This window comes from Thunnus thynnus, chromosome 8 (genome assembly GCF_963924715.1).
Source record: "Thunnus thynnus chromosome 8, fThuThy2.1, whole genome shotgun sequence".
Lineage (NCBI taxonomy): Eukaryota > Metazoa > Chordata > Actinopteri > Scombriformes > Scombridae > Thunnus > Thunnus thynnus.
In genome coordinates this window covers 22,787,651-22,848,598 of record NC_089524.1, presented here as the reverse complement: position 1 = coordinate 22,848,598, position 60,948 = coordinate 22,787,651, and the positions used below count along the sequence as shown (strand labels likewise).

The 60,948-nt window shown below is 40.6% G+C and overlaps 5 protein-coding genes and 1 long non-coding RNA gene across 12 annotated transcripts in view; 2 read left to right on the top strand and 4 right to left on the bottom strand.

Annotated features, from left to right (window-relative positions):
- Nucleotides 1–3,471: 3,471 nt before the first annotated feature.
- On the bottom strand, nucleotides 3,472–5,988 carry org (oogenesis-related gene). 2 transcript variants are annotated; one of them, XM_067597247.1, is made up of 6 exons: nucleotides 5,833–5,988; nucleotides 5,644–5,715; nucleotides 5,342–5,561; nucleotides 4,202–4,368; nucleotides 3,920–4,030; nucleotides 3,472–3,793 (listed from the first exon to the last, which is right to left on the bottom strand). In XM_067597247.1, exons 1-6 carry the CDS (start codon nucleotides 5,905–5,907, stop codon nucleotides 3,773–3,775), a joined length of 666 nt encoding a protein of 221 aa, XP_067453348.1. In that variant the 5' UTR covers nucleotides 5,908–5,988; the 3' UTR covers nucleotides 3,472–3,772. The 2 variants fall into 2 exon arrangements, with proteins under 2 accessions (XP_067453348.1, XP_067453349.1); XM_067597248.1 differs by having other exon boundaries at nucleotides 5,644–5,735; nucleotides 5,833–5,924.
- A 64-nt stretch (nucleotides 5,989–6,052) lies between these two features.
- peak3 (PEAK family member 3) lies at nucleotides 6,053–16,218 on the top strand. Of its 5 annotated transcripts, XM_067597245.1 has the most exons (6): nucleotides 6,053–6,147; nucleotides 10,432–10,498; nucleotides 12,533–12,574; nucleotides 12,714–12,859; nucleotides 13,311–13,870; nucleotides 14,244–16,218. In XM_067597245.1, exons 4-6 carry the CDS (start codon nucleotides 12,754–12,756, stop codon nucleotides 15,321–15,323), a joined length of 1,746 nt encoding a protein of 581 aa, XP_067453346.1. In that variant the 5' UTR covers nucleotides 6,053–6,147; nucleotides 10,432–10,498; nucleotides 12,533–12,574; nucleotides 12,714–12,753; the 3' UTR covers nucleotides 15,324–16,218. The 5 variants fall into 5 exon arrangements, with proteins under 5 accessions (XP_067453346.1, XP_067453347.1, XP_067453345.1 ...); XM_067597246.1 differs by lacking the exon at nucleotides 6,053–6,147 and having other exon boundaries at nucleotides 9,066–10,498; nucleotides 12,717–12,859; XM_067597244.1 differs by lacking the exon at nucleotides 6,053–6,147 and having other exon boundaries at nucleotides 9,067–10,498.
- A 744-nt stretch (nucleotides 16,219–16,962) lies between these two features.
- Nucleotides 16,963–22,247, bottom strand: oaz1a (ornithine decarboxylase antizyme 1a). The gene is given in 6 exon segments (XM_067597250.1): nucleotides 16,963–17,605; nucleotides 17,829–17,914; nucleotides 18,199–18,374; nucleotides 19,034–19,120; nucleotides 19,122–19,188; nucleotides 22,056–22,247. Coding segments are annotated over 6 exon segments (666 nt in total). The 5' UTR covers nucleotides 22,175–22,247; the 3' UTR covers nucleotides 16,963–17,474.
- Nucleotides 22,248–24,858: 2,611 nt separating this feature from the next.
- Nucleotides 24,859–26,678, top strand: LOC137187945 (uncharacterized). The gene is made up of 5 exons (XR_010929296.1): nucleotides 24,859–24,998; nucleotides 25,212–25,286; nucleotides 25,375–25,509; nucleotides 25,747–25,823; nucleotides 26,503–26,678. It is a non-coding gene; the product is annotated as an uncharacterized lncRNA (long non-coding RNA).
- Nucleotides 26,660–31,637, bottom strand: amh (anti-Mullerian hormone). The gene is made up of 7 exons (XM_067597241.1): nucleotides 31,440–31,637; nucleotides 30,909–31,214; nucleotides 30,635–30,807; nucleotides 30,445–30,556; nucleotides 30,271–30,370; nucleotides 29,771–30,183; nucleotides 26,660–28,584 (listed from the first exon to the last, which is right to left on the bottom strand). Exons 1-7 carry the CDS (start codon nucleotides 31,558–31,560, stop codon nucleotides 28,178–28,180), a joined length of 1,632 nt encoding a protein of 543 aa, XP_067453342.1. The 5' UTR covers nucleotides 31,561–31,637; the 3' UTR covers nucleotides 26,660–28,177.
- A 5,313-nt stretch (nucleotides 31,638–36,950) lies between these two features.
- dot1l (DOT1-like histone H3K79 methyltransferase) overlaps nucleotides 36,951–60,948 on the bottom strand; it is a 29,887-nt gene continuing 5,889 nt past the window's right edge. Inside the window, exons 2-29 of one of the 2 annotated variants that reach the window (XM_067597239.1) lie at nucleotides 57,554–57,597; nucleotides 57,361–57,435; nucleotides 57,081–57,144; nucleotides 56,450–56,678; nucleotides 56,022–56,116; nucleotides 55,714–55,776; nucleotides 55,560–55,615; nucleotides 55,121–55,200; nucleotides 53,986–54,054; nucleotides 53,779–53,885; nucleotides 52,057–52,098; nucleotides 51,866–51,961; nucleotides 51,541–51,763; nucleotides 51,288–51,401; nucleotides 50,928–51,019; nucleotides 50,660–50,761; nucleotides 49,908–50,045; nucleotides 49,588–49,713; nucleotides 48,786–49,225; nucleotides 48,601–48,700; nucleotides 46,429–46,578; nucleotides 46,012–46,054; nucleotides 44,916–45,544; nucleotides 44,351–44,556; nucleotides 44,030–44,103; nucleotides 43,245–43,937; nucleotides 41,642–42,470; nucleotides 36,951–41,473 (exon numbers count right to left, since the gene is read on the bottom strand). In XM_067597239.1, coding sequence (XP_067453340.1) covers nucleotides 41,815–42,470; nucleotides 43,245–43,937; nucleotides 44,030–44,103; nucleotides 44,351–44,556; nucleotides 44,916–45,544; nucleotides 46,012–46,054; nucleotides 46,429–46,578; nucleotides 48,601–48,700; nucleotides 48,786–49,225; nucleotides 49,588–49,713; nucleotides 49,908–50,045; nucleotides 50,660–50,761; nucleotides 50,928–51,019; nucleotides 51,288–51,401; nucleotides 51,541–51,763; nucleotides 51,866–51,961; nucleotides 52,057–52,098; nucleotides 53,779–53,885; nucleotides 53,986–54,054; nucleotides 55,121–55,200; nucleotides 55,560–55,615; nucleotides 55,714–55,776; nucleotides 56,022–56,116; nucleotides 56,450–56,678; nucleotides 57,081–57,144; nucleotides 57,361–57,435; nucleotides 57,554–57,597 — 4,806 coding nt within the window. In that variant the 3' untranslated portion in view covers nucleotides 36,951–41,473; nucleotides 41,642–41,814. The remainder of the gene's footprint in view (nucleotides 41,474–41,641; nucleotides 42,471–43,244; nucleotides 43,938–44,029; nucleotides 44,104–44,350; nucleotides 44,557–44,915; nucleotides 45,545–46,011; nucleotides 46,055–46,428; nucleotides 46,579–48,600; nucleotides 48,701–48,785; nucleotides 49,226–49,587; nucleotides 49,714–49,907; nucleotides 50,046–50,659; nucleotides 50,762–50,927; nucleotides 51,020–51,287; nucleotides 51,402–51,540; nucleotides 51,764–51,865; nucleotides 51,962–52,056; nucleotides 52,099–53,778; nucleotides 53,886–53,985; nucleotides 54,055–55,120; nucleotides 55,201–55,559; nucleotides 55,616–55,713; nucleotides 55,777–56,021; nucleotides 56,117–56,449; nucleotides 56,679–57,080; nucleotides 57,145–57,360; nucleotides 57,436–57,553; nucleotides 57,598–60,948) is intronic. The other variant, XM_067597240.1, reaches the window with a different exon arrangement.

Here is a 60,948-nt window from a genome sequence, read left to right as displayed (position 1 = left end):
GCAGGTCAGACTTGGGGGCTGGGGAGCAGCTGCACCTGCTGCCATTCATTCAAGGTGACAATAAGCCCATGTCACCAAGTTGAGGCTCTGCAGTGTGTCAAACCTCTGGGTGTATGCGTGTGTGTGTGTGTGTGTGTGTGTTTGTCAGAGAGAATTTACTACAATCTGTGCTGCATCAATACGTGTGTTTCCCACATGAATCTGGAGTAAGTCACAAACTGTGACGTAGTATGAAAGCGCCTGCTGCCTGCAACATCAGTACCTACATCTGACCTGATCACCTCAACAAATCTCTCTGCATGCAACCATCCATTAAAGAACAACAAGACCACCGCTAGATCCACCGCATGAGACTGCCTTTGTTCTATATCACACCTGGGACCGAGCATGAAATTTATAGCCCCCTTCCAGACAACGTGTTTTCACCTTGCAGTTGAAAGGCAAAGACAGAGCTTCTGGCTTAAAAAGCGATCTCCAGCTGGCTACAAAAAGCAGAGATAGAGGTCGATGCTCTCTATCTCTGCCTCGACTGAGCAGTCTACCCTTCAAACGTTCAGACAGCCATGAGAACCCCCAGAGACCATCAGTTCCTGTTCTGTATCCAACTCTCACTGCTGCTCACTGCTGCTGTTGCCCTTCCCACACACACACACACACACACACACACACACACACACACACACACAGACATCAAGCATCTAATTCACACCAATGTGCTCTCTGCTGCTTCAGTAAGCTGGTGGCTGCCTTTGCACCCAAGTATGAGGGGGTGAAAAACATCTGAGAGGAAAAGAAAAAAGGAAGGCACAAAGTTCACTGTCAAAACAACCTCAAGTGTTTTCAGGAATTAATTCAGGGCAGCTGGATTTTCGTGCCAGCGACTGAATTATTTACCATTTATACAGGAGTTGATCTTATCACTCGCATATAAAGGGAGCGGACATATTAAGACAGACACAGCACTGTACAGAAGCAGTAAACAAGCTGTTGATTCTTATAAAGTTTGTAACAAGGCAGCAACATAAATGATTTTTAACTTCTCAAAAGTAAAAAAAAAAAAAAAAAATCAGGACAACATGCACTATACAAAGGAAACCAAATTAACAAAAAGTAACAGAGGTCACAAGCAGATTCTCACCAACACAAAAAGCTTGTATGTGATTTGTCACTTGCCTCTAATTTTGAATTATCAGAGAATTAAGATTGAAAGCTTACTCTTAATCTTGAAAACAGCCAAAATGAACAAGAAGTCCTTAAATTGCAAAAAACAAGAAAGAAACATCTATATCAAGTATAACTGGATCCTACATTTCCCATAATGCAACTAATAGCATCTGTTCATTAGGCCTTCCAGTTGGTCACACAGACTTTCTGTCTTCATTTTTTTTTTAGTCTTCAAGCCAAACTTTTTCAGCTTGAAAAAGCATCTGTTTTCACAGGCTGAATAGTAAGCTACTCCTCATGACATTTAGGCATAAACTTGATGTAGTTCCCCTTTAAACTTCCTGGGTAATAACAGCTCACCACCATTTTAGTTTGATAAGAGCTTCCTTCAGCCTCTCTCCCCTTCACTTTGAGGTGTGCAATGTGCATCTAAAACTGGACAAACTGCAAAAAATAATTTGTGCACAGCCTGACTCATAAGAGGGAAACAAAAGACCAATATTAGCTCATCTCTCACTATGATCTGTTCTCCTCCGTCAGCAATAATGAAGAATGAGCGAATGGCAGCATCTCATCCACAGTGTGGGAGAGTTGGTGCTGATTGTTGGACAAGGATGAGTACTGGTTCAGTCATATTCAAGAGGTTTGCGGGGCTCTTCACAGTAGCCTGCCACCTACTCCCATAAATACAGCTCTACACTCAGCAGCCAATCCAGTGAATAGGGTGAGTGTGTGTGTGCAGATGCACAGAAGAGGTACAACTCTGTGGGCAGCAGAAAATTACATTCAACAGCCTCTTCTGACGCAAGTCACATAAGAGCCACATGGCAGCAGCCTTCCCCCTCACCTGCAGCAGAGAACCAGTGGGATGCTGAGCTCTGTGATAACACTCATTTTCTGCTTGGATGAACTCAGGTCAAACAACTGAAAGTCACATGCTTCAAAAATAGCACTGTTTGATCCACTGTCATAGTTTAAAGTCGACGCTCCTTCCATTAAGTTGCAGGTCATACACGAAGAGTTTTAAAGTCAGACATCTGACAAGAGTATAAATTGAGTGACAATACAAAAAGAGACAGAGTTAAAAATTAATATGTGACATTTGTTGGGTGAATGTAAAATTCTACATGTTTTTGCCCAAAATGTTCAATAGCAGGGTAAAAGATAATCTAGAGTTTGGCCTGAGATGGGAAGCAGAAGAGGCCAATGTAAGATGTTATTGCAAAAACTAAAACCTCTGGTGAACATGAAGATGTGTAGCTATTTAGTGGCTACACATCTTTTTCTGGTGAAGATAAGGTTACATACTCTCCATCCAAAAGGAGTAACTTAATCCTTTGGGGAAGAAACCCCTTTTTTACACCAAAGCACTGAACAGACCAATGGTTACTGTGACTAAAAATGTCTTCAACTGTCCATCATTTGTATCCTAGGTGTGGTGCACTAGACTCAGTTGGAGCCGCTGCCTTTAGCTGTGTACGTATCTTCTAAAATAGAGCTGTGAGGCTTTTTCTAAAGTTTAATTCATTTTAAAATGTCTAGGACATCTCTATCTCACAATGTTTACATCTAAAAAGAAAGGCCCATACCAAATGCGTCAATGTCATGCTGCCCTCTTGAGCCAAATATACAACCTTGTTAAATCAAAACAAACTGATTCCATGGTGGTGCTGGTGGACTAAAATTTAACCATATTAGGCAAATGAGGAGGTCTGAGTCATTTGGATGGTTTGCTGTCTCTTGTACGTTAGTATTAACTATGAAGATTAGGCTACATGCTCTCCAAATTGTTCAGTAAAGTCAATTTACATTCTTGAGATTTAAAATAAACACAAACATACACTGGTTAAGCAAGGCTGCTTCTTCCCGAAATCAGATTTGACAATTTAGACATGTTCTGTTTATAGTTTAACTTTAAAGCCACCATAAAGAGTTTTGGATCTTTGTGGCACTGATCATATGAAATGTCACAGTACAAACAAAAACCCTGATGTATTTTAGTGCCAGGTTTAATGCAACAAGTTATACGTCTGAAAAGCAGCTTCCTGTAGTTGGCACATGGACATTGAGGTATAACCCTAGAGTTAAACTTGTAAAAATCTAACAAGCCTCAAGTTGAGTTGTGAGCAATATTGTAACAAACGGATGTTTCAAGCACTTCACATGACCCTCATCTGGTTTCAGGGAAACTAATGCAAAATACCGATAACCTTTTAACCACATTCATTTCCTTTAACAGCACCTTCTTTAAGCACCAAGTTGAATAGAAACACAGTTACTGCCATCTAGTGGAAAGCCACTACAATGTCAAGTTAAAGGACAGTTTTATTGAATTACCAAATATATAAACATACAAAAACATTGACACCACAACATATTCTCTATACATTAAACATCAGGGCAAGAGACTTCAGCTGGAGTGGACGGCTCAACATCCTGTAATCCTCATAATCAGGATCCTCCTCGGGGTCATCAATCAGCGAGTTCTTGTGAGAAAGCCTCCACCCAGGTCTGATGCTCTTCGTCCAACTCACCCTGCTTTCTCTTGCTGCCCTTCCCACAAAGGTTTATTAGTAGGGACTTTTGTTGACTGTCAATTCTGTTGCCTTCAGCTGGACAACACAACATCCTGTTTTAAAAAAAAAATAAATAAATAATAATAATAATAATAATAATAATAATAATAAGGAGTTCAAGTCGACTCCACTTTATCCCCTGCTTTTTTAGAGCAGTATGCTGCTTTAAGTTGTCTTACCGTGGTGTTCACGTCTTCAATTATGACCACACCCTTCTCCTGAACCTCAATGTCACTTTCCGTGTTGTTGTGTGAGCGGTACTCTTCACTCTCCGTCTCTACAGTACTGGGCTGAAAGACAGTCAGCATTAAGGGGACTGATGTTCCCAGTACAGCCATCATGTTGTGATTAGGCTTTATAATTTAACATTAATGAAACTTTGCATTATTGTAGGTGATCTGAAGTAATCAGTCTGCACATTAACATGTACTAGTTTACAGAAAAACCTCCAGGCAACCAACCTCATAATCAGGATCCTCCATGGGGTCTTCATCATCAAGTTCTTGTGTGAGAGCCTCCACCCAGGTCTGATGCTCTTCTTCGTCATCGTCTTCCTCCTCCTCATCCAACTCATCCTGCTTTCTCTTGCTGCCCTTCCCACAAGGTTTAGTGGGAGAGACTCTGACTTCTGTTGGGAAACAAGTTCATAGAGATTTAAGCAAGCCCACAGGAGTATTGTGACGATGAAAGGAAAATTAGGGGGAAAAAAACCCCCCAAAAAACAAAAACACTTATGCACCCACATGGACTGGAGACAACACATCTGAGTATCCAAGTGGGGCATTTCATTCATCTTTATTCCATTAAACTTTGTTTTAATAGTGCATGATAAAATGTAGGAGACTTTGAAAAGTTAATGGTTTTAGATCTTAATGTTATTGGCAGACAGTCTGATGAACAGCTGTACTTGAGTGAACAAACCAGACAATGTTCTCTGGACTGTTCAGATTACTACTTTATTGCTACTATAAATTGAGAACTGTGCAGCTTTGGCTGATGTATACCTCTCTAGTGTTTAGTCAATTTGTGCCTTTCCTATACCTAAACAGATAAATATCTAGACCACCAGGACTGCAACTGACTTGTTTTATTTTCCTCAACTAATCACTTATTTAATGTCTGAAAATAGCACAACACCCACAGTTTCACATAGCCCAAATAATTGCATCAATTGCTAGTTGTGTCACCCTACAGTTTGCAACTATGTGTTCAATTTACAATTATCAGTTCTGTGAGGGTTTGCTGCTTTTCTCAAGCAAGCCACTGCATATTTGCTAGATAGGCAAGTGAATTTAAGATTTTTCAGGTTTTTGATTATCTTTTCAGCCCTGATCATAAGAGTAAGGTTGCTTTTTTTTAATCTATTGTGTTGTACTAGAACTAACACAAGCTGGGAAAATGTTTTGAGCTCTACTGCAGAGTGACAGACCCCACTTAATTTGGAAAACAGATGAAGATACACAGAGTTACTTTAATGATCAGCAACCTCTTAGATTAGTCATTTCTATTCAGTCCTCTGTTGAGGGAACCCCCACATGAGAGGCCTTCTTGCCACAGAAAAGCTTAGCGTGATGAAAACCCTGAACATCCCTCCCTCATACCTGGAGAGAGGGAGCGCCCGATGCTGCTGGACACAGGGTAGCCCAGGGCGCCCTGCACCCAGCGGGGCAGGATGGTCAGCAGCAGGCGGGTGACCCGGTGCAGGCGCTTGCGGCCGGCGAGGCTCTGGCGTGCAGGACTGGTAACTGCGGGGGCGACCACAGCTGTCTGCTTTGGCTGCCGGAAGCCCAGCACCCACCACACCCCGTGGTATGCACGTATCTATGAGAGAGCCATATTAGGGTTATGTGTAAGACTAAAAAAGAAAGGTTAAATGTAACTCGACATTAGCTGCCGTACATACCACGATGCCGACCGGCCAGAAGAGGCCGCGCAGCATGGAGCGAAGGACACCGTCTCTCCTCACAACCCTGTCCTGCAGGTGACCACACAAAACTGGTTCGAACCACCGACACACAACCACACACACGTCTTAATGTTGATAAAACTATCACAAGACTAAACTTTTTGTCCTGAGATAGCGCGCCATTACCTCCGTGTTTTCGGGCTGCTCCTGCTCCTGTTCCTGTTCCAACTCCACGGCGTCCACACGGTGTTCACAAGTCATCCTGCTGTGGGTCAAGTCCTGCTGGCCTGTCAAGAGGAGATGAAGCTGAAAGGACTACAGTACCTGCAGGTGTTGGGGGTAAAATGTACCCTGAAGTTGCCGCCGTGCAGCCAATCAATGAAGACAAACGCAGCTGCGGCAATCGGCGCCAACCAATGAACAAAGCCCGCCAATTAACCTGGAACCGGGACACAACCAGGACTGGCGGTCACGTGACAAGTCTGGACTCCATGAAAACAGGTCAAATTAACATTTTATCAGGAAATACAGAAAACATCGAGTGAAGTGCTGTAATGTAATGTAACCAAAATCCTGCATTATGATCAGTGTTTGAATGCCATAGCCTACTTTGAATTTGGAAATACTTGATTTACTTTGGAGGCAACAGAAAAATAAATATATTTATCCTCAGTCATTATAATGGCTGATTATAACATGACAACAGTGTGCAGTTCTAATGAAAATGTCACCTTGTAAAACATTTCCAGAGGTTACCTCTTCTTACGTTTCTTGCTCCCATGATCCTTGCACTTCAGACTATCATCACTGGCAAAAAAGCATAGTTTACTTTTCAGAAACATACACTTAGCTTACATATTTACTCATCCAAATACAGCTTAGCAGCCATGTAGATGTATAGAAAACAAGGAATACAAGAAATGATCTCATCTTGCTCCCAAAGCTGAGATCTGATCACTCCAAACATAGCTCTCATAGGCAGTGTTGGAATTAAAGTAGTAGAGGTGATCACTCTACAAGCCTTTCTGCTAACGAGGATTTAAGTTTAACTTTAAATGTACTATTTGGTCATTCAGAAGACACTGGGGCCCTCGGCCCAAATTCAGACTTTCTCAACTCATTGAAATAAGTGCCGCAATAAAGAATTCCATTCATGTTGTGCAAATTTATACTGTGCACATTGAAAAGCAGACTAAAACAGTGGATATTTAATGGTTAGTTGTCAAAGCTGAACTTCCGGCTGCATCCGTCATGTAGCCACCAGACTCTCTGAGAGGCTGGGAGATGCTGCCTCTCTGTCTGCTCCTTAGCATATGAAGAGGTTTAAAAGCGAGGCCCCATTATTAGCTTCCATTGTTGACAAGCTCCTTAATTGGTAGACATTTCCGCCACAAGCTTTCGTCACATTTACGTGTCTGTTGATGCATTTCATGGAGGACAAAACGTGGGGAGCAGAGAAGTATTTAAGGTGTCTGTCATCACTCCTTTTGCCAATTTATAAGCGAACCTTTGTGCAAAGACAGTGGAAGACACTGAGAAATGGAGAAGAACACAGTCACACGGACCTTCAGCATTGGGGCTATAAGCAGTGGAACAAAAGCTGTTCAGTCAGATGATTTCTCCACAGCACGCAGGCACAGCAGCGCAGGGATCCGTGCACTCTTGTGGGCCACTAGCAGCGCAAAGTCCTTCGGGTGTTCTCTTGGATCAGACTCCCAGACAAGTCGGGACAACATTTTCCCTAATATCCTGACACCTGACAGCATCCCACAGTTCACTATACCAAGTCTGTCTGTGCAGAACGGTGTCAGATCTTCGGAAAACAACAAGGAGACAAAAGAAGGTGACGTAGAGTCAGAGGACGGCTCAGGGAGTTCTAGGCATGAGCGGGAGTCATCTGCATCTGTTTCTCCAGCCTGCTCCATACACTCATCATCCACATTCTCCTCAGGCCTCTGTTTGGTTCTTTCAGACCGCAGAGCCGAGCGCAGTGTCTCAGACCCCTTAAACGTGAGGAGGTCTCCTCTTCAGAGGGAGGTGTCCTTCCCCTGCTCCTACACAGAGGCCCAGCACTGCCTGGACCCAGCCAGCAGAGCTGCCCTCTCCCTGCCACACCTGACCAAAGTCACCACCCCGTACGGTTTCGTCACCTTGAGCCAGAGCCCCCAGATGGCGAGCGAGGAGGCCCTCCTCTGCCAAGCTGGGCTACGCCGTTTAAACAAGGACGAGGAGGCTGCATGCTGTCTTAGCAAAAGCAAAGCCTCAGGGAGGAGGACAGAAGACTTGAACTCACATCTGTCTGGAGCCAAAAAGAGACTGTCCAAAGATCTGACTGACTCACAGAGTAAAGGAACAGTAGAAAAGTCACAAGAAGAGTCACAAGCTTCCTTCTCAACCGCTGCTTCGTCTTCATCCTCCTCTACATCCAGACAGCCAGATGGAAAGCTCAAACGCCGCTTCTACAACGTTATAAAGAAACACTTCACCTCCTTCCATTAGGAGCAAATCCATGTGACTGAGCTATCTGAAATAAAAATGGCAAGAAGTGTTTAACATAACTACGGCTGCAACTACCGATTATTTTCCTTTTCTGCAGATTATTTTCTTGAATAGTCGATTAATCATTTAGTCTATAAAATGTTAAAAAAAAATAGTGAAGGAAATGTCATCCATAGTGTCTCAGAGGTGATGTCTTCAAATTGCTTGTTTTTTCTGACCATCATATATGAAAAGGAAAAACAACAAATCTTCACATTTGAGAAGCTGGAGCCATCAAATATTTGGCATTTCTGCTTGAAAAATGACAGAAATGAAAAGAAATGAAAATAAATGATAAAATAATTGCTGATTCATTTTATGAGGATTGACTAATTGTTGCAGCTCTAAAAACAACTCAGCTTAGTTTAAAATATGCATTCATTCATCCATTTAACAGCATGATGATCACCACCTCCTTATGAAATACACAGTTTTTGTCTAATGTCAATAGACTGCAACTTCGTCTGAAACTTAAGCTGTGAAAACTCATGAAAAATGTTTCAGTTGTTGCCACATCAAAAATAAACCAACATGAAGTGACTGCTGCAATATTGTGTGTATTCTACCGAATCTTTTGCAATCATGTTTCACATCACAGTTCCTGTTTCTTGTCTGCTTTCACCAAAAGCGGTGTGTTCCGTGAGAAATCAAACTCCTGTGCTGAGGAGCCTTTTAGATTCTCCTAATATCCAGAGTGAATACTTCACATCATCCATGTGTTTAAGGTTAATGGATTCCTCCACCGCTTCCATGATCTTAAATGTCACTCTGTCCTATTCAGCTCCCCGTTGAATAGTCTAAACTTTTACGTCCTGCAGTGCTGAATGTCTGCTGATGTGTCAGTGAAACCAAGCAGTTCTCCTTGCTTCTTAGCATATGAAGAGCTTCACTCGAGAGGCCCTTATTGATGGGCGCCTAATGCGTCCTTGTAGCCCACATCCTCAACTCTCCCACGCACTGAAATATAGTTGGTAAATATCATTATGACGCAGAGTGCTGTGAGGAAAATACAAGAGTGAGTCCCTGCACACAAGAATAGATTAGACAAAGTGATCTAAATTTATAATCAGTGTTGTTTGTTCATGTGCATGACGTAAGTGATTTGACATGAATGCTTTAAGACAAATAAGGGTTTCCACATGCATGTAATTCAGTCACTTATGAATATTCTTTTAAAAAAAAACCCTAATGGAGATCAGTGTTAGATAAACCTGGGTTTTCATTTTCACAGACGCAGCGAGGTGTGGCCATCAAAATTAAACACGTTGCACTGCTCTTCTCCAATACAACATGCTTTATTCCCCAATTGCATTGTACTGCATGATATTGAGAGGTGTTTCATATTTTATATCTATCACATATAAATGTGGTGGAGAAAATCTAGAAATACATCTCAGTTCACTGCCTCCTAAATGACCATAAAGTTGAATCAACAACTCTCTCAAACAGTTTCAACAAAAACTGATCATTGTTGCAGTGCTGTTATATTAGATTGCTTTAAATTCGGGTAGGTGAGCTAATAAACTGACAACTTAGGGTATATTTCTCTTGTAAAGAACAACCTCATAGGCCAATGATTCACAAACCTTTGAAAGCTGAAAAAAGGCACACTCTCCTGCTGTACTATTGACAAAGAACAGGAGAACCAGGAAAGCTTCTTCATATTTTGGATTTGACTGATATTTTTTCTTTTCATCTCTGTCAAAAATATGTCCACCTTGTACTTTATAATCTCTGTTATTTTAAAATTAATCAAATTCAGACACCTTCATTGCAGCACACAGTTTGACTTGCAGTAGCAGAAAAAAGCAGATGGAACTACTAAGTTCACTCCAGTAACTGTTGCCTTGCAAGAAAGCAGTTAATAAAGTTAATAGTTACACTTGTGTTTGACAAGTTTCACTCCATATTTTATTCCTGCACATGCATGTATCCAAAATCTCTGAGGTCAGGCCAGTGGGTGCTGTTATCCAGTAAAACCAGAACACTTAAAACTCAATATTTTTCTTAAATATAGAAAACTTTTACTGTGTATTATCTCTCCTACAGCATTAATTGTCATGTATTTACTGTTCATTTTAGTTGTATTGCATTTTTAAGTCTGTCTTTTGTCTCTCTGCTATGTTTTTAATGTTTCTATTTCTTGTCTTTTTGAGTGTGTTTTTCATCTTTGTATTTGTACTGCATCTTTTTGTATTGCTTGTGCTATATAAATAATCTTTTATTCTTCTTCTCTTATTAAAACAGGAAAACAAATGACAAGTTTATGTCTGACCAGGATGAGACAGCGTGTTTCCCACAGTTTGTAGAGCAGGTGACTCAAGCTGATCCTCTGATGTGTGCATCCTTCTCTGTTTTCTGTTCTCGAGTGGAAGTGAAAATTCAAAAGAAATTTGATTAGTTGCATTAACGTAAGGAACAAAAAAGCTTGAGACGTTTAACACTGAAATACTGACTGAACACACACTAAACACCATGTGCATAATTTCTATGATAAAGCTCTTGTTTGGCTCCTTACTAGGCTGTTTTACATTTGGGATTGCAGCAGGGCGTTCCCATCACTGTCAGTTACATAGTGTTACCACAGTGTGATGTTCTTCAAAGAGATGGTGACTGTAATCATCTATATATAAGAGAACTGATACTGAAAATCTTTTGAGAGGCAACAGCCCTTTAACCTCGGGCATGTGTGAGTCATTCTTTGGTGCCAGTACTTCAGCAGCACGCACTCCACCTCAAGAATACACTTTAGCACGATAGCACAGATAATAAACACTCTAGTCAGATATGAAAACATAATATCAGATGTAATATAAATGTGTGGGAGTTTTCTATGTATCAATGACCTCGCACAGGTGTGAGGATATCCAAAATTAGTGGCTGTAGTCTGTTGTTTATACTCGTGGCTTTTTCATACTGTCGGTCTATAAGTGGTGAGATTAGATTTTTTTTAAAGATGGTTAGTAGGCTGTATTTCCCCACATTCTCATCATTTATAGTAGCACTTTTAGCCTCGTTAGGGGTTTGGCTGTATGGGTGGCAATGTTGATCTGTATATGTCAGTCGATTGGCCCACCACTCTGATCCACACTGAAATATCTCAACAACTATAGGACAGATTAACATGAACTTTTGTACAGACATGCAAAGCCCTCAGAGGATCAGAGGATGAATCGTACAGACTTTGCTGATCCATCCTGTTTTATTTAATTCCATCATGATGGTCACATTTATGGTTCTGAGTGAAATATGACTCATAAACTACTAGACTGATTGCTATGACATTTGACATTCATGAATCCCCCCAGCATTATTATAACTTAGGTGATGACTGACTTTTTTTATTTAGTGTCATCATCAAGTATAAATTTCAATTTGTACAAGTTTATGACCAAATACCTGCAAAACTAAAGACATTCCCATCAGCCTCAGCTGTACTGTGTTTAGTGCTAATAGGCTAATGTCTGTATGTTAGCATAGCATGCTAACATACAGACATAACGTATCAAATCTATATTCATACTGGCCTTTGGGTTTTGAAAAATGCAGAGAAAACATTTCTACTTTATTAAAGTTAGAAATGGATTATGAAAAATATAAATACCAGTCTGAATTTTCAGACGCTTTGACATTTTTCATAGTATGCAATTCTCCCTAAAGAAGTGTTTCTTCCATGTCACAGTTTATAGGACATACAGAATTTAGGTTCACTAGATGAAGTTGTCTAACTGTAAATATTGCCATATGTGCAAGAAATGGACAATACACCCCTGATTTATCTGTGTTTACCTCTGCTTTAAAGTCAGTGAAAGCAAAAGCTCCCAAGAAGGTATTGCATGTGTGCAGACTAAAACTGCATCATCCAAAAGAGAGAAGTTCATGCTGAGACTGCACATGGTGAATGTAGATCAACTGTGACTGAGAGAAAAAGAGAGAGAAAAGAGTGCAAAATGAAGGGGGCTTTGGTGTAACTGTTCTTCCCCATTCTGTCACGTTGAGGTTAGCTCAGAGAGCAGCTTTGCCCTCAGTACAGACACTACTTTTCCGGTACCAACCTCAAGCAAGCTCAGACTGAAAAAGATTAGAGAGAAAGATAAATAGGGCAGAGCAGACTCATAAAACATCACTTTAAAACATGCAATTAGACAGACTTGAGAGAAAGAAGCAGAGAGAGAGTGACAGAGGGGAGTAACTGTGACGGGAAGCTGAAGTTTTTTCGGAAATAGCCACCTGTAAGCTTCACACACATTGTATACAGTGACACGGTAGTGAACCGTGAGAGAGGCGGAGGAGCAGCTTAGGTGTTGTAACTTTGTAGATTACCGATGGCGTCTGGTTCTGCCAGCAGAGCGGAGGAGCAGCCACCAGCACTGCCTGCCAAAAAGCACAGGTAAGACCAACAAGCAAAGTATTTTGTCTGTCTGGAAGTTTATGATTGATGCTCTTATCAGGTTTTCAATAATCCCCTCAATGTCTAGACTAACGCAAAACACAGAAACTATTATTCTTCTGTGCATTTTCTCACACAGAAGTCAGTCTAGATGCTCCAGCGAGGGGTCTGACAGTGTTATGGTCAGCCCTGTTGGACTCCAGCATCAAAACTCCACATACAACGACGTCTTCCCCGAAACCACCGACTGTCATGCAGCCCAGTGTCCCATTCACCAGCGCTATGGTAGGTGTCCAAAGTGATGAAGTGAGTTTAAAAGTCAATGAAAGTGGTGCACATAGTTTACGGTGTACGCATAAACTAGTTGCATTGAAAGAAAACTAAGAATGAAAATGTACAAATCAGTTAAATGTCATTTAACTCAATGCAACCTTTAATGTTGTGTGGTTCTCCAATTCTAAAGGCATGACTGACGTTAACGGCTCAGTGGGAAGGGAAAACATAACTTACCGTAATGTGTGCTTTGTTCTTCTTGGTTCGTCTTTTTTGTGAGAACTGAAAGAGAGGAAGCAACCCTCTGAAACTTTTACTTTCAATAAAAATCCATGTGATGCTTGAACAGGTTACAGTGACTTGCAGAATATTTCGTCCGCTGTTTCCAGGCTGTTTCTTCTTCATTGCTAGTTAGTGCAAGCTGTTAAAGCCTGACCTAAATCCCTCTCACTGTGTTGCTCAGATCACTCCCTACACCAGGTGAGATTCTTCTCAGACGATATCCCGCCACCTGTTCCAGAGAAGAAGTTAGCTCGCACTCTCTCCCTCCCTTGCACCAACGCGCATCCTCTCCCTCCTCTGTCTCCCCTGACTCCTCAGCATAGAAACCCTCAATACTTTGACAACCCTCTGTACATGCTGGCACCCCTACCTGACACCTATCTGCATGAGGAGACAGAAGAGTTTAAACCAGTCGGAAGGAGCCCTCTCCCCTTAGCGTCCCTCTCCCAGCTGTGCTTTGACACCCCAGACGAACACCTCCCCTACCTCTTCAGCAGTTTTGATGACCAGAGGGCTGTTTCCCAGGGGATTCAGTATCGTCATCTACTATTTCTTAGAAGTATGGCGCAGAGCGTGGAAGCAAGGATCCTGCTGCAAGCAGACGCCACAGGGAGGGACGTCAGCTCATACCAGCCTCAGGATTTCCTGCTGTGTGAGGGCAGTGAGGCAAAGCAGATCGGAGACATGGTATACTACAGCCTGCACAGTCCCAAGCTCCCAGGGAGGGTGCTTGCTTTAAGGGTAATGTTACATCTCTTTTCTTCATGTTTGTTTTCTTCTGTATGTTTTCTACTATGAGATGCATGATGTTTAAATGCTGTGTTCCACTATTGTCACTTGTACTTACATTGCACTAGAAACTGTATGCAAGACAAATAGGTATGCAAGGTTCTCATGGAAACCACTAATACAAACATGATCATTATCAACACTGGCAGCTGTGACGCTGACTTGCGGTACGAAAAACACTTCCTCTGTCATCTGTCAAACTGTTATTAGGAGCCACAAGGTGCAACAGGAAGGCCAGAAGAGATGTCTTTTTGTCATATTTAACAATAAATACGGTTGCTATGCAAGTTTGATAAACGTGGTTTTTTTCTCTCTCTCTGTTCAGGTAAACAAACAACAAACAAAGACCGATGAAACTCTCTCAGCTCGCATCAAACACCAGCCCTCGCATGTCAATGTGCAAAATGTGATTGCTTATTTCCAACCCAGCAGCACCCTGAAGAACAATTCTGACTCATTACAAACTCAAGATCCCGCTCGTCCTTCAAAGTCAGAATGCACTGCTGCTAACCCACCAGGGGGAGGCAGCCCTGAGTGTCCTATAATCATCAATCTGCCCACAATTCAGTCTGTACTCCAGCAGGGACACTGTGTGAGTGTTGAGAGAGACCTGCCGCACGTCACTCTAGAGGACTTTGTTCAGGAGAGCAGCTCGCTGCAGAGTACAGAGTGTGCAGTTTATGACAGGCAGGTGTGTGTTCTGTTGCTGCAGATATTATTAGGGTCTCAACATCTGTACCACCTCTGTGCTGTAGCTGAGCTCAGACCTCGGGAGATATTTCTAGTGTGGCCCAACAAGGAGGGAGAAAATGAGGCAGGTTTCAACACGAGTAAAACAGAGAGAAGCGACAGATTGAAAGAAGAAATGGAGTTGGAAAAAATGGAGAAAAAAGGCAGGATCCAGATGTTATGGAAGACACAGGGTTCCCCTCGTGTAGTGTTAACCCCGGTGTCATCTGCTCCCTTTGTACTTCACCCCTTCACCTCCATCAAGTCCAAGATTGGAGCATTAATTCAATACTGCTGGGGTCCACAAGAGAGCCTCACGTCTCCTCCTCAGTCCAAGTCTCCATATCGAAGGGGGCTTTTGTACCTGGCTTCTCTGCTCCAGAATGAGAGCAGCGGGCCTCAGATGGCAGACATGGTGACCATGCTTCAGGTGCTCCTCTGGGGCCCACGTCTCCCTCTGTTCAATCACAAGGGCTCGACAACCACCGCTGTACACAACTGGCTGACAATCAAGCGAGCCTTACTGGTGATGAAGTTGGCAGAAAGAGGGCTGATCCAGGATCAGTCGGCTCTGGATTGGGAGGACTGTGTGTGCCTGCAGTACCTGTCATTTACAGACCCCGAAACAGTTGTGAGCGTGAACAGTCAGCTTAGTCTCACCCTGAATGTGGACTGATTCTACCACCACTTTAATCAAGTCAGTTTGAGTCTTTTTTGACTGGATTCTGATTGAATCCTGTATTTTAAAACTTAGTAAATAAGTATTTTAATTTTTTTTTGAGCCAACAAAGCATAAAGCAGCAAGTACAGTGTCACTCTGCACTATGTTTAACTGTGACAAAATACACGAAGAATGTGGGCTTCAGTTTCAACGGAGGCAACAGTCGTATATTTCCATCTTTCTTTCTATCAACACTTTATTTACTACTCCTCATAATGTGAAATTTGTATATAGCCTCCCTCCACTCAAACATGTGTTTTGCTTAATATTGCTCTCTATAGTTTGACACTAGATGGCTTTTTTGACATTCATCTGCTGGAGGAGGAATGTTTACATTAAATCTGATTTTAAGATGTGTTGGACTGTGTATGAGCAGGATTTAGTCACTAACCAGTTTGGAGAAATGTGGAAACTTGAAACGGGTCTTTCAGTGAAGTAGAGGGTATTTAGTGTCCAGCAGTTGAACTTTTGAAATGAAATAAAGTACATTTGCATATTTTTTTAAGAATTTGAAATTAATTTATAAACCTTTTTTATTGAGAAACACAATCAGACACAAGTGATCATTTAAAAGATTTCTGGAGGGTATTTTAATAAAGGGTTACAGCTAACAAATATCTCCATCATCAATTAATCTGTCGATTATTTTTCAATCAAACATTGAAAAGGCAAACATCTTTTTTTCAACCAGAGGCCTAAATCCCAAATATATTCTCCATGATATGAAACACAGAAAACCAGCAAATATTTTTGTGCTTGATTAAATGACTTGACAATTAATCTATCAAAACTGTTGCAGAATAGTTTTCTACCTATTTTATTGATTAAATTGTTTCAGCTCTAATAAAATGTTTCACTTGGTTTCATGTATTCTGTGAATATCAATGTAATTTTTATCTTGTTTTATGTCAGGTACTTCAGATTTCCTGGAGTGTCTAAATGGTAGACGTCATAAATTTAAATATACAGTATTTATACTAACTCTACATAATCAGGAGAGGAAGGAAGAAAGAGATTGAACATTTGATGCTGTAATGTTTAAGGATGGGTTCACAACAACAGTCAGGAGCTGTAATCATTCTTCCTGCTCATACTGATCATTAGAAGATCCCTTCATAAAAGTAATGGGGGACAAATCAAGTAGACATCTTTCAATATTACACTCTTTTTAGTGCCAAAGTTCCTCTTTTTGCTACTATACTTCCACCACAGCTCAACAGGGAAACACAAAGAGGCAATTTTATGCTAAAAAGACTGTAAATATGGCAAATATACACTTGATATGACTAACTCAGACTGCTGAAGCCTCATATAAGCCTCACATAAACCTTTAATTGCATTTTTGCCCGAAGTGACTGTGTGGACACTGTCACTTAAACTGAAAGCTCATTTGAATGATTACAGCAAGCAAAACCTCTTTGTGTTCAAATGGACGCCTGACTGTTGTTTTAACAGACTTCAAAAAATGTGAACCTTTCCTTTAAGACACCTACCGGTGAGATTAATGCTGTCGTTGTCTTGCTTGTTCTCGCTGATGCCATCATGTTATCGATCACGAAGATGTCTGTCTATTATAAGACCACAGACGCCGCTCTCTAAGGTGAGCACTTTTATTTAGTAGTTACAACATGCAGATTTCTATCAAGTGAATCAACCAACAAAAGAAAATCATGCACACATTAAAAAAAAAAAATCAATATAAACAGGAGAATCAACTGATACTATGAAAACATCCCTACTTACATGAGCATGATGAATTTAAATTTTTTCATAAATATTACACTGGAGATGATCGTTGGGGTGTTGAGGGAGGGTGAAGAGGAGGTCAGCACTACACATCATGGAAAGTAATACAGTGGCGAGGATGCATTGCCCAGATATTATGAGGGTGCTTGCTTTACATTCCTGGTATATTAACATCTTACCCTAGTGCAAATATCACTGAAACACAGCACGTGGTAGGTAAAACAAACAAAAGAGAAACCTCTTACAGGAAACCTGTTACTGATACTGATCTTGGATAATATATTCATTTCCAAAAATTATAAACATGTGTGGGTATGGATTGAAAAAGAACAACAAAGATTTGTAACTGCTCAGCGTCATTTAATCATCATCAGAGGAGTCTCGCTCGATGCTGTAAGCCATGAAGAAAGCGTCAGGGCGGGAGGGGACGAGGGGATGACCCGGTCTAACAATCTCAAAGCCCAGGAAACTGAATGTACGCAGCAGGGATGCTGAGGAGAGAAGACATTTGTGTTACAAGTTAAAAAATATGCAAAGAAAACTTTAAAATAATACTTAAACAAATAACCCCGATAATTACATGCATTTTCTATTTCTTTGTATTTCTGTAGATTTCCTTAAATACGCCTTTTTCTAAAATCACATTGTACTCTAGACTCTTCAGATGGTTCAAATTTCCACTGCTATACCAGTTTTACATCAAGCAAGTCTCACCTCTATCGTCACGACTCTTGTGAAAACAGATGAAGACGTGATCGACCTGAAGCTGCTCTTCTGCGAATTCCAGCAGAAGAGCAAAACTGAAAAGAAACAAAGCAAACAAAGTGTTAATGAATTATAGGAGAGGTGTTAATGACTTTCAGAAGAAACAACTTATTCATGATAGTACATTTCTATGAACCAGTCTCATACAAGGGTCAAACTTTACTCTGGCATTTGAAAAAAAATTATTTGATTTTGATTTAATTGTTTAATTTGCAATTAATAATTCACCTTTTGTTTAATTTACATCGTAAAAATAATGACATAAAAGTGTTAAGATTTTTCTTTAAATCACATGGACGGAGACGTTTTGCCTGCTGACCTGTCTTTACTGCCCTCGGGCAAAGCTCCAGGGGGGATTTCAACATAAAGGTTCCCTCCTTTCAGCACCACCCTCCAGACACAGTGCTTGCCTTCAGAGCGCCGGGGCTCAAACAGCAAGAATCGTACTCTGCTGTTGGCAGGGGGAGGCTCCTCAAGAACCAGCAACTGAGCATCCTAGAGGACAGAGAAGGAAAGTGTGAGACAAGCAGGAACATTCATTCAGCGGATAAATATGCTGACATCAAGAACAAAGCTACAATTACAAAATGCAAGAACTGCAATTGTAGGGCAAGTGGGGTGATTTAATTTTGATCTAGATTATATGACAAACAACAGCTGCGTTAAATGCCTGAACGTGTGAAGCAGTAAAGATAAAAAGCAAGTGTATCAAGTTCCACGTCTGTAACAGAGAGGATGAGCCTCAGGTCAGGCACACTAAAGCCAACGGCAGATTTTTGAGTAAACAGAGTCAGCACATTTAGTTTCCATGTGCAACATACTGATCAAACAAGTTAAATTAATATCTTGATCAGTGTTCTTGTGGTGTGGGGAGCAGAACGTGCTGCTTTGTCACTCTGGCCAACATTAAAATGAGAAGTATGTGTGTTACAGTCACGTTCAGATATTACAAAAACATGGCCAGAGGTCAAAGACTGATCAAACAACTGCCTTTGTGTCTCTCTCCTAGTCGCTAATCTCGTCCTTCTGCACTGTAAGCACAAGGTGTGTCCATAGTGCATTTCTCCCTGCCCCCAAACAAAAACAAAAACACACTCCTGCCAAGAGAAGAAGTAAAATCGCTGTAAATCTTTTTAGGAGGTTGTTCAACTTACAGAATAGAATAGCTTAGCTGAAAGATTGCGATCCCGCTGGTCATTCCCTCGCCCACCTGGGATCTTCAGGGGTGGGAGAGGGGCATCAGGAGCACCACAGAGGCCCCGGACACGGGTTACTGCAACAGCGGGAGCACCTCCTGGGACTGGAGATACTGGAGGGCGAAACAAACACACACACAGACGGAGCCATTTTAAGTGGAGTATTCACTGGAGGTTCTGATACCAAACACAAACCTAGCTCCCAATATAAACAGCGAGCTTAGCACACATTACACTGTTGAGTGATTCATCACAGAAACAACAGTAAAATATTTGCTAAAGTTGAGTGAGTCTTTTGAAACAAAAAACAAGACTGGCAGGTCAGAGTTTAATCTGTAACTGTCCTAATCTTGGGCACAGACATCCGTATGAGTGATCAGAGACATTCAACTTGTGCACATTAAATTAACAGACAGGAAGGAGTGGTTTGTGTTACGCTACCACGTCAGTAACTAAAATAAAAACGTCAGAATTTAGTGTCAACTTTCAGTAAAATATTCACAAGGATACTTGATTTTTTGTTTTTGTCTCACAAAGACATGTAATGATCATCACTGATCTCTTTGGAAATAACATTCTCTTTGAAGAGTGTTTTACTTCCTAAAACACACAGATCTGTGTGCCTTGGTTTCTCCAGAATAACGTAAACCTTGTCACATGATTCTTAGGGGGAAGCTGCCAGAGAAATAGGCTGTTTGTCTAACCATTAGCCTACTTTAGTCCTGCGGTAACCATGTTGCTCCGGTTTACAACAGCCGAGGACAAACACCAGATCACAGTGTGAGATCAGCCATTTTAATTCAGAGCTCGGTCAAAGTGCTCCATAGATTCGACCTGGCTTTCCTGCACAGACGTCTGTGTGTGCAGCTGCATACATTTACAGTATTGAGAGGAGGCCTATTCTCAGAGCTCCTTTTGGGAACAAAACCCATTAGCAGCAGTGCTGCCACAGAGACGCAATACCCTCAGACACTCGCAGATGCTCCCTTACGCAAATGCCACTGCTGTGCTATATGTGGAGCAGATGTGTGAAACCCAAATGAGAAGCTTTGTCACTTCCATAGCTAACCGAATCACTATGTAATATCCAGCCTATTGCCTGTTCTTGAAAGGCGATGGAGATTTCAAACACAGACACACCAAGTTCTCCTTAAATCCCATTATCAGATTATGTAAAACAGCCAATTACCATCTTTACATAAAACCTTCTATGCCTCTTCTTCCTAACAAACAGCACAAGCCTTTCAATCAACTTCTCCATTCTGTAAAAAAAAAGCATTCTGTCAAATCCCCACACCCACATTTAGACACCCCGAATTGTCTTGTTTAAGAGCTGCTCTGGTCACATGAGCGATGAGTCTCTCCAGACTCTGCTTGTGTAACACCGGCCCAGCCATGTATGAACATCATGTACACTTTTAAAGAAGGGAGTGCTCGTCTCAAGGTGTTTATAGGGAGAAAATGTAGGTGCTTCAGGGGGTTACACCAGCTTCATCTCAAAGTACATCACAGGATCAATAGCTGTGAATCAGTTGAAAAGGGCACCTGCTGTTTAAAAAAAAGCTAAGACTTAAAAGATAAAACACCTCCATTTAATTACCCTCTCATATCTTACACATCTTCTACAAACTCTTCATCATTGGATTGTTACATAACAGCATCTATGCTATTGGTACTATAAATGCTGATAAAAAATCTCTGTAGTGAACAGAAAAGGTCTGAGGATAATGATTTATCTATTGGATAAGGAATTGCTTGTATCTACAATATGTCACCACTGGACTCTAAATTCCCCATGCCACCACCACCCCCCCTTTCGAAGTGTAGTGGAAATTTCCTACTAGTCCTTCACAACACTGAAGAGCCAGAAAAAAAACAGGCTTGACCAAAATCTTGTCAGGACACGACTGACGTAAAAACAACACCTCTGGGCCAATAGCTTACAGATTATTAAAAAAATATGAGCCATACTTCCACGTATCTAGTGAACCCACTGTGTTCTCAATTCCTGTCAATCAGCACATTTATTTGGAGGTGATCCAACAACCAAGCAAAAAAAAAATGGCTGGCATTTGACCCCCGTATAGATTAATATAGGGAATATATTAGATTAAAGCACATAACCGGGGGTTTTTACATGTTGATAACAAATGTTATTGTCGACCGACTGTCCCGTTGTAAACCAAACTGTACAACATTACGTTAATCCTCATTATAAATTACAGGGTGTCTTAACGCTGGCTAACATTAGCACCTGAGCCCGAGGGCGAAGTGGAAAAAAACAAGCCACAAATGATCAATTCAGCCTTCATTTCAACCGACTACGTTGGTTAGCAACAAAGAAAATGTACACAACGTTTTATATAAATGGTTATTGGTCTGCATATCCTTACAAAATCAAGTGTAAAATATGATCAAAACATTGTGGCGTTATTACCGTTGATATGAAAACATCAGTGTTATAACAGCACTCGCCGTCAGCTAGCAAATCATATACCCTGACACTCGTATTAAAGTTAAGCAAAATAACCGGAAAAAATACAGTTGTTCCAACTTTTTATACAGTGTGTTCTGATAAATGTAAGCAGGTCGATAAAGCTATCAAAGTCGACATTTTTAGCTAGCTAGCGTCGCATTTAGCTAATTTCTGTGGCGTTTGCCATATTAGCATTAGCGTTGCATCAACGACAGCATTGACAATGATTATGTCAATTCGCTGTTTACCAATGTTCAGGAATGTTTTTCAGTCAGGAAAACAAGTTGTAATTTATGGCGATTTGGTTATCAAACAAAACCCGTGTGACAATATGTTTCAGAGGCGACGACTGAAAAAAGAAAATAGTGCTGTTATGTAAGTTAAACAAGAAACACGGGGAATAGGACGAGCCACTCCAGGAAATATACCGTGTCTGTCAGCTAGGCCGCGGTTTTTAAACTTAGCCTAGCTTTATAACAATTCACAGAGACTACAGCAACATACCTTTCACTTTCAGGTTTATTACTGGATTGTTCAATAACAGGCATCTCGGATAAGTTTCTCTCTTTTTCTCTAACAAAACAATGACTATTCAAAATCGTCTGTAGGTTGGATTTAACCATCCGGCCAGCGTCCGCTCCAGCTGCTCTCTCTCTGCCCGCTGCTCCTGGCTGCTCTTCGCCTGACGCTGCGCTGAGCTGCAGGCTGCCTACGTCACAGAGGGCGGGTCTTGTGCGCCATGACGTAGCCCCCTCACCAAAACATTTAAAGATTAAAGCAACTCAGCTTTTTTTGTACGACAGAGTATTAGATATTAGATACCAGGGCCACGCTGAGAGAAAATAACTTATTTGACATTACGAGAATAAAGTCGTAACTCTATGCGAAAAAAGTCATAATGTTACAAGAATACAGTTGGAATTCCACGAGAGAAAAGTCGTGGTATCAGATGTATCCACCGATAAGCCTCTTTCACACATAGTTGCCAGTAATATACTGGGATAACCTTTCAGGCACCCTACTGATTTTCGCTATTCAGACATGCAGCTACACTCAGGGACATTTCCGTCTTCGCCTTTTTACACATGCCATGGTAATGCCGGAATAGATGGGGTAAGGGACAGTCCAGCAGATGGCGGTCGGCATCCGTAAAGCGTTGCATTACCGCCATCTACTTGACTGAAACTCAACGGAAGAAGAGGGCGAAACTCACAAAGCTCAGATCAAACTTTCAAATTAGGCACTCCTAATCAAATATCAGTACAGTTTATTTTACTGTATTGCCTATTTCTCGCTTCAAATGTTTCTAGAAACATATTTTAGTGTACTGTTTAGCCGTAATATGAGAAAGTTTGTAACGCGACCGACAACGCGCGACGAGCCAAAACAAAGCACCGCCCAACTCGCATTACGTCACCCACACGTCAAGTCTTGTGATTGGTTCGCTCGTTCCACGTGAAAGCGTCTTTCGTCAGACGGACGTAACCCTTACGTGCTTGTCTCTGCAATATTACTGCTTTCATTAACAGCACAGCTGTACTGGAATTTCCCCTGAAATATTACCAGGTGTTGAGGTGGGAAATTGGCGGAACAGATTTTCCTGAATAGCGATCCCTGCTCCCATTCACACATGACCCCATGCAGGAAATGTTCCTGAACATTTCAGGGATAGACTACATGTGCAAGTCTATGTGGTTCTGTCCTGATCATAATATTCTGGTGCTGATGTGCCAAAAGATGAAGCATTTCGTTGTTTGTGAAACCTATAATAAAGTATAACTTCACAAGATACTCCATATTCCTCGTTTTAACGCAGGCAGCAGAATGCTCCTCCGATATTTCCCCTTAAATAGGCTATTACATATATACATACATATATTTACAGCTACATCAACTAGAACCATTACTTCTGCAAATATTTTGCGAACCTTTTCTATTTTTACAAGCCACAAGTCAGGTCATGTAGCCCAAGTATTGTAATGTGTAAAATGTTTATAATGTTTATAGATTGAACTCTATTTATTTGACTTTTTTGTTGTGTTTATTACTTCTAGTTCTTATCTGTTACTTTGCGCCCTGCACTGCCGTAACATGTGATTTTCCCCTCTAGGGATCAATAAAGTCTTATCTTATAAAATGTCAGGAAATAGTGAAAAATGTCAATCACTGTTTTCCAGAGCTGATGGTGTGCAGCCAAGAATATTCAGTTGACTGTCATAGAAGACTAAAGAAACTGGACAATATTCACATTTGAGAAGCTGGAATCAGAGAATTTCAGCATTTTTTCTCAAAAAAAGTCTCAAAACGATGAATCGATTATGAAAATAGTTGGCAATTAATTTAATAGCAGGCAACTAATCGATTCAACTAATCATTGCAGCTCTAAGCCAGAGAAGGTTTAGCCTTTTTACTTGAAAAGTAACTTGAACTATTAATTGATGATGTTGCAGATTAACCTCTTTTTTCATGGTCCATCAGTTAATCAGCTAATTGTTTCCAGCTCTACTGCCAAAATATAATGTAATGAGAGACGGCTTGTTGGATTTAGTAGAGGTGCCTTGCTGTTGTAAAACAATTAGAGTAAAAGGTAGCTTGTTCAATACATGTGGAGAGAAAAGCTGGTCTTATTTGATCTGGTGAATTATCTCCCTTTCAACACATTACAAATTCTTATAGATCATTTAAATGTAAACATTATTAAATTTAGTTCATAAATAAAGTAGAGTAACATGATCGCCTTTTTGTTTATTGGTGCTTCAATCACTGGTATTTGCTATTCACCACTAATGACACCTTGTCTTTTAAATTGCAAAGACTTGAAGACTGGGAACTGATGTGATATATCTGATGTGATATTGTTGCAAACTATACAAGTTACCGGGTTTGTACATACAATACATGTACTGTCAACATATTACAAAACCACACATCACCATAAATAACACAGACAATCCATGATGTACGTTACAGAAGTGGGTTTATGACTAGAAGGCTGCAGGGAAAATGTGTGTGAATGAAGTGTCTGAAACAAAGTCCCCACTTCCAACAACTACTGTCGAGGTGAATTAAACCGCTCCACTGGAGCTCTTTTAACAGACTGGTTGCACTGCAAGTAGCTGAGTAGCTCTATTTCAGTCCTCTCCAACAGGGCGAGATCAATATCAAATTAGCCAAAGATGAATTACTTTTATTCCATCTGACATCTATCTTTCTCTTATCAGTGGAATATACAAACCTATAACCTAACTGCTGCCAAGTATCAGTACACATTTTGTCATTTTCCTTTTTTCAACAATTGTCATCTGTCCCTGTCAATCAAGGAGCACAGGAGCATGGTGCAGGGTGTGTGTAACACCGTCTCTGGTGCCTGCAAAACAGAAATCACCACAAACACAACCGTACTAACTCTAACTTCTTTGGTTAGACTCACCTGAAGACTTAAAGAAGGTAAGTTTCTTCTTCTTGTGTAGTAATGATACGTATACAAGACCATTAGCTTCTTTTAATCATATTTTTGTATTTGGCAACCAGCTGCAGGTGCCTATTTTAGGCTATGTTATGTTAGACTGAGCACTCAAGGCAAACAGACTTTACAAGGACTTTTGATTTTCAGTTGTCATTATGTATGACAAAAATTGAATTCTTCATCCTCATTTACAGCTTAATTTTGGATGCAACTTTAGACTTAAACCTCAACCTAAAGGACCAGAGTTGGAATATCTAAAGGCATCATAAGTAAGACTCATCTACCCTAAACAAGCAAATGAGTATACTTTATAATAACTACATTACATGCAGCTGACTATTTTGTGTCTTGCCAAAGTGTCTTATGAACGGATTCTGGGGATCAAAGATCTGAGTGAAGTTCCGAATCCATGGAAGGGAATCACTATGAACCGCTGCTTAGTGCTGGCGCTGGTTGTACTGCTTGTGAGTTCAGGGGTCAATGAATTGCATGGTGAGTACTGTAATTATGTTTAGTCACTTTACAGACCAAAGACGTCTCATGTTGACTGAAAGTTTTATTGGGCTTCTTTCTGTGTTATTGCAATAATATGTAACACAGATACTTCTGCTTCACTTCTGTCGAATTTAATGTATTCAATTATTTATAAGATACCCCAGTTGATGCTTGATAGCTTAATATTGTATGTAACTCTAAACTCATTGTCCTGTATCTTGTTTTGTTTTCTAGATGCTCTGGATTCTTTTGTTGAGGAGGAAAGTGTAAGATCTTTCCTTGGAAGTCTGCAAGATGGTTCAATAACTCAGGTATTGTCGATCTCTGTAATGCATCTAGGTAGTTGTGCGGAGTTCTGTTGTTTTTCTCCCTTTTATTCAGGATGTTACAAATCAGTGGAGGTGTTTTGTTGATGTCTCTGTTTCATCACAAAGCCAAACCTTTTTCTCTTCGAGCTCATGAAGAAAGTCTTGTCAAAATATGGAAATAAGAAAACCTTGAGTTAACCATTTGTTTGGCTGAGAATTTACAAATTCCCAGTTACAACCTGCTCAGTAGGGACGCCAACCAACCACATTCCTTGCTTACTTTACTATTTTAAACAACAATTCACCATTTTACTGCCAATTTTGAAATGACCCTTTAGAGCGTCAGACAATCCACCTGTCTTCATGAACTTGATAATAATGTAGTTTTGATTATGCAAAGGCTAATGAGTGGAATCTTCAACACACTTAATATTGGTAAAAGTGTATTTCCCTGATCACCTGATCCTCTAGACTTTCAGGGGTATAGAGCTGGACAAGGTGGATTTCGAACAATTTCAACAAAGCTATACCAAAAATCACAAAATGTAAAACCTAGTCCTTGAAGGGACAACTATGAACAAGTGGATATAGGATATTTCTTTTTTTTCTACTTTTATTTGGATGTATAATATGTGTATTTGAATCAGAATGTGTGTTTGTTGTGTCTTGTTTCTTCCTCCAGATCTCTTTGTGGGACAGTTTCATTTGGTGGTGGGAATCTGAAGAAGTTGGAGCGATAAGAAAAAGAAAAAAGCCAATTGGCGACAGAACAATCCTGAAACCCAAAACTAAAGAATGAATTTGTATACAGCTAATTCCACCAATAACAGCTTTCTGAATAAAGGAGCACCAACGGCATACTTTGCATTTAATTATATAAAAACAGAAAGTAATACATGTTTGTTTGTATTGTACAGAAAATCATTTAATTTATCTGACACAGGCTGTTATTTCTTATTCTGAAATATTTGTCACATTTAATGCATATTTTAAATCACTCAAATCCACCTTTTATGACTAATTTAGATGATTTATGGAGTGAGATTTTATAAACGATGTGGTAACATTTAATAATATATACATGTACAATACATTTAATAATTTCAATGATAATGAGAATTTTTAAAGCACAAAGAGTGGTCTTAAGAGGTTTACTATGATAAACATTGGGCCTCATGTACAAAGCAATAAAAGGAAAATAAGAAAATCCTGGATTTTAGATGCTAAAAAAATCATTTCATGTCATTTGACAGTCATAGATATATTAGAGGAGAATATTATAGTCTACAGGTGATGTTACTCTGTCAGCTGCAACACAACAGATACTGGACAGAGACCTTTCAGTAAATTGGCAGATGTGATGATGATAATATGGTAAACAGAATATTAGTTTTGCATTAAGTTTGTTTTAGTTCATATTTCATTTTTAATTTCAGTATCATATTTAAGTGTTTCTTCCCTGTGAAGAAAGGCAGAGATCTATTCCTGACACGTACAGCTCTGGACCACTTGTCAATTTAGAAAATTCTAAGTACGAGAAAATTGATGAATGCCACAAATGTCACTCATACATGCATCTTAAGAACAAATCTTGTCATACGTGTGCTTCTTGCATGTTATTATTCAAATAACCTTAAATAATACATTGAATATTTACATTTAGAGAAAGATGATAATAGGTTCTGATATGTGACTTGTGTACCAAATACTTGGTATCTTTATCTTTATCCAAATCTTGGAACATGATTAATTTTGTTTTCAATAAATCTGATTATTTCTAAGAGTGAGAAACACTGTGCTGTGTGCATCTACTCCGAAATAATAGCCTACATTATACATCTATGTGAAAGTATGTAAAGAAACTTTTGTGAATTAACATGTGTATTTACTACTAGTGTATTAAAGGACATTTGTGTAGGATTTGGTGGCATCTAGCGTTGAGGCTACAGGTGGCAACCAACTGAATATCCCTCCCCTCCCCTTGCAAGTGTGTAGAAGAACCTACGGTGGCCGCAAACTCACAAAAAACGTAAAAGGCCCTCTCTAGACCCAGTGTTTAGTTTGTCTGTTCTGGGCTACTGTAGAAACATGGCGGGGCAACATGGAAGAGGACCCACTTAGATTCTTATTTTCAGATGATTATACACTAATTAGAACATAGTTATGTATATTATATTCCATTTCTGCCAAGTCCGTTCTGCTGGATGCAACTAAATTCTACACACTGCACCTTTAATAGGCTACTGTGTGAATAAATAAATGACAAAAAAGTAAAAATAAAGTCACACTTTTCATCTATCATGGTGAATGAGTGACAGCTAACCAAACAAACAAAATAACTTATCACAGACGCAGCTTTAGCGACATTCGCACTCCTTTGCCACTATATCTGGTCTAAGTGAGATGTAAGTCCCAAGTTGGTTCACGTTCACCACCCACAGAGGCTCGTAGGCCACAGGCACACAGCACGGACGACGCTCCTGCAAATTCCCACTCTCAATGTGGGATTGGAGCAGGATAGCATGATTGTTGGTATTATTCAAGGGGAAATTACAAGGGCCATGGCAGTTGTTGATATTGGCAGTGTTTGGGCCGACAAGATGCTTTTCAAGAGACACAGTGAGGTCGATCAGCCCACAGTTGCTGCCCCTCACCGGGCTGTCGGGATCTGCTCTAGTGGCCCGCAGTCTTCTTTGTATCTCGTATGCGCCACCCACCGTCTGTAGGGCCTTCAGCAGAAGAAATGCTCGATACTGGCTTTCTCCTGTTTTATGTGGAATAGTAAACAGAAACAGCACAGTGGTAATACAGGATCCTGATACAAAAGAAAACAAAATTTATGTCAGTTGGGCTAAAGAATAATGCAAAAGTCCATAGTGCTTCAGAACTGAGGCATACATGTACCCCAAGGGGTATGCAGAATGATTGTGAAGTAGCTCAACTAATTTGATAAAACAGAAATTATGTCTTTAAAACCGTGAAACATATATCCACATATTGAGGCACTTCACAACCGCATTTTGTTAGCTTATGTAATACTTGACAACCTCGTGAATACTTCACCCAGAACTCAACAACAGTTATGTTCCAGTGGAAGTATTCCTGTATGTATTAGTGGCAGTAGCATTAAAGCCACAGTGCACCCACACAGCTAGTTTCGCTATATTTGCCTAATGAGACCTCTTCGTGGCACTGGACTAGATTGATTGATATCTCTGTCATGCTGCTGTTGGTTTGTTGCATCTGTTTGGGCAGGGCAGCTTTATACCTTTATCATTCTTATGAGAGTAAAGAGTTTTGTTAGCTTATGTAATAATAGCTCTGTACATTTTTCAGCTGAGCAGAGGTCAAATGAAAAGTTAGCGTTAGCAGATGAAAAGTTAGCATTAGCAAGCGAGTAACGTCAGCAGTTAAAGATGTTGACAGTTAGCTAAAAGTAATAGATAAATGGTTGAAATGATTAACGTTAAAAGTAGCACATGGATACATTTGTGAAATAGCTAGCTTAAAAGAAGTGGGTAAACAAATTAGCGTTAAATAGTTAGTGTAAAGTAACAATAATGGTTAAAATAGCTAAAAGTGATGGATAAATAGTTGAAATAGAAGTAAATGGTTTGAATAGCTATCCTGAAGTAATAAATGAATGGTTGACATAGCTAAAAGCAATGAATAAATGGTTGAAATAGTTAGCTGAAAGTAACAGATAAATGGCTGAAACATCCACCTTTGCCACACAAGTGGTAGAGTCATTTTTAATTCAAACTGACCTAAAATAAACATTGACAGTAAATTTGTATTAAAAAATATTGTAACATTCACAATTATATAGTTCATAATTAATATCAACTTTAAAATCAGTCCAAATGAACACATTTGGAACATGACGGGTGGTGATGTTGATGAAGAGGTGTTTGAGTGGGGTTACATTTGTCAACAAGGCTACACATTACCTGCTGCCAGGTCCACCTTTGGAAATGCACTGAGTTCTTTGAGCCTCTCCAGCCTCTTCATGCCCCTATGACCCACGTCCTCCTCCCTGATTACCTCCATAATCTGCACCACAATCTGCTCCAGCCTCCACCTGAGCTCCTCTGACAGGGCAGGAGGCAGGGCCAGCTCTCCATGGTGCATGTGAGACATGGAGCTAGTGAAATAGAAGATGGTGGAGGCAGAGGAGTTGATCAGTCCTGCCAGCAGGTTCACACTGGAGGATAAGCCCAGTGTCAGGGGAGGCAGGGACTGTAAGATGTCCAGCTTTAGTGGAGGGGACTCTGGGTGGTCCTGAGGCAGGACATCACCCAGGAACCTCTTCAGCTCACAGAGGAAGGAGAAAGTCTGGGATGAGTGTGGAACTTTTGTATATCTGAGAAAGAAACAAAAAGTGTAACTGAGCACCACACAGATGATAGTCTGGTAAAATTTCAGTAGGGAACATTAAACCTAAGTCAACCTGGTATCAGTTCCTCTTTCCGTGGAAAAAAGCAGAAACAAAGTCGGGCTGATGTAACTTCCTGATTTTCCACCAACAAGGAGCTCTTTTAGACTTTCCTCTGTAAAGAGTAGACATACTGTATGAGGAGAATGCACATGAAACAAGAAGAAAAAATGAAAACAAGAGACTTACTCATATCGGGGGATTTTGTCTCAACAGAAATCCTCCACCTCTGGTGAACGTGGCCTTCTGATGCTTCTCCTGTCAGCAGTATATACTGTGTTCCTCCTGAAATGCACACAGCCTAGAAAAAAACACTTTAGGTCAGTAACATCTAAAATAAAATAACAGATTCAATCACTTCAGGGCTGTTTTATGCTACCTGCGTGTTTGGCTGTAGAGACTGACTAGTGAAAGTGATCTCGTCCAGGTCTCCTCCTGTGAGAGGACTTTCAAATGCCAAGAGCAACACAGGGTTCAGCTCAAGCAAAGGGGATTGTGGGAGGTCAAAGGTTAATGCAAGTGATCCTGTCTCTTCTTCCTCAACCAACAACACTGAGGGAAAAAACAAGACACGCTATCAGATTAATAAAATAAAAAATCACATATAAAAGAAAAAGAAATGCAATCAGAGGCAATTCAAAGTGCTTCGTTACCTCCAGTTGGATGCAAAACCTCCAGTCCATTTCTCTGATTTCTGCTTGTTTTCCTAGCAAGCTCCAATAACACTGATCTTGACGAATTATCAGATGCCGTACAGATTCCAAACAAAGTCAAACTGCTGTTCGTCAGTTCGCCGTCATCCCCCAAACCTTCACTCATCACTGCGAATATGTCATCCAGAAAGCATGGTGCGCTCTGAGGGACAAGATGAGAAACTGTGGAGGCCGATGATGTCTTTGTCTCTGAACTATCTCCAGTCTCTGTGGAGTCCATTGTGTGGCTGGACTTCAGTGTATTTCCTGATTGAATTGGAAACAAACAAATTATATTACACACTGAAAAACAGATCAATGGAAAGGTCTGAAAGGTCTGAAATGAGCTGTCTGTCACTGTAAACAATCTAGCTGTTACACAAAACAGCCACAATATAAAATGTAAAGGCACTGTACAAAAATATATGAATATTAATGTCAAAGCACACATTTAGAGAGGCAGAGTTGGTTTCAGTTTTGCAAAAGTCTCACCTGTCATTGTGGGGTCATGGGCCGGGATCAGCTGCCTTCCATGTGAGACCTGCAGGGCTACACAGAGCCGGGTCCAGCAGAGCATCAATGCCCCGCAGAAGAAGACATCAACAACCAACATGCTCACACTGCTGTTTGTACAGGATGTATGTCTGTGTGGTCAGACCTCTCTCAACTGATTATTTTGAATGTGTGAGGCTCAAGAGGGTGGGAGTTATATCCTCCCACCTTCCCTTTTTACTAACAGACTGCCAAAATAGGAATATCATGTGTCCTTGATGAGGTAGATTGCGGATTCCTTTTTGAGCAAGATGTTTACTGCACAGAAAAGCGCCCTCTTCACCTCTGAAAATTAGGTTAAAGTGAGATAACACAAGGTAATAAAAAGCAAGAAAAAGGCAGTTTTATTGGTTCATTGGACACACACCAAGCCTCGCTATCAGTAGACTCAGACGGACATCAAGAGAGGTTTCAAGATTAAAGAGTGGACTTCCTTTAACTTTCTCATGAACCTTTCATTGTCTTAAACACATGATGCCTCAGGCTGAGCACAGAGGTGGGAGATAACATAACATATATATATATTTATATATATATATATATATTACATTTATGCAAGTATTGTACTTTGTATTTTACTCAAGTATTTCCATTTTTATGCTGCTTTATACTCCTACTCTGCTACATTTCAGAGGAAAATGTACTTTTTATTCCACTACATTTATCTGACATGCACAAAAAACATGTCATCAGTTAATATAATATAATAATTAATAATAATAATATAATATTTTTTTATAGATTAAACTACCCATCATTATATTAAGTGGCTAAAACAAGCTCAACTTAAACTAGCGACATTAAAATGCTACTTACACATTAATGCATCAGTAATAATCTAATTTATAATAATATAAATAACACTGAAAGCAGCCAATAAGCTGCATAATGAGTACTTTTACTTTTAATACTTTAAATACATTTTTCTGATAATACTTCTGTATTTTTACTTAAGTAAGGTTTTGAAAGGGGACTTTAACTTGTAATGTAGTGTTTTTACACTGAAGTATTAACACCTTTACTTAAAGGACAGGTTCACAATTTCTCATGTTTTCTCACAACAGTGAGGTGCCCAAACGAAAATTGAGACAGGTTTTTCTCGCTGTAATCATTCCCCCTGTTCATACTGACCATTAGAAGAGCTCCTCCAGATGCACTGACAATGTAAGAGATGGGGGATAAAGTCAACAGTCCTGGAATGTTGCCTTATTTGAGGGTGATGCTCAGCATCAGGACACCAACTCTACCTCTTCTAAGTGGTTTCATCTTACAATGATGGCTCAGTCACCAATTAGTCAACTCTTTTGAACAGATTTTTTTGAAATAAGAACTAATAATAGTTTATGGGAAGTTTTGAAATCCAGTGTGGCCCTATTTATCCTTTAATGTGTTAATTTGGGCTCCTGCTAAGGTTCATTGATGACATGTTATTGGTCAGACAGTGATTAAAGACCATTAGATCATTCATATCGCCTTTCAAACCAGCGAAATACAAACACTAACCAGCATTAGATGTGCTTAACCAAATCCAATAAATTCATTCATGCCAAAGGGAGGGGAACAGGTAACAAGCCAACTCTCTGAAAGGAACTGAGCAATGAGATCTGATTCTCTTCAAAGAGCTGTTTACTCCCATCACCGCTCTCACAGCTGCAGGCTTGTTTTGCAGACAGTCAAGGTCTCCGAGCTGTTCAGTGGTGGTGTATCCGGAGAGATGAAGCCAAAGCTCATTCTTGTACATGATAAATCTTCAGTGAGGAGTGACTAGAAAGGTTCATTATTATCTGCACAACATTTCTTGGCAGGTACTTCATCATCCTGATATCTATGTGGGAAACTTTGGCTTACAGATGTGATGTTCTCTTTTCTTTTTTGTGACCAAATTTTTATTGGTTTCGATTTTATTCCCCCTTTTGCTTTCATTATGGAGGAGACATTACATATCAAAATCAAGTTACTGAAATCTTGTGTTGACATTGCATAACACATCTACATCTATAAACTAAGGCAATCACATATGCATTATAATTGTACATACATTTACATAGTGAGATTAAATGAAATACAAAAGTAAATGATGTGAATAATACAGAAGAAGAATGTGTAAGCAGGAGAACCCAAGATATGCACATCAAACCTCTTTTTAGCCCTCTTATGACCCTGATTATAAGTTAACCTGGTCTTTATCCCCACACTCCCATCTGTCTTTTTGACCCCTCCCAAACCTCAGTCAATTTAAGTTGGCAATGTTTTCTTGGAGATAAATAAAACCTATGAATAACTTTATAATTTAGCAACTGATAGTTTTAATTACATGAAGTGAGTGTAATGTTATTCAAAACTCTCTTCCAGACTATGTTCTCTTCATAGATTTTAAGGTCTGTTGTCATACAGTAACAATGTCCAATGAACAACTCAGTTGTTGTTGGAGCTTTTTGTACAAATTTGACACAAAGCCCCTGCCATGTTCAAAATCTGTTATTTCTATAAGTGGGTGAATATGTAATGCCTGAGTCCATGGAACCCCATATGTGCGCATGGCAGTGGGCAACTGTAAATAAAGAAAAGAAAGATGACCCAGGTAAATTAAATCAACCTTTCAGGTCTTGGAATGACCTTAGTCCGTCATTGTTGTAGATATCTGAGAGGGTGTGAATACCACAGTTTTGTCACTGTGAGTATTGTATGGGTTTTCCACTTATTTGTATATGTTATTATTGAATATTGGCGCATCCATATGCCATTTTGCTTCCCATTGCCTTAGCTTTCTAAAATGTTGTCACGTATAGATCGAATGGCCTATAAATGGTCAACATTGGGTGCTACAATACCTACGTGATAATCCTGAAGAAAGCACATCTTTAAAAGTACATGGTGATATGTTTTTCTAATTGGACCCAAGGTGTCTCTAACTCCTCTCCAAACCATTTTGTAAATGGACAGAGCATAAATGATAAATAATACAGTTCAAAAGTTAGGACATTTAAACCTCCTGATCTATTATCATGCTGGAGTATTGTAGTTCCCATCCTAAGTTTTTGTCCTTTCCATATAAATTTTGAGAGAGGATTCTGCAAACTATTCCAATAACCTGCCGAGGGAGACATTTCCAAATACTACTATAAAAAATAATCCTTGGGAGTAAGTTAATTTTTACAGTGGAGAGTCGAGTAGCTAATGACATTGTCAACTCTGACCATCTATCTAAAGCCTACGTAATGGAATTAGAACATTTTTAATAATTCTTTGTCACAGTTTTATCCAAAGAAGAATAAATGTTGAGTCCTAAGTATCTAAAATTTGAAACTATTGGTATGCCTGAATAAAGAGTTGTGTTAGTAAATGGAATGCACTTATATAGCGCCTTTCTAGTCTTATCGACCACTCAAAGCGCTCTTCAATACATGCCATCATTCACTCATTCACACACACATTCATACACTGATGGCAGAGGCCACTATACAAGGTGCCAACCTGCTCATCAGGAGTGATACAGCGCTTCCTATCCAAAGAGCCCCACAATGTTTCTATTCTCACCCATTAACACACACACTCACACATTGATGGCGCAGCCATCAGGAGCAGGAGGGCTCAGTATTTTGCCAAAGGACACTTTAACATGGAGGAGCCGGGGATCGAACGACTGACCTCCTAATTGGTGGACGATTGATGGACGCTCTGCCTCCTAAGCCACAGCCATCCACAGTAGTATTTATTGCCACATTTTGAGGAGGACTTTTCCAAATTGATCTTATAAGCAGATATTGATCTTAATTATTTAAGAATATTTAAAATGACTGGAAGAGAAGTCGGTACCTGACTGAAATATATTAACAAGTCATCAGCGTACAAGGATGTCTTATGAATGGTGTCCGTCACTGCTATCCTCTTCACTTCTTGGGAATTCCATATTTTTTGGGCTAACAGCTCTAAGGACAGGACAAATAGCAGTGCCAAGGCTGGGCACCCCTGACAGGTACCCCATGCAATAGCAAACTGTGGAAAACATTGATTGCCTTTTAACACCATCATTGGATAAGAATATAAAGTTTTATGCGTTTTATGAAATGTTTCCCAAAACCCATATAGTGCATTGTGTACCACAAATATGACCTCTGAAGCCAATCAAAGGCTTTTTCTGCATCTACAGACAACACTGTGCATGTTGATGATAAGAGATTGCCCAAAATAGCTAAGTCATGACCTGCCCTGCTCTGCCTCTGATTGGCTAGTACTCGTTGCCTTCGTTGGTTGGGTTGGTTGAGTTTGGGCATGAGGAGTGAGATTGGTTAGGGTAAGAATGCCAGGGTAAGCCAATCAGAGGCAGAGTAGGGTGGGTCATGACTTTGCCAACCTAGGGAAAAAAAAATATCACGTCTTGTTTATCGTCAACTGTTTACTAAAGATTGTTGTGCCTTGAGAGGAAGTAGTGTGTGTGTGTGTGTGTGAGTGCAGTAGTAAGCTGTTAAAACTGTCTTGTACGTGTATGAGGCATGTGCATATGCTTGTGCTCCTCTGGTGGGAGGGGCTTAGGACAGAGAGGAGTGGACAGAGCTGCAGGAAGTGGGCTTTACTTACAAACACTTTTTTTCCCCCCTTTTCCAGAACACCCTTACCCCAGCTTTATCCAAATCCATTAGATTAAAACGTTTCCATCGGTTCTTATTGCCAAAGGGAGGGGAACAGGTAACAAGCCAACTCTCTGAAAGCAACTGAGCAATGAGATCTGATTCTGTTCAAAGAGCTGTTTACTCCTATCATCGCTCTCACAGCTGCAGCTTGTTTTGCAGACAGTCAAGGTCTCTGAGCTGTTCAGTGGTGTTGTATCTGGAGAGATGAAGCCAAGGCTCATTCTTGGACATGACAAATCTTCAGTGAGGAGTGACTAGAAAAGGTTCATTATTATCTGCACAACATTTCTTGGCAGGTACTTCATCATCCTGATATCTATGTGGGAAACTTTGGCTTACAGATGTGATGTTTTCTATACTGTGGGAATCAAAGCTGGTCTTTGAAAGCATTTGAATGACAACATACATCTCATTTTTTGGATGTCTCTACGGTACTTATTTCTACTCTGAGAACAATTGTGATAGTTTATAACTAACTCTCAGTGTCATCTACATAATGCAGGCCTTCTGAGTGTTACTCAAAACCAGGAGGACATTTTCATACATTGCTCCAAGTAGAGGTTGAAAGGCTGCACAATGAAGAATTAGTGAGTTTTTAAGTGCTTTTTAAAATCATAGTAAAGTCTGATAATTTCCCAGAAGAACAAGGCTTGTTGGGAGATTTTCTTAGAGACTCCACAGGCATTTTGGCACAAAAACAAGTGCACCCCCCTGAATAAGAAATCATAAATGATATGTGAATCTCAGCATAGTCTGCTTGATCCAAAGAGACTGGAAAAAGACATGAATGCCACTACACACAACAAAATAAATTCAAATATTATATGAAACATTTTTATTAATAATCATAAAATGCAGAAAAAAACATTAATTCCATTTGTCATTATAACATCTTAGGATAAAAGCACCAACACCGAACAGTAACAAGTTTCCCATGAAAACCCAGGGCCTTTTGGAAAGTAGGTTTGCCGTTTATTGCACCTCAAACCTGCCCTGGCTTCACCGATCAAGAGATATCTGTACATACTGTAGGTCACACACGTGTCCTTCAGAGTTGGTTTCCCTCCACGTAAACGGGAGGGATCCCAACAAGGGGGACACTGAACCTCCTTCTTAAGAGACACAAATCGAGACAGAGGCATTTGCGAGATGAGGAAGATGCTGAAAGTCGTAGCCATTTCACAGCTTCTCGAGATCGGAGCGACTCATAAAGCTTTACAGAGCTGGGTTTTCACCGGAGAGGGCTGGATGTATGTGACAGTGAGAATTCATCTGAGGGAACCAATTTTCCTTTAAATACACTTACTGGGGGGTTGTCCTGGTCCTGAGTTGGGTTAGAAAGGGACTTCATCATGCCACAAGATGGTAAACAAATTTGTGACATGCAGTAGTTCATGAAAATTCATTAACATCATTACACCATTTCAAGCAATCAGGGAAGTTCCTGAGTTGAGACCCTTGGCAGGATTAAGAGTAAACAGCCTCGACTGCAAAGCTCTACCAATAATGTACCAAGATGGAGCACGTTGGAGAACTGCATGGAAGCTTTGAATTCAAATCACGCTCATGCACCAAAGGACTTGAATAACAGCACCTTATCCCTTTGATTGATTATACAAGTAGCTACAAAACTGTTTGAAATCTGTAATGAATGTAATATTGGCCTCATTATTCTCACTTGCACATACACCACACTGCCCCCCTCCAGATGATCAAAACTTCTGCAGGTTAGACTGGACCGCCAGAAAGCCACCAGGCAAGCTTGTGTTGAAGATTATTCTACCATAAACCCTGCAGCACAACAGGAGAAGAGTAGTATTTATCAATAGCTGCAATTTCCTTGTTTTAAGTGAAGGAGATCACCGTGCTGTCTGTCTGACTAGTAGTATTAAAAACTGACAGGAATCTGAAGACACAATTAAAAGCATAACATGAAACTGCAGTTGTATCAAACACCAAGAACAAGAAAATCAAAACAGCATCAACGATAATTACAAAAGACCTCTCAGTGCTGGTAACAAATTGGCTATCGTCTCTAATTACGTTCTAAAATGAGCAAATTCTTTTCACTTGTTCACTGAGTGAGTGTGCAGGACAGGAGTTTACTATAAAGCTTTTATTATTAGTCTAATCTTCCCTTGGATATGCACTGGCAAGTGGAAAAAAGCACAGGCACAAACTGAGCTTAAGTGTATTCCCACTATCAGAAAAAACAGGAAGCTTGGCTGCTCTCACTCCCAAAGCAAGCTACACACACGCTAACACAAGTGTTTCACATCAGCTTGTCTCTTGTAATTACACAATATGCTCACATTACAAGGTAGGGCCTTGTCAAGTAAGACATTCAAAGACAGACAGTGTGTGTGTAAGAGGTTGACACGTAGTTTTTATGCACCAGTAGAGACTTAGTTTGTATCTAAATTGCCATCGTTTGGAACAGAAGCACCATTTTTTTCCTGCAGAATCTGTGTTGGTAAAAAGAAAGAAAATAATTAAAGTGATAACAGTTCTAGTGCTGGAATCTAGTTGTGTTCGCTGCCACAACACCTCTGTACGTGTGAGTGTTAGCTACACACAGCTTCTGAGTTTCTAGTTCTGTCGTGTGTGTATGTGTGTGAGTGTGTGTGTGTGTGTGTATATATCACAAGTATACAGGTGCTGCTGTGTTTGGCGCCATCTGTTAAGGTCCTGTGGTGGCAAAGCTTCGCTCTCCTTGGCTTCAAGCCTCCTGTTTAACAGGTTGAATTTAAGGGTCACAATGCCAGCACCAAAACACCCCTATTCACTTATATATATATATATATATATTTATATATATATATATGTTCATATATATAGACTGTATATAGATACATATTTTATATATCTTTCAGTTTATGATGGAGAGACATACAAGGAAAAACAAACTTATGTACAAAAACAGTGTGTCTTGTTCACTAACAAACTGCCCAGGTAAGCAGCTCGCCTTGGAGAGCAAAGCGTGCTGACGGTTTCAAACTGCTGAGTGAGAAACATTAACAGAGGCCCTTGAACCTGTTTACTCGGAGTCTGAGCCGCCTGTTGCAGAGTAGTTTTTTATCGAAAGGTGGTGTCTGCCGTTGTACACTTGGCATTCAAAGAACCAGACAATAGCATATTAAATATGAGAAAGGAAATGCCAAAAAAAGGCTTTACAAATGTCCCTGTGTACAGCACCAAGTATTCGATTTGTTTTTGATGTTTTCACTATAGAATAAATAAGATCAGGCACAGTCCAAATTTAGCACCATTGTTTTCAGACTGTGAGTCAAGTACACACACTATTGCATTCTACAATGTCAACACATTTCAGGATTTAAAAAAAAAAAAAAAAAAAAAAGAGGAGAAAAACAAATACCAAGGCAAATGGAGACTGACGGCATAAATATTATACACAACTATACAGTCGGAGAATGAATCACATTCACAGTACAAACATTGTTTACAAAAAAAATTACACAATAAAAAGCAAACAAAAAGGTGTGAAACGAGTCCAGTAGTTTGTTGTGGTTATGGTAAATAGGTTTTCCCAGTGTGTGAGGATTTGCATGCTTGTGTGTGTGCGTGTGTGTTAACTGCAGTATTATTCCACATACATGTGTCCATATTTATGTCCTTAACATTTGCTTACACCTGCATTTTCCAACAGCAGAGATAAATATACTAAGATTAGCTTAAGAAGAGTTTAAAATTCCTGCTTTAAGAATACTTCTGCTGCGGTCCCACAAAGTAGTGCGATTTACCAAATTGATAGACAAAGAAAACGCTATTAATAAATACAGAAATTAGTTCAGATCTTCTGTGGTTTTACTAGAATTGTTTCATACCTGGATTCAGCTTCACTAAACTTTAACAACAGTGTTGCCAAAACTCTCTGACAACAGTGGATCTCTACCAGAGAGTGGCTAACAATGTCCACACAGAGCACCATCTCATTAAGTGAAGTCATCGGGTGTTTTTTTAAAAAATTTATTTAAATGTATTCAGCTCTGCTCACTATTGGCACCCCATGAAATGTTGCTAATTCAACACAGTTTCAAAATTAGGCTGAAATTTGCAAAACGTACACTTATGTTCTTCCATATTCTTCATTCTTCAGTTCATTCATTTAGATGTTGCATGTGAAATATGCCTGATTATTATCACAAAAGACCAAAAAGATATTATTTGAAGTAAACAGAGGAGATTTCATTGACGTTGATGTCTGATATTGGAAGACAAACACTGAACCACACCACACATCAGGATTTATTTTCATTACTCAGAATGTGAACTTTGTTTTGCTCCAGTTAGAAGCAAAGGAGATATTAGTTTTGTGAGTCAAGAGCATCCAGAACTAGCTAAATTAGAGAAAAGCAGATTTTTGTACCACTTTTCTTTTAATTAATGGGAATTAACAGTGAATAACCCAAGTTTTTAATCGTCTTAAATAAAAAAATATAGCAAACCATCAACATAACAGGGGTGTCAACTAACCAGCCTGGACGTGTATATCTTCTGCTACATGAGTAACTGTATCTTACTATCCAGTGTGAAGTTAGACCAAAATATTAAGTTCCTCATCTTGTTTCATAGTCCAATATGTTGTAACAAATGCTGAATTCAACTGAAGGAAGAAAACAGATAAGAGAGCAAACATGCAGAGAGGAAAGAGCTGCATGATATCTGAGCAGAGTTCAATGAACTGGTCTCTGTGAGTGTGTGTGTGTTTGTGTTTGTGTTTGAGTTTGTGTTTGTGTTTGAGTGTGCACACACAAGCGCTCATGACGTGAAACTTTGGAGGGAACGTGACACCTGATGAGATTCAGCTCAAAAAAGGTGGACTGTGTGCTTCAATCTGTTGTTAAATGTTACATTAAATCATTAAAAACAGTTGCTATAATAGTAACTACGACAAAAATGATACACGATCATACAATAGAGCACCTCAATGTTAAACCAGACATTTTGATAATTCAGTTCATTCAGTGCTGGACAGCAGCCAGTACTGACTTCCATATTGTAAAATCTTCAAACCAACATTTTTTTTAACCAAAAGAACTCGACACATAAACATGACCAGTGCCTTTGAATTCTGCTCAAGGTGATCATAGTGGTGGTGGTTAGTGTGTGTGTGTGTGTGTGTGAGAGACTGTGTGTGTGTGTGTGCGTGTGTGTGTGTGTGTGTATGTACGTGTGTGTCAGAGATCCCAGTATAGAAGCCGGTCTTGGAGGCGGTTGGGTAGTGCAGACGTTTTGAAGCACCAGTGAGTGAGGAGAGTGCCTTGGTCCACACCTGGACATTTGCATAGTTTATTTAATGTTGAGGTAGTTTTCAGCAATTACCTGAAAGATCAAATAAGAGAGAAAAAGACACCATGCGTGATTATATGGCATTAAACACTGCAAAAAAAGCAACAACTTATAAGCCAAAACTGTATTAAATCCTGTCACTTTTACAATCCCAACTTGTCGTCTTTGTAGTTTTAATCTTAAACCCAAGAGTCGTCTTACCTTGTTCGATCAGAACAACAGCTTGTGGGAGCACAGGGAAAACAGGTATCCTGTCTCTCTCACTCCCTACCAGTCTCTCTCTCTCTCTCTCTCATTCTCTCCCCCTCTTCACCCTCTGATTGCCCTTCGCCCTTCCCCTCTCCACCCCCACCCCTTTCCCTCACCCCCAAACCCTATCTAGGTCGGGAGCTGGGGAGCTGGGAGGTGGTGTAGGTGCCATGCATGCCCTGAGTCCTCCACATGCTCCCGCCACCACCTGAGCTGCTGCCCGGTGGTGGAGGGGGCAGCCGAGGGGAGTAGTGCACTGCGAATGGACGAGACGAGGAGGAGGTTGACAGAGAGGAGGAAGAGAGGGAGGCGGTAGCAGCGGCAGCGGCAGAGACAGGAGCAGAGGAGGCAGAGGTGGAGGAGGAGATGGAGAGAGAGAGGGATGACTGCGCTCTCTGATGGTGGAGAGAGGAGTGGGACAGACGGGAGGAGTGGAGGGAGTCTGATCGAGAGGATGGCAGGGCGTCAGAGTGCGTGGTTGCTGACGAGGAGGGGGCGCTGTGCAGGGGCGGTGGAGGGGGCAGGGAGAGCGTGGGAGGAGAAGGGCTGTGCAGGACCGACTGGGTGCGGCTGTGCTGGGCCTGTGACAGGGAGAGGGGGAGAGGTGAGGACACGGAGGCCAGGCGCGTGGAGGCTGGTTGGGGAGTGGTGTGCTGCTGGGTTTGGGAGGAGGAAGAGGAAGAGGAGGAGAGACTGAGCAGAGAGCTGAGGCCTCCAGAGGTGGGCAGCGTTGCCCCAAACTGATGGGAGGAGACTGAGGGAACCACGTGGTGAAATATACCTGCAAATCATACAGCAGAAATGGAGGGAGGGGGAGGGCGAGAGAGTGGAGAGCAGGTAAAAGTGGCAAAGAGAGCGAGAAGGAGGGGGACAAAGAGAGAAGCAAGGACTGAGCCAGGTTGTGCATAGCGCCAAGCAAGTCTTAGACAAGCACACAGAAAGCAAACAGAGTCAGTCCACTGTGACTGTAGCCAGACTAAACCAAATCAGTTTAACCAATTTAAAAATTGCACTAAAACAGGAGTTTTTTTTAACCAAAGAAAATTTTGATTTCTGCAATTATTTTTGCTTGCAAGTGAAATGACTCTGACATACAACTCCAACAGATACACCCACAGAAAATGACAAAAGGAACAATGTGAGCTACATAAAAATAATCCGATAATCATATAAATTCATGGCTAAAAACAGATGCCAAATCAAGTCCATTTTTTTATTTTTCTATATTTTAGTTAAACATAAATTCTAAATTGCAGCATTTTCCAAGGGTGTTTCCAACTGCAGCACTCAAGCAGCCAGTCCATGTCAAAGCGAGGCAGCACACAGAGTCGGTCAGTCGGTCAAACTGTCAGTGAGGCAGACAGAGAGACAGCAGCATTGGGCCTCCACTTACCTGGCGATCAGCAGGCCCATTCCCTAAAACTTGTACTTTTTCTTTATATAAACATCACCCCAGGCTAAGACCTCACTCTGACTGTTCAACGAACCTGAGTCTGAGATAAGAATTCACATTGAGCAGGAAAGACCAGATCAGTTTGTCATCAGTGATGCTCACCTCCAGCCGCTCCCCCTGCCAGCCCGGCACTGGAGAAGCTTCCCAGGGCGGAGTGTCCGTTGACGAGCCGTGGGGTCCCACTCACCGTGGAGCCGCCAGTCGGGGCCCCGAACAAGGACTGCAAGACTGAGGTCCCTCCAAGTGGGAACTGAGACCCCAGGTACTGACCCACAGATGATCCTGTGGTTGAGGAAACTGCTACAGCACTGCCTCCCACCTTCCCACTCAGGATGCCTGCTCCGTTGCTGGCAGCTGCAGAAATGAAGAGATTCTGACTCGCCAGATTGCTGCTGGCCTTCAGGTCCCAATCGCGAGGGGCTTTCTGCTTCTGGAGGGCCTGGCGTTGGTCTGAACCACTGCCTCCCTGGGCTCCTCCGCTACCGCTGCCGCCTCCACCACGGGTCCCTGCATCTTGACTCAGGAAGGGGTTGGGGGTCATGTAGCTGGACGACTCTCCATCACTTCCTTTCCTCACCTGCTGATGGTGTTGTTTGTGATCAGAATCTGAGTCCGTGCCCCGACTCGACCCCCCCATGCCAAATGGAGAGCCCCCCTGTCTCAGGTCTGAGTTGGGTTGCTTCGGGTCGGATATGGGTGAAAAGGTGGATTTCCATTTGCTGTTAGAGGACAAGGAGGAGGAAGACGAGGCCTCACTACCTGTGCTGTTGCCACTGCTGCTACCAGATTTCCTGCCTAGTGGACCAAGAGAGAAGAAGAATGCGCATTAAGTAGCAGAAGTGCAAAAATATACTTTTTATTTTAGCTAAAGCATTTTCTTTTCTTACCTCTTTCACTATCCCCTAGTCTACTGGGTCCATCTCTGCTCTCCAAGGATATAGTGGCAATTTTTCTTTCAATTCTAGGAAAAAAGAACAACAATGAAAACAAATGCAGTGACGAGTGGCAACAAAATGTGTGCGAATCTGGCATGAGGTCATACTTTTATCACTGGTTTTTGATTAAAATAAACAAAGAAAAACATTGTGATGAGCCACCTGGTTACTTAGCAACTCAACCAAGAAAGCTTCATAAAAAAAGGCCATCAAAGTAATCTTACAACGAGGACAGCTCAACAACTTATCTTCATATTACATAAAAAATATTACCTTGAACTGGAGCTGTCAGCAGGGTATCCTGAGTCCTCATCGTCAGAGCTGGGGGCTGAGGAGTATCGACCTGTGCCATTGAGCTCCAGGGGGCGCTCTCTCTTCAAGATGGGAGGTTGGTCCAGGTCCGGCCCACTGGGGCTGCGGCTTGATTGCTCTGGGGAGGAGATAGCAGAGATCTCCAGAGGCTGGTTGATGTTGTTCACCTGTTGGGACAAAGGACATGCAGATTACACCCAAATGACAACAAAAAGTTGTCTTGAATAATCAAAGAGCAATCTAAATGAACACATCCATAGAGAGATATAGGTGTAAATGCACCAAACATACATTTGTAACAGTGTAAGTCTGATTATTCAAAAACTGTATATGAACTAGCACTTTAAACTCTATTTACGCTCCACCTCTTTCTAAAATTTGTACTTGTAATATTGACTATCACTGATAAAGTACCAATCAACTGTTAGTCCAGTTGTCATGTATTACAAATTGCTTATAGAATCACAATAAACTGACACTTACAAAATAAGTATATTATCATATCAGGTTGCTTTTGGTGACTTACCATGGAGTTAATGTTTAGTGGCGATCCGGAGGAGTGGTTGTTGGAGCTGAGCCCGGGGAATGACCTCCTCTTTGGGGATCCGCTGGCCGTCACAGCCCCTGTAGAGCTGCGTTTCCTTCTCCCCCGCTTCCGCCCTTCTTGAGAGCCGAGGCTGTGAGAGGAGTGTGATGACAATGTATGTGTTGGTGTGTGAGTGTGCTGTGTGCCGGGGGACTGGTGGTGGTGGTGGTTTCCATGGTTACTGTGGTATCCCTGCTTGGCTGAGTTGCCAGTGTGATGGTGGAGGCGTGAGCCTCCGGCCGCACTTCCTCCACTGCCTGACGAAGAGGAAGATGAAGAGGAAGAGGAGGAAGAAGAGAAAAAGATTCTCCTCCGCAGTTCACTGTCCTGAAGCTCCGTATCGGAATCTGCCCCATGGTGTTCCTGTCCGTCTTCTGGAAGAATCCTTGGGGGTCCATCTGCATACTGGAGAACCCCTCCAGTGCTGAGTGGGGGGCTCTGGATGGGACCCCCTCGGCCCATTGGTCCTGTCAGAGGAGTATTGGTGTGTGGAGGAGACGATGAAGAAGCCCCATTGTGGTCCTCGGGGTGGAGACCTCCATTCATCAGCCCTGAGCTTGATGAATATCCTAAAGAGAAGGATAAGGATAAAGATGCACTGTAAGACCAGAATTCAAATATAAGACACAATTAATGCACTTAATTAGTCATAACTAAAACATAAATACCAGGTGATATTATGGAGAAAATGTCAAGAATCATTCTATAGTAATAATACATTGAATTCTCTTCCTCCCATCATACATTTTTTGCTTTCTACAAGAGTCAACTAAAAGCACACTTTTACTCATTGGCCTTTAACTGCGCCTTACCTGACCAGCTCAGGTACAGTATATGTTCTGAAGCATCTGTCGCTGTGTGTTGTCTCAATGTTGTGTGAACTTGTGCATTTATTATTGCTATTATTATTGTCACTCTGTTTTCTTTTGTTTGTCTCCGTACTGTTGTTCTGTTTTTCTGTGTGTGCTGTAAAGCACTTTGCAGTAACTGTGTTGCGTGTAAATAAAATATAGTGAAAAATACATTAAATCCTTACCATTGGTCTGACCTGTCTGAGACACAGGACTCGGAGTACTTCTCTGAAATTATGAACACACAGAACATATCATGGTGTGAAATCAAAAATCACAAAATATGTTGTAATAATCCAGGTGAAACAAGAGCAGTTAATCTAACATCACTCTGACATGTGCATCTTAATGTGTACACACCAATCTTACTTTTGACAAGTGAACATTACATCTGCAGAACGTGGCCTAGACTAAGACTAGACAGTCCTGTCAGAGGTCAGAGATTTTAACTGTAACTTGAACAATACATCAAAAGCCTCATGCCCTAATAAATGTGTCCTTGGACACAATGCTGAACGCCTACTTCACTTCCTGTATGGTGCTACAGACAGCTGCAAAAACCATCAAACAATCATATGGCAGATAATAACAAACACACTCACCAGTCTCTCAGCACGACTGGGCAGCACCACGCTGGCCAGTGGGATGCTGACTGGTAGTTTACTTGGGTGGACAGTGCTCAGAGGAATACTAATTGGAAGGCTTGTAATGCTGCTGTCACCCTGAACAGATGGACTCTTCTCCTTACCACCCTATATGAGCAAAGGGAAAATACCTGTGTAAATACTGTTAGGAAGATACAGTAGATCTATGTAACCTGTGTGCTTACACACATACCGACACTGCAAGTTTTAAGTGAAATTACACATACTGTACATGTATAATCAAGTTTGAATATCTTTATTGCACACGTTTGAATATAGTTACTGCACATGCACTATTTTGGTTTATATTTTATAATGGTTAAATTTCCACCATGTTTGATCATTCTGAATCTTATCATGTAACCTTTTACTGAGAGGACATTAGCCTGATTACATACTAAAGTATCAGTGTAACACAAGGTTCATGGAATGTGTGCGGCCAAAGATATTTGAGTCTTTGGGAGTGTGAATAGAGAAAGTGCTAACTGTTAACTGTTTAGAAAGGCAAGGCTAAAGTGGCGTGTCAGAGGGTAGCAAGATTGCCAAAGTACCGGCACGCCCCAGTATCCCACTGGTTAAGATGCATGCCGAATAAACCATAAAAATGAATGAATGCCCTCAGTCTCTAGTTTGTGCTTGTATAGTTTCATGAGGTTGTGATTATCCTAGAGGTCACAATAGGTCATTTTATACAGTGAGGTCAAATTTAAAAAATGGTCTCACTACAATGAAAGGGCTACGGTGGGGACTAACATCATCACACATGAATACAGTTGGGCTCATTGAATCCACAAGAGTCTCAGCTTTCCAGTCATTTCCAATTCCAAGACTGTTTAGGGACCCCAGTATGCAGAAATATTCAAATACACCATTTTTAGAAAAGGTGAAAATAACACATTTATACTGCATGGTTTTTGCCAAAAACTGCATTGGATTAGCATGAAGTGGGCGTGAAGGGGAGACTCGCAAGTACCCATAATACCTATTTTCATTCAGATACCTTGAGAGGTGAGAGGTCACGGGACCCCTTTGAAAATGGCCATGCCAGTTTTTCCCTCACCAAAATTTATGGATGCTTTAGGTCATTTCACATGATACCAATATCTTCACTCTAAAAAAACTGAGCCCGCTACAGCCTTTGAAAGACAGTAATGTTGGCCGAGGGCACAGATGCCCCCGTGGGTCTCTGAGGTTAAAAATGCCCCCCAAATAAATATATTTATATTTATCTATCTTAGAAGGGAAGAAAACCAAATAAGGAGATAAGGATGTTAACTGGAAGAAGCAGCTTTGACAATAACTCTTGTATGAGAAAGTGTAGAAATGTATCAGAAGCGAAGTGGAGGAAGAACTCCTCCAGGAAAGAAACACTGATATGTAATGAACAGAGGGGCAACTGTTGTACCAATTACTTGTCAAGGTTGAATATTATAAGGGTGACAGAGTGCTCTGTGACAGACGTGGCTACCACTACATGGCCGTATTCAGACCAAATCAGTCCTCCCACTCATTTGAATGGAGGTAGTGTGTTTAGGCTGCAGGGTTTTGGCCGCAGCGGTGCCGCACCGGCCTGGCCAATCATAGCCGACGATCAGACTGATCAGAGCTGTAAAACTCTGCCATGAGGGAGGACAAAGATGTTACTAGGAAGAGAGGAGGACATTTCTCCTCATTTGATAGCGTTAAAAGTGAAATTAGACTTTACTGTCGGCTTCCTGACTCGTTTTAATAAAGGCGAGAGAAAAAGAGAGAGAGAGAGAGAACAGTTGTAGTTGAGCGAGCTAGAGTGAATGAAGAGAGGGAGCGATGGAAGCGAGGAAGCTGGTAAATCAGATCAATAAAACGTTATTTTGATTGTTTCAGTGGTCACGTTCTAGAGCACAAATAAACACGCCCACACCCCCCACACACCTCCACTCAACCCTGCGGCGGTGAGCTGCAACGTCTGATTTGGTCTGAATACGGCCTGAGTATGACTGTGTTTGGAAATCTTTGTCTACCACAGGCACTGAGTCTGTATGCATACGCGTGTGATTAAAACTCGGAGGACAGACTTGCTCTCTGTAAATCCGTTCTTATTACAGAAATCCCACAACAAAGTGCAAGACAAAAAGAAAGATAAACATTTACCCTCTCAGAACCTTTAGGAAAATTCTGGGCTTCGGATGCATTGGGAGAGGGGCAGCTCTGTTTGCCTCCAAGCGGAGAGTTAATGCCACCCATTTCCCCCCTGAAACACAAACAAAAACACCTTGAGCCCATTAAACTAAAATAGATTCATTATTGGAAATTGGGAGCTTTTAGAGCCTACCAACCTGTGTATGGCCAGCCCCGGACCTTTTAAGTGGGCAGAGGCCGTGGGATCCTGGTTAAGGTGCCTCCGCAAGGCAATTTTGGCAGGGGAGAAGCGTGTGTAGTCAGGAAGAGCGTGGGAGGAGCTTTGCTGCCTCTGCCGGGCATCAGGGGTGGCAGGTATGATCTCATGGTCAGGAGAGATGGGCAGATAGCGGGAAAGAAGGTCCCCCTTCGTGTTAGCCCGGTCAAAACAGGGTGAGCTGGTGCCATTGATAGACAACTCTGGGCTTACACCATTGAGAGCTGGGGCTGAGGACAGGCCAAGCTTAGAGGAGTCCAAGTCTGTGGAAGAGCGCGATTCCAGGCTCTTTCTGTATGGGGAACCCTCACAGGGGCTGTAGGATTTGAGATGAAGAAGCTCCTGCTGCCTTTGACTTTTCTCCAACTCCACAATGCTGATCTACAGACACCAGGGGGAGCCGTTACACAGTAAAACAGGCATCCTACAACAAGCTGAAATGTCTGAGAAAACAAGACATATGTATTTATTTGCACTCTTGGTGGAAAATGTTGTGACAGCATTTCATGAAATCTTCCTGAAAGCTGTATTTTATTCATATGTTTTTCCTGAAAGCTGTATTTTACTCATAATTTAAGTGATCGGGCTAATTTGTTCAAATATCTGTGAAGAGTCTGTTGCATGGACGGAAGGGGAAGGCAGGATAGAGATAGAGGCCACAGAACACAGAAGTATTTAGGAACATAAAAGAGGTGGGAGAGAGATGCAAGCATTTGGAAATTAAACTGAGGTGGACTAAGTACCTGCAACTCCAAGCAGTGTCTCTGTTTCTCAGAGATCTGTCTGCGTAGGGCCTGTTTCTCCTTCAACAGACTCTCAAGACACAAAGAGCCCCAATCTAGCTTCAGCTCCTCACATCGAGACTTTAGCTGGAACACAACACACAGAGCACATTTGCTGTTATTTATTTGCTTTTCATTGCCAAATGGAGGATGATATAACAAAGTGAAACCATTTAATATTAGCTTTTAACTTCCACCTTGTATAGTATAAACTAGAGCTAAACTAGTACATCAACCACCATGGTGGACGTCATAAGAACACAGCAGCGCTGGGGTCTCACCAGTAACAGGCTGTGGTCTCTCAGCAAGGCCATGTCTCTCTCAAGCTGCTTAGTCTGCTCTTTCAGCTGACGATTGTGAGCTGATATTTCCTTTTGGGCCTGCAGCAGGTCCTCCACAGTCAGGGCTTTCACTCCAAGCTGACCACACACACACACACACACACACACATAAACACAGAAAATTAAGTGTCTTAAATCTTATCTTTGCAAACTACAAGTGATTTACGTTCCCACCCTGCTGTATTAAGGATAAATAACACACTATGACATCACTGTTGGGTGCGGTTACAAGTTTCAACAGAGTGCACCCAACAGTGATGCTGGATGTGGTCTCAGGTGCAACAGACTTGAAACTTTCAACTAGAGGAGCTTAGTGTTAAATTAACCTGTGAGGACAAGCAAACTACAATATGATACTGCATGAAAAGTCAGTAGCCTACACGACAAAGCATCTATGAACTATCTGTTCATTTGCAAATGAGATACAAATGAAATGGGATAGGTTCTCTGTCAAACATCAAACTGTATTTGGTAAGTCAAATAAGTTATGATTTCTGTGTATCCTCGGTTTAATTCAAAATAAAAATAACTTCAGAAGCATAGATGATACATGAGATTAGATGTAATAAAATAAATAAATGAATAAGTAGAATAAAAGTGATGCATTTTCTGGATGTTAATATAAAAAAGGTATGTTGTTGACTGTGCCTTTACAGCTGTGATCTGGATGGCAATAAAGTAGCAGTTCTCACCTCATCAAGTTTGGTCTGAAAGAGACCTTTGATCTTGTCCTTGTGAGATTGACACACAGAGTGAAGCTGCTCCGCCTGCCCTGACAGGTCCCTGTGTTTTTGCTGGAGACAGAGAGGAAAGCAGGAATACAGGTAAGAGGATGGACAGAAACCGACAGTTGCATCATTAACAAAGACGCCAGCTTAAATGTGTTGAAAGAAACATACCACTTAATACTATGTCTTAGCAATGGAAATCAGAAATGTCTGCAGGGGCGTTACTAATTACCTTCTCCTGCTCTAAAAGCTGCTGCAGGTTGGTGCGGTACTGAGGAGTCTTCATGTAGGCCATAAACTGGAGGTATTGAACTTTGATGTTATCTGTGAAAAGGTGTGTGTTGGAGACACAGAATGAGCAAAAAGACAAAAACACAGAAAACTTTTTAAGTCCGGTTGTTGGTAGAGGACCTCAGATACCAAAAAGATTGAAAAGTCTTCGATCTCTTTGAGTGTTACATGCCTAACCATCAGTTTTAATGAAACAGAATCCAATAACCTTGTTTAATAGATAACCTTGTCTGGTATAATGTGTATGACTTGAACAACAACTTTGAGCATGACAGCTAAAACAGAGTCTTCATCAGCTCACCTAGCAGTTGTTGCAGACCAGGAGGAGTTGGGCTCAGCAGCAGTTGACTAGAGGGATAGTGCTGGACCTTGGGAGGTAGCTGGTAGAAGGGACTCTGAGGTGGCCGGTATGCATCTGTACACACAAAAAGCATATTTACAATTAAGTTTTCTAAGCCATACAGTGTTGATATAAAGAGGATTATTTTGTGTAATATGAGGCAGTTTAAAGTAAGATGGATTTGCATATTGTGTGCATGTGCGTGTCCTCTGACCCTGAGGGGGTGCCGCAGAAAGAGTCTTGGCGTGCAGCAAATCCAACGCGCTCTGATTCTTCTTGTTTTTCTTCTCAGCGGCCGGGGCAGCTTTCTTGGGTCGACCACGCTTCTTGTTGTTCAGCTTGCGACCTTTGGACAAGAGTCGGGCTCTTCGGGGTTTGGCAGAGGGCTTGACCACTGTCACCAAGCTAGGACGCTCCTCCTCCCCACAGGAGTCCTGCTGTAATACACATAGACAAACACACATATACATTCATGCACAGAGCACGGAGAGCTTGACTTGCTTCCTACATAAGGTCTGGTTAATCGATGTTCAACCTACCTTGTTTTGTTCTTTAGGTTTTGTGGGTGTGGTGCTATTGCTTTTACTGTCCTTTGTATCCTTCTGTTGACGTCGCCTAGCTGCCTCTTGCTCCTCCTGACATAGGATGAATCATTTTAAGGGTTTGATACAGAAATTTCAGTGAGTACAATGATATTGTCAATACACTGATGAAGAAGATGAAGACTTACCCTGAGTTTAGGATTTTTGAGACTAGCAAAATAGTTTTCAAGCTGAAAAACAGGACAAAGAAAATGTAGATATTAGACGTCACTCTTAATAGACCAAAGGAACTTTTAATTCCCCAGAAAATGTTTGTTTCATTGCCTTTACAAATGTTTACATTCCACCCAAGTTTAATAATCATGGTGCTTAACTCAACCTTGAAAAGATGTTGATTCCACATTTTTGGCTATAACATGATTGAACATGATCAATGTAGGTGTACAGTCATAATGAAAGGAAATGTAATTTCTTATTCTACTGAACTCTGCTATCAAAATAACTTGTTATATTTAAAACAAATTTAGAGCATGAGGCTTTTTTTTAAAGCTAACAATGTCCTGAACAAGACCGCGCGGTTGACATTTTGAACCCTGTGAGCTGTTTGTGAAATACAGTCACTGTTGCTGACTCAATCAGTGATTTTGCTCATTTAATGCTGACACATTTTTTACCAAGGCTTTTACTTTTTCTACAAGCAAAACACAACGGACTGACAATACTAGTTCAAAGCACAACCAGAGGCAACTATTGACCAGATACATTCAGATTTTAAGCTTATAAATAAATTATTTAAACGCATAAATATAAACAGTGACGTGACAATGTTTGGCAAGTTTGTTTAGTTCTGTTTAGTAGTTTAGTATCTGGGATGTTTTTGGATTGTGAGTCAGTTTACTGACTCATTTTACTGACTCATTTTACTGACACACAGCTTTCGATCGGTGACCTTTGTTCAGAGCTAGTTGGTTGAAGTTGACTTGCCTTTCCTCACGTACACTTGCTTAACAATCAAAATCCATTTCCCTAAAAGGTACTAACAATACAGCAAAATACCTACTGAGGCATAAACTCATCTACTGTGGTACCATTTTAGCAAGTTCTCAGGTACAAATTGCAACAAAATCAGGAGAGGTGAGAGCAGCCACATCTACTTCAGGTGGTAACACACAACAAGTCGGTCACTAGCAGCACTAGAGCTAACAGTGCAACAGAGAGGCTGCTCTCCACAGACATGATATTAATAACACAGGGGAGCACTCCGCCTCCCCTCATATTATTATTCTCATACAGGCAGGAGACGCTTTCAAATGAATTAATTCATCAATTAATGCAGTTAATTTTTTAAATAAAAAGGCTGCGGATCATTTATCTTAATTGCATATTGTTTCATATGCTTCATTGTTTCAATATGTTTCATATTGTATTTCAGTGGAATAAGGATACCAGTGAATGGTTTGGCACACAGTATACTGGAGCAAGAGATTGAAAATTGTGCCCCCTTTTCTATTCATTCAATCAAGAATCTGTTTTGAATCGAGAATTGATTCTGAATCGAATCAGACACCCAAGAATCGGAATTGAAATGAATTGTGAGATTCCCAAAGATTCCCGCCCCTACTGTTAACCAGGGATTACTTCAACCAATTACCAGAGTGACACACATATCACTGTTATCTGATGCACTTGTGTTACCCTGTGTAACCCTCTGTGTTTGCTTACTCCTGAGACTGACAACTCATTAAAACAATATCGGCTGTTATTATGGTAGCCTATCTCACGAGTTTAGGTTACTGTTTGTCTCCAATGTATAAATTGTTTGTGCTGGTTCAGCTTTTTGTCTTTTGGTTTGTTTGTTTTTATCTTGTTTTGCCAAGATAGAGTGTTAAAAAAAAAGCTTCAGAGCTTACTATGGTGCGGTCAATGGTATGCAGGTAGTAGGAAACTGGCTTTCCAGTCCAGGACACTGAGCCCCTTAGTGGAGAAAGCTCCACCACACGCATTATTGTGCCAATATCTGCAAGACAAGAGAGGATAATCATGGCACTGCATTTCAAAATCTATACAGGACAAATACAAATCAATGGAAGGGTGAGAGATAAAAATCAGGTTCTTACCACTCAAGTTTCGACTGTTTATTCTAAAATTTAAAGGTGCAAAAGGTTTGGAGGATACTATTTTCCCACCTGGAAATAAAAAAAACAAAAAAACAACAGACACCATAAAAAGTATTGTTTTTCTGCAATTTAAAATGCTGCACAGTGGACACAAACAATAATTGCTACACCTCACTACATAAAGCAAATACAATAAACACAATTACTTCCCAAACAGATCCACAGACACATTAATCACATGGTCACATTTAGTACTGACAACCTGTAGCTGAGTGGCTTAGTGTGGCTGTGAGGTCAAAGATCAAGTGCCAAGAGTTGACACAGTCGCTACTGGATACCATTATCCATTGTTGTTTTAATCACTTATGTGAACAGCTGAATAAATTATTTCCAGTGAACCCAGGTGTCACTCCCAGTGCTACCAGCACAAGGCCTTGATGTTTTCTACACGAGAGAAAAGGTCTGTTGTCATAAGAAAAGGCTATTAGCACCTGCTATTATTTCAAAGCCTTATATGACCTTTAACCTTTGATCAATTCACTCCCAAGGCCTCATAAAATCCCTCAATTGGTTGCAGCTCATCAACCAGCTGCTCTGACGTTCACGTTAAGCAGTGACATTTAAAATAACATTAAACACTGCATAGATTACAGTAAAAAAACTAAACTACATTAATTTACATATAAAACTACCTTCCAGCATAGTTAAAGTATAATCCCTTTGATTAATGTTTTAAAATGATGTTTAATCTGAAACATTTTCAGGAGGTATTTGGCATGTGGCAAGAAAGAAGAAGTGTCACAGCTTTTTTGGACCAAGAAGTCTCCAGCTAAAGAGATAAATGTGTAATGTTTTGTTCCTTAGATTCCTAAATTATCTAGTTAGTCAAACGATAATGTTATGTACAGTATAAGTAGAAAGGCATTTGCATTGTATCCCTGATTAATGTCATTAAAGTACACCAATAATCAATCAATACATGTATGTTTTCCATTTGATAGTCAGGCTTATTTGACTTTTAGCTCATCCTTCTTCTCCTCAAAGTGGAGGCTTATTTGATCTTTAAAATGTGTGTGTGTGCGTTTCTATGGTTATAATCTCGAAGTTGTGACCACAAAGAGCAAAAATGACTAACCTTCCTTCATGTTGGCAAAGCGCTCCTTCAGCTGGTGATCTACTTCTGGACCAAAGGCAAAGTTATTCACAAAAATAATACTGGAAAACAGACAAAGATAGAAGCAGTTTAGATCTTGGGCAGGCATTAAAAAAAAACATTACACTATAAGTCAAGTTTTGACAGAGAAATACACACATTTCATACATTGACTGTTCTACAGAGTAACTAAATATTAGAAACACCTTGTTTCACAGAACACTTAAAAATAATAAGTTTCATAGCTGTAGCATTTATTACAGGACTGGAACTTTCTTAGTTCAAATATTATTGGAATGTATTACGAGGTTTCTATTTTCTGGTCTTTCTGTGTATAAATTCAGCTTATAAATGGTCTTATTGGAAATAAACGGCAAATGTGTCTTTCAGACTGTCACTGCGACCTGGTTTGATATACTACCTTGTGTTGGCAATCCTTTCTTTCCATTCTTCAGACAGAAAATCACCTCTCTCCAGCTAAAAAGTAAAGAGAAAGAGACAATCCTGAGTACTTGTGGATCTGTAGAACACCTAAGTGTTACTCAGAGTAAATACTCAACTGAGAGTAAACTTACTGTGTACTCCCCATGTTTCTTCCCATACCATTTCATCCACTTTTTAAACTCTTTATCCATGGTCTGAAAGAAAGAAAATACATATAACTTTCCAAACAATTGATAATAAAAGTTAATTAAAAAAAACAAAACACAAAACCAAACAAGTAAAAAAAAAACAATCAGCTCAGCATGTCCTCAGAGGCTGCTCGAGAAAGTAGGATAAGCGAGTTAAACAAAGATATTGTTGGTCTAAATGTAACCAGAGTCTCGCTTTTCTTTGCTTTCTGGAGTATCCCTCTGGTCCTGTGAGATATTTAAGTAGTTACCTCTGCATAGGTAGCTGGAATGTCTGCTTTCTCTACACCATAGTAGTGTTTACAATTGGTCGCTGCTGCAACCTGCAGCACTACCTGCCCCACTCCTACAAATCAGAAACAATAAAAAATTAATGAGGTTCCTCTTTCGTATATGTTTTATACCAAACAGACAAAGACACCATCGCTGTCAATCTAATGACCTTTTATATAACTTGACATCAGGTACGTTTGTTTAACAAAAACTGTTTCCACTACACTATTAGTGTACTACTGACCCGTTAACAAGACATTTGACAGGTCTGGAGATAAACTGACAAGAAACTTTTTTCCCAACTCAGCGCCATTTGGCTTTGTATGACAGATCTCGTTCTGTGTAAAAGGAGTGTCAGATGAATCTCTCTGTCACCCTCAACCTCCCAGAACAGTAGCACACTAACCACTGCCAAGGTCTACAAAAGTGTCATCCTCCATCATTTCCATCTCGTCGATGATCTGAGCGACCAGGTCGAAAGAGGTCTCTCCGTACACCTCAGGGGAAAAGGGCTCATAGTTGTTCAGCTTCTCAGGGTCAGTCACTGAGTGGTTGTACACCTGCTGTAGGATGTGTCTCAGCAGCCCGTTGGAAGGACGCTTGTTCAGCTTCATGGGCTGGGTGGTCCCCTTCCACTGTAAAATGGGATTATATTCTATATTTATTCACATACAAACACACTCCAATCAAGGCATAATGACCTTGCCATGTTGGCCCTTCAAAGATGAATACGTATCAGCATTTGTTCCAATGAGTGATGCAGAATGCAGATGCAGATTTTTTAACCTAAACATTTATAAATCAATAAAAAGGCAAGTTTGGACACAGGTATGGACTAGAGAGCACTGACCCTAAAAACATATCAGTTTATAATTAGAACCTGAAGATGATCAATTATATGTACTGGACATTATTCTTGTGCTGGTTAGGTCATGCATGGTAAAGAGTCAAAAGAAACACTCCACATTTAATGGCTTATGTTGTCACATTCATGTCACCTACACAACAATAAAAACTCTTCACACATATGGACCCACCAGCTGGTGAATGCTGTCGATGGCCCTGTTGTACTTGTCACAAAGTCTCTGCATACTCTCAAAACTGTGAAAAAACAAAGACACAAAATGAAAACCATCATTTTGTACAAGATAAAAATAAAAGTTCAAAATCAAACAATAACTACTTTGTTGACTTCACAGGAACAATCGTCATCTTGGTGTCACAATGAAACTACTTCAAAATGATGTCAATTGTGACATTAAAAAATTGTTTTATCATTTCTGACACATGTAGATTTTGATGCGACCCAAGGCTCACCTCTTGGTGTCGTAGTCAATGAGAACATAGTTTTCCATTGCCAGTTTGAGGTCTGGGATCTCCTCACACACCCACCTAGAAAACACACATACATAAAACTGTCATGATATAATGTACATGACACAGTCACTCGCTGTCTGTGTTCATGTGGGAGTTTACAAGAGTTGAGTCAGAGGGCAGAAAGATCACTTACCGAATGGTCTCGATGATTTCATGAGCAGCATCATGGTGTTTATCCTGACAACAGAGAAACAGGCAATTAACTGACCATAACAGTATTGTTAAGAAGTGACAGTCTACCCACCGCTGTCTGCATCTACGTCATGATTTCCACAATCATTTTGCTATTAATGTTAATAAACTATAACCATTTATAATGTCAGCATTTTTAAAACACAAACTTCAAATTTTGAAATCAAGGCAAACAGAGATGCCCCAAGAAGAAATTAATATGACAAATCATGTGTGTATCATGTATTTAATGGTAAGAGTTGAATGTGAAGCATACAGTTGTATACAAAAGTTTGGGGGAAATAAATTCATGACGAGTGAAAACGAGTCCAAAGTGTCTTCCGACGTCTCTACTGCAGAAATGGAATATGTCAAGCTGCCAAATACCACTGTGACAGATGATAAGGAGCTCAAAAAGACAGACAGGCAGTCTTATAACTGCTGGAGAAAATTATTTTTGACCACTTCCAAGAGCCTGATAGGAGTGTTTGTGAATATGTTATTATACTTTAATGTAAGTTATATTCAAAAACTAATGTTATTTTTCCAAAAACAGCTGTTGGAAAAGGGGGGGGGGGGGTTGTCTCACAATCAGGGTCACCTTATATTTATATTATTATTTATATTCATTACTCGAGCCCAAATACGTTATGCCATCGAGAGCCACTTGACTAAACGCATTGAAAAATACTTTGAGGAGAAGGAGGATGAGCTAAAAGTCAAGCTAGCTCTGACCGCCGACTGCTGGACAGCTCTCACAAATGAAAGCTACATCACAACTTCTCTTAAAAATTAACCGCTTAGTTGCCAGTTAATGGGTGTCAGTCTGTCAAAGCAAAATGAACTGAAACTGACATCCCTAACTGACTTTTCAGACCTTGTGCGAACACTCAGCAACTATGGGTTCCTATAGGCAGCTGTGTAAGACTGAAAATGAAAGTTATTGACACCCATAATGCAGAAGAAGGCTACAAGAATATATATCAAAGTGTTGTCAGTTTGCAGTTTCCACAGTGTGAAATGTAATTAAGAGATGGCAGTTTAGGGGAACTGTGGAGGTCAAGATGAGATCTGGAAGACACAGAAAACTCTCGGAGAGAACTGCTTGTATGCTGGTCAGAAAGGCAAATCAAGACCCTCCATTTGACTGCAAAAAACCTGCAGGAAGATTCTGCAGACTCAGAAGTGATGGTGCAACATTCCACATGCTCGCACAAACAAGACCTTTGAGAAGAGTCAGTAGAAGAAAACCTGACCTGCGTCCTCATTATAAAATCCAATGTCAGAAGTATGTGACAAAACATCTACAGAAGCCTGATGCGTTTTGAAAACAAGTGACTGAAGAAGTTAAAACAGAACTCTTTGGCCACAATCAGCAAATGTATGTTTGGAGAAAAAAGGAGCAGCATTTCATGAAAAGAACACATTGCCAACTGTTAACCGTGGAGATGGATCAATCATGCTTTGGGGTTGAGTTGCAGCCAGAGGCACAGGTTGCAGGAAGAATGCTAAAATTCCACTGAATACCAGCAAATACTGGACGCCAACATCACACTGTCTGTAAAAAAAAAGCTGAAGCTGAAGCTGAAAGGACTTTAGTACCGACTATGTAGGGTGCCCAAACTTTGGCACATGGTGCCAAAATAATGTTTTTATTTTTTTTCAATTTATTGCATAAAAAGGAACTATTAGGAGTATAACAGTACGTGTATTCATCCCGTCATGGTACAGATGTTACAGTTAGGTACACGCAGTCATGCAAAGAATACGCTCCATGACCCAAACAATTACTGTCAAAATAGTTTAATTTCAACTACTTTATATATAGTTAGACCATAAATTATCATAAAACAGCTGCCAGCAGGTGTCCTGACTCCCTGCAAGAAACAGACAGGTTGTTTTCTTTTTCCACTGTAGCACAACTAAACTGTTCCAGTAATAGTTACAACCAATGAGCCATTGTTGGACGTTCACATTTTTCAAAATAAAAGACCAAAATGTTATTTTCTATGTTTCTTTTTGTACCGATATCGTGCTGAACTATGACCCCTAACCTGAGGTACATACTGAACCATTACACCCTTAGTAACTATGTATTAATGTTTGCTGAAAATATTGTGTTTTATGTTTCATATCCTAGGGGGTGCCAAAACTTTTGCACAGAACTATACAATGACTAAAAACACTGGCACAGTGAAGTAACCAAATTGCAGCTTCATGTCTGCTAAGATGGGTTGGGTTTATTATTCCAGTAATACAATTATACATGTAATGCCACAGTCCTAATGACAAAGTACTCTGATTCCTCCTTTCATTGCAGTCACATCTGACCCAGTGTTGCCAAACATTAGACTATTTATGAATTCTGTCAATGTTTACAACACATACTGAGAATAACAGGTGGGCGATATATCGAATATACTCGATGTGTCACGGCTTGTTCTATGTGTAATGTAGGAAATGACTATATCGCTAACATTGAGTACAAATTGTCACATAACTGCCGCCAGCATGAAACTTACTTTGGCATTTACCTTCTATCACTCTCTCCTATGACTCTCTCCCTCTCACAAACACAAAAATGAAAAAAAAACTCACATACACAATACGTCACACACACTGCCCTGCCCATCCACACCACTCTCCTGGGTGAGTGTGTGACGTATAGGTGAGGCGTGTGTTTTTGTATCTGTAGGGAACAGCGAAAGAGCCTGGAGAGAGCAAAAGAAGTGTAACGCCGAAGCGAGTTTATGTGTTGAGTTTGGAAACGGTAATAGAAGATGGAGGCTGACGAACTGGTTCTGAAAAGAAACAGCAGTGGGTCCATCATATGGCAGTGTTTTAGGTATCACAAGGAAGATGTTGAACAAACAACAGTTATCTGCAAAATATGCAGCAAAGCCAGAATGCCACAAAAGGCAGCAGTACCACAAATTTGTTTCACCATTTGAAATGCCATCCACTACGAAAAGAAGGCCTGAAACTCTGCATGTCCGCATCTCCACCTCCCACAGCAAATAAAACGCCAAGGCAACCAGCCCAGAAGCCAACGACTCTGGCTTCTTCATTTGCCAAATCAATCCCATATGACAAAAAAAGTCCAAAATAGAAAGAAATAACGGCCACAGGAACACACTACATCACTTAAGACCCTAACCCCAGTTAGTGTCATAGAAACTAACACACACACACACACACACACACACACACACACAGTAAACACACACACACTCATACTCCTGTGATGTGACTGTTATTGTTCTGCAGAGCGGTTTGTCACAATGACAGCCTGGACCTCTGCCTCTCTGGTTCACACACTGCTATTTTTATTTTACCGTTTTCTAAATGACCTGTTGT

Bases quoted from the DNA above. Each gene is read 5' to 3' on its own strand.
- org (XM_067597247.1), bottom strand. From the start codon at position 5,907: ATGACTTGTGAACACCGTGTGGACGCCGTGGAGTTGGAACAGGAACAG. The intron at 4,031-4,201 runs GTTGGTTGCCTG...ACTGTCTTTCAG, and splicing joins TGGAGGATCCTGATTATGAG to CCCAGTACTGTAGAGACGGA. The intron at 3,794-3,919 runs GTAAGACAACTT...TTTTTAAAACAG, and splicing joins TTGAAGACGTGAACACCACG to GATGTTGTGTTGTCCAGCTG.
- amh (XM_067597241.1), bottom strand. From the start codon at position 31,560: ATGTTGGTTGTTGATGTCTTCTTCTGCGGGGCATTGATGCTCTGCTGG. The intron at 30,808-30,908 runs GTAACGAAGCAC...TTTTTCCCTCAG, and splicing joins GGTTTTGCATCCAACTGGAG to TGTTGTTGGTTGAGGAAGAA. The intron at 30,557-30,634 runs GTAGCATAAAAC...GTTTTTTTCTAG, and splicing joins CTCTACAGCCAAACACGCAG to GCTGTGTGCATTTCAGGAGG.
- peak3 (XM_067597242.1), top strand. From the start codon at position 12,510: ATGGCGTCTGGTTCTGCCAGCAGAGCGGAGGAGCAGCCACCAGCACTG. The intron at 12,575-12,713 runs GTAAGACCAACA...TTTCTCACACAG, and splicing joins CTGCCTGCCAAAAAGCACAG to AAGTCAGTCTAGATGCTCCA. The intron at 12,860-13,310 runs GTAGGTGTCCAA...TGTGTTGCTCAG, and splicing joins TCCCATTCACCAGCGCTATG to ATCACTCCCTACACCAGGTG.